Raw genomic sequence first — 72,089 nt, 5'->3', positions numbered from 1 at the left:
TGTGACCCCGTAGATGGTAGCCCACCAGGCTCCCCTGTACCTGGGATTGTCCAGGCAAGAAACTGGAGTGGGTTGCCATTTCCCTCTCCAATGCATGAAAGTGAAAAGTGAAAGTGAAGTCGCTCAGTTGTGTCCGACCCTCAGCGACCCCATGGACTGCAGCCTACCAGACTCCTCCATCCATGGGATTTTCCAGGAAAGAGTACTGGAGTGGGGTGCCACTTAACATTAATTACCTCCTCAAAGCCTCATTTCCAAATACATTCACATTGCCTCAATGGGGTGGTGAGTTAGGACTTTAACATATTAAATTTTGAGGAGCACAATTCAGTACATAACACATATGTATGATGTAACTTTATGGGGTAAAAAGGAATTTACTTAAGTAATATTGAAAAATATTTTTTTGATGTTTTGACTGGAAACTGTATATATGGAGTGAAATTTTTATAAATGATGGATAAATTTAACCTGTTGTTTTGCTTCATTTTCTATCCCTAACTCTTGTAGTAGTGTTAGTTGCTCAGTCGTGTCTGACTCTTTGCGACCCCATGGGCTGTATGTAGCCTGCCAGTCTCCTGTGTCCATGGGATTCTCCAGGCAAGAATACTGGAGTGAATTGTCATTCCCTTCTCCAGAGGATCTTCCCAACCCAGGGATCAAACCCTGGTCTCCTGCATTTTAGGCAAACTTTTTACCATTTGAGCTACAGGGAAGACCATCCCTAACTCTTAAGAGGTGTTATTAATTTAATGGTGCATCTTAAAGTTTATGGCATTTTGTATATTACAGACATTAATTTTATATCATTTTAAGCTTGCAATAGATCTTCAGACACAGAATTGGCACTTAATTCATGGACGGTACACTTACCAAACCTTTACCTAGTAAAATTAACAGTGAACATACAATTTTTTACTCTGCTTTTTGGACAGAATATTAGAATATTTCTATATTGTAATGGTCATAATAGTAATAATAATTTTAAAATTACCTTTTAGTTTTCAATAGAAAGGATATACAATTATTTCTTCACTTATTTCTCTATTTTCAGACATTCAAATTATATCTGGTTTTGTGATATCTTGCAATGTTCTTGTAGTTGCATAAAGTTATTTCCAAATTTTTAATCTTAAAACCGAGACATCAGAAACATGCAGTGAAGACCAAAATGATTTTGAAATTTATAACAAAAGTTATCTGAGTTTGTAAATACGCAAGGTATGAGAAATTTGACTTGTAGCTACCATAATAATGATTGCCATGGTCTTTTAAAATGGAATTCTAAACTTCCTCCCCGCCCCAGTGTTTCCATAACTTAAGCAATCTCCTTTGCTTCTTTAGCCATTTAACATATGAATATTTTTTTAACTTTTTAAAGTAACTTAATTAAGATATGATTCACATATCATATAGTTCCCCATTTTAAAGTGTGCAATCCCATGGTATTTAGTATATTTGCATACATGTGTAACCATTACCACTGTAAGAGTTCTTTAAATTATATGAATATATGTCCCTGGATACCTGGATTTGATCTCTGGGTCAGGAAAATTCCCTGAAGGAGGACATGGCAGCCCACTCGAGTATTCTTTCCTGGAGAATCCCATGGACAGAGGAGCCTGTCCATAGGGTCACAAAGAGTCGGACCTGACTGAATGTTTAACACACACACATGTCCCTTATCAGATATATGATTTGCAAATAATATGATTTGCAATCTCCCATTCGGTGGATTGTCTTTTCATTTTCTAGTGGTATTTCTTCTTGAACCACAATAGTTTTTAATCTTAAAGAAGCCCATTTATCTATTTTTCCTTTTGTTCCTCATACTTTTAGTGTCATATCTAAGAATCTTTGCCAAATCCAAGGTCATTAAGATGTTTCCCTGTGTTTTCTTCTAAGAGTTTTATAGGTTTATGGATTTCATGGGTTTATTTGCTACACTTCATTGAGGAAAATAGCCTAAAATATTTGTGACTCATATACGTGGAGCATCCAACCATGATCTGAATCAGAACTCACTGTCATAGATTTCAGTGCTCTTCAATGAAGTTTGGATTGTGATTCTCAATAATCAAGCCAGGCTTGAGAGTCCATTTAAAACTTGAAAATATAGTAGTTAACAATTCAATGCACAGGTATAAGACACACTATCTCTACAACCTACCTGTATGATGTCTCTTGCGCTATAGATTTTCAAACTTTTAAACATATAATTTTATATGACGCATATAGATTCAGAGAGTATTCCTTTTTGTTTAATTTTATAATTCCTAGACCTTAAGGTCTCTTTAAATGTATCATTTTGTGGAAGGCATAAGAGTTTCTGGCAACAGATTTATTCTTCCAGAAGATAAAACAAACTGATTTATGCCTGACTAAAAGGTCCGTGTATATGATATAATGAGAATAATTTTTAAAATGTTATGACTTTAAAACAATATACTATTAAGATTTACCTTCCATTTTCCTTTCAAATAGCTATATATATATATATATATATATATATATATATATATATATATATCTCCTAAAATAAGCCAGAAACTTGGATAGAGGCGGGAGGGGGGCGGCATTCCTGGTAGCTGCTACTATTATAATCAATTAATTGACAAGAGTTGGTAATACTTAATCATAGAAATGGTTCACACAAGTATTATTTCAGTGATGTACTAGCCTTACATGGGACAATGATAACATTGCTTGGGATTATTATTTCTTTTTTTTTTTGATAATTGTCAGGAAACAATTCTAGATTTCTGTACTATTTACTGTTATTTAAGATGATGTTGGAATTTATGCTACTTTGATAATGGAAGTACAAGCTAAAATTATAACATGCACAGAATAATAGTTTATCTTCGTGATTTATGTTTCACCCGTTATGTGGAATAATGCAGAGTTCAAGAATTAGACATTGTTATAAACCAACTAGGTTATGTCAGACTAATGCTAAAATTAACTCTATTTATGACATTGTTCTTCAAATAGGCATTTTTTTTTCTCTTAAGGGAGGGAAGCTTACAAATTGAAGTAATGGCCATTGGATACTGATAAATTGTATATTTTTAAAGCTCACGATCATCTGATTTTGTGATCTTTTCACCATTTCTATTTACAGTCAGTATGTTGCTTACACTTAAGGAGTCATTTGAAAAAAAAAAAGAAAAAAAAAAAAGGAGTCATTTGAAGCAGAGCATACTTTGAGTGGTTGTACATCAGCATTAATAAAATTGTTTCTAGACCTCAATAGTCTTCCCTGGTAGCCCAGTTGATAAAGAGTCTGCCTGCAGTGTAAAAGACCCAGTTTCAATCCCTGGGTCGGGAAGATCCCCTGGAGAAGGAAATAGCAACGCACTCCAATATTCTTGCCTGGAGAATTACATGGGCAGAAGATTCTGGTGGGCTGTAGTCCATGGGGTCATAAAGAGTCAGATCATTTTTAATTTTATCCCTAAGTCTCTGGTTTGAAACAAAGAGAAAAGGAAAAGGAAAAAGGGACAGAGAGAAAGAAAGAGAAAGAGAGAGAAAGAAAGAGAAAGAGAGAGATAAAGGAATTCTATAGAGTCAGTAAACCAGAATTGAAAATGAGCAAAAAGATAAGACTAATTATGGCTGTCCAGTGGATTTTACCTCTGGAAGTGGTGAATGCTGTGAGGAAGGCCTGGGATAGTGGCTGGGAACAAATATATTAGACACAGTTTCTCCTTAGAGACCTTCCTTGGCAGTCCTTCACAGTCACTAACCCTCAAAACCTAGGTAAGAAGCTCCTCTTTTAAAAAATTCGGTATTGATACAGTTCTCCCTTTATTTGACTTGAATGTGCAGCATTCTGTACACCAGGCTGTGTGTCAGAGGCAGGGTCTCTATCTTGTTGACCATTATATCTTCAGTTTTTAGCACACAGACTGGTTCAGACTTAACAAACATGTTAAATGATGACTGTTGAATAAATACTTCACACGAGATGGATACAGAGGACAGGCAGTGCAGTGGAACAGGGAATGTTAACAAGGATGTTTTTTAAATAAAAGACTGCAGCAGGTTAATTGTATGTCTAAGAAATCATGGAGGCATTCCTATTTGAATCTAATTTGTATGCCTGCAAAGTAGCAAAACAAACAAAAGAAATGACACTCAGATCAATGAGTATTAAAACATCACCTCCTCAAAACCACCCCTCCCTAGCTTCTTGAATATTAGTAGCTTGATGCCTCGCTTTCGAGGTCCTAATTTGTCATAGAGCCCACCATCCAAAGGCACCAACAGTTTACCGCCTAACCTTAGTTCTGGTCCCTGCATATTTCTCATATCTTTTGCTCATGTTCAGTTGCTCAGTTGTGTCTGACTCTTTGTGACCCCATGGACTGTAACCCACCAAGCTCCTCTGTCTTGATCGTCCAAGCAAGAATGCTGGAGTTGGTTATTATTTCCTCATACAGGGAATCTTTCCTACCCAGGGATCAAACCCGTGTCTCCTGTTACTCCAGCATTGGCAGGCAGATTCTTTACCATCTGAGCCACCAGGGAAGCATAAACCACAAAGATAAACTATTACTCCCATGGGATCATATAAATAAATTAATTCTTAAAATACTGTTAATGGAAATAGGCAGGAAAATCACTTTTAATAAAGTAAGCATTATTAAATAATTGTAATTAAATGTTAATTAATTATATACATAAAATATTGTATATACATACCATACATGTATATACATGATTAATTGATAGGTACATGTAAAACCATTATTCATGTCATTTAAAGAAAACTATCATGCACTGCATATCAAATCGCTATTATTAAATCCTAACCTGTAACAATGATATTATTAAATATGAAGAGATAACATATTTTCAATGCTTTGTTAACCCATCTCCCTAAATGTTGTGTGCTAAAGAATAATAGTATTTATTTTATTCATCCACCTATACAATATCCCTAATTCTCATCTGTAGTAAATTAACTATGAAATGAGATCATCCATGATTATGTGAACTGGTTTTAAAAATTTATTCTAGAGAAATCATTGTCCCTGAATTGATAGAATTAACTCTCATTCTGTTCATAAAGCTTCACTGCTGTACAGTCTCTCTTTAAACTAACCTCCACCTTGCTTTTTGAAACTTCCAATTTCCACTGTGAATGTTCTATTTGACTTAATCCCTCCTCCCAGAAAAAGACCACTAATTCTATTATAGCCAAATTTCAAGTGCAAAAACTTTAAAGTTAAATAAAGTTTTCCATAAAAATGTTACAACTTTTAAGATTAACTCATAGATGTGCTTAAACATGCTTGAATATTTGTGTTGGGTGGGTAGAAAACAGTGACAGTTTTGAAATAATTCTGTTTTAGAGAACCATTTCTATTTGCAAACTTCATTTTTGTTACTGTTTATATAGAGTCATTAGTCACCAATATCTGTTGGAAGAAAATGTTCTTCTAGAAGTTACTTCCCAAAATCATTAGATGCATTTTCATGGTTAAAATGGTTTTCTATTTAAATGGTCATCCTCTTAATTAGGAAAAGTTTTCCAAATGTATTGTCTATGTTATAGGCTCTTTGTTAAATCATGCATTACTGAAAATGATTTCCTGAGAGATGACTAGCATTCTTGCCTGAATACGTTCTTCTCTTGCAATGTAAAAATTAGACATAAAATACAGATTTAGACAATGTTTGTGCTGACAATCATAATTATCATTTAAAAAACTTCATACATCCAGAAAGTCTTTATAAAGACTGATCATTCTTACAAGTTCACAATCCTAAATATCACACACATATATTCTTACATATCCTGTATTCTAAGAATAACAAAATTCTTATAGTCAGATGATTATTAAGCTTTTGTTATATGCCAAGTAGTAAGTACAGCCAACATTTAGTGAAAAGAACACTTTCAGAAGACAGATGATCTTGGTTTAATTGCCTGTTTTACTAGTCACTAAATTTTAGTTCTTTAAGAAGTTTTTAGCTACTATTAGTACTTCATTGGTCCTCCTATGTGAAATGGGGGGTAATAAGCACTACCTCAGGGGTTTTACACAAGGATTAAGTGAAATGATATCTATAAAATACTTGGCAGAGTAAGTGGAGCATTATAAAAACTCAACAAATGTAAGTTTACTCCACTCATGAGTTATTGGGAGATCAATAGAATATATAAGACTTGGCTTCTGGCTCAGAGAAATATACTTTCTACTGATAACAAAAGTCAAGGAAGAATATAGGAGAAAGTGAAAAACTATCCAGGGGAGAAAAAGAATCTTATTTCATTGTCAACTGAGTAGTAAATGTTCAAATTAAAAGGAGAAACAGTTCTAGGATAGTTTGAGGTGGCCCACTGGAGAAGGGGTTTAGTAAATGGATAGGATTGGGGTAGGTGAATATAAGTAACAAGTGAAGTCATGCGTAGGGAAATTGAGCCTCCATTTTTGTTTATAGTCGATCTTTCACTCACTTTTATCTAATAAAAAGTAACAGGCATGGTTTTTCTTTGAAATTAATCTGAAAGTGTTGGTTTTCTTAAAGGTTAATATTTAAAAGTCTATGCCAAATTTATACTCATGACCATGTCCACTAAGGAAAAAAGATGCCCCGTAGGAATAGACCAATGGAGGCTGATGGTGATACTCTCAGATTAGAAAACTGATCCTCCCTCAGTCACATCTATTTGATGATTTTAGACAATGATCTCTCCCTCTTCAAGCCTCAGTTTTATTATCGGTAGAAGGAGGTGGTGGCTATTCAGAAACTCTGAATCCTTTTCTAGTTCGAGTCCACTTGTAGTGTAAGCCTAATTCTTCCACTGACAAAATCTTTTGTATCCAATGAGCTGTGAAAAGGAAACCCATGAGGAAGTGGAACATGGGAGACAGTGTGAGATAATTAGATGAACAAGCACAATAGGAAAGAGTTAATAGGAAACATAATAAGTTAAGAAACTGGAATTTAAAATCATGGTATTGCTTCCAAATAAAGGGTGGCTCAGATGGTAAAGAATCTGTCTTTAATACAGGAGACCCAGGTTTGATCTCTAGGTTGGGAAGATCCCTTGGAGAAGGGAATGGCTGCCCACTCTATAATTCTTGCCTGGAGAATTCCATGGACAGAGGAGCCAGTTGGGCTACAGTCCATGGGGTCATAAAGAGTCAGATATGACTGAACAACTAACATTTAACAAAGAAAAAATAAATTAAGAAATTATTCAGAAAAGTTTTTAGGACCTGAGAAAAGGTTGGTTCCTCTGTGCTTAGTGGTCAGCACTGAATAAGAATTCACCAAACAATATACATCCATTTCTAACTTCACCATTAAAACAAAAACTCACTACTCCTTTCCAGGATCCTTTTTTCCCCAAGGACATGGTCTCCTTACCCATAGATTCGTTTGGCTAATTTTAATATATTTGGCCTCTGGAGAATGAATTGAAGATTGCTTTCCCTGTGTGGGAGGAAGGATAATTCCCCTCATCTCTTTCCTATTCCCTACCCACCTAAGAGCAGTTTTGAGACTATTCCAAAAACCACTTAAAATATTAATAATATTCTAGTGACATTTACTCAGTAATCACAGGTTGTTATCCCCCAGAGAAAAAATATCTGAAGTTTTATAGGCTATTCAAATGCTATTGCTTAATTCTACTCTTTTAGCCATCCTATAAAACTTAAAAATTACAATTATTTTGCATATAAAGTACATACAACTCTGTAGAGAAAAATGGCAAAATTCACTCAGAAGGAGGTGGCAGGTTTCAATGGCAGCATGGTGGTTTTGTACTTGCCCTTAGATGAACCTAATAGCTTCAGTCGTTTCTTTTTTTTTGTTTCAATAGTTATAGATACTGGTGTTTTGTATCAAGTTTAAGATTTAACTGCCATGTCTATTTGCCATCATTACAGAAATAATTTCATTGTCCTTTCCTTTTTGTTACAAATCTCTCAACTTCCATGTGGTCTTTGGGGATAAAAATTCTCTTGTTTCTGAACAAAGAAGTTAATGAAATCTCTCCCAGTTAATGGTCCTGAGTGAAAAAGAGGCCAGTTTAGCAAATTAGTTGTACTGCTCACAATCACTTGAAGGCCCAGGTTCCTTTGAGTTATTGATAAGCCACACATAGGTGAATAGCATCATTTACATGGTTAAAGCTGAGTCACCACCATGTTTGTTTTCCAGCAGGTAATAAATCCAAAGAAATCATGGAAAAGGTATGTTAATCGTTTTGATGTGCAGGCCTGGAACTGGTACACATTACTTCCAGGCAAATCCTGTTGGGGAGTTCCTTGGGACACCCTCATGATCATATGAAAAAACCTGGGCTAGACTATATTGGATGATGAAATAACACATGGACAGGGCAACACAGAAAACATGACTCTGGCAACTGCAAATACCAATAACCAGACATATGAATAAGGTAACTTTGGATCACCCAGTCCCAGCTGAATCTCCAGCTCATCACAGCCACATCACTGACCTTGGGTAGTATCATCCATATTTTTTCATGTGCATTTTGGCCATCTATATGTCTTCTTTGAAGAAGTGTTTATTTAGATCTTCTGCTCATTTTTTGATTGAGTTGATTGGCTTTTTTTTTTGTCTTAATTGAGCTGCATGAGCTGTTTGTATATTTGGGAGATTAATCCCATAATTTTTCCCATTCTGTGGGTTGTCCTTTTGTTTTGTTTATGGTTTCCTTTGCTGTGCAGAAGCTTTTAAGTTTAATTAGGTCCTATTTGTTTATTTTTATTTTCATTACTGTAGGAGACTGCTTGGAAAAAAATATTGTTGCAATTTATGTCAGACAATTTTTCTGCCTGTGTTTTCCTCTAAGAGTTCTACATTAATAGAATCCGTCCTTACATTTAGGTTTTTAATCTATTCAGAGTTTATTCTTGTATATGGTGTTAGGGAGTGTTCTAATTTCATTCTTTTACATACAGCTGTCCTGTTTTCTTAGCACCACTTTTTGAAGAGACTGTCTTTTCTTTATTGTATATTCTTTCCTCCTTTGTCATAGATTATTTGATCATAGATGTTTGGGTTTATCTCAGGACTTTCTATCTTGTTCTACTGATCTATATTTTCTGTTTTTGTGCCAGTACCATACTTTTATTTTTTTATTACTCTAGGTTTATAGTATAGTCTGAAGTCAGAGAGCCCACTTTTCCTTCTCAAGATAGCTTTGGATATTTGGGGTCTTTTTGTGTTTTTCTTTGAGCCCCTTTTTTGGGGAGGGGGGAGGCAAGAATACTGGAGTGGGTTGGCATTCCCTTCTCCAGGAGATCTTCCCAACCCAGGGATTGAACCCGGGTCTCCCACATTGTAGGCAGATGCTTTACCGTAGATGGAGATGGAGATGGTAAAGCATCTTTGGTAAAGCATCTGCCTACAATGCGGGAGACCCGGGTTCAATCCCTGGGTTGGGAAGATCTCCTGGAGAAGGGAATGCCAAGCCACTCCAGTATTCGTGCCTGGAGAATCCCATGGATGGAGGAGCCTGATAGGCTACAGTCCATGGCGTCACAAAGAGTCGGACACGACTGAGCGACTTCACTTTCACTTTCACTTTTCACTTTGTGTTTTTATACATATTGTAAAATTTCCTGTTCTAATTCTGTGAAAAATGCCCTTGGTGATTTGATTTTGTAGATCGCTTTGAATCTGCAGATTGCTTTGGATATTATCAGATCAGATCAGATCAGTCGCTAGTCATTTTCAAAATACTGATTCTTACAATCCAAGAATGTTGTATATCTCTCCATCCATTTATATCATCTTTTATTTCTTTCATTAGCAACTTGTAGTTTTCTAAGCACAAGTCTTTTTCCTCCTTAGATAAATTTATTCCTGGGTGTTTTACTTTTTTTATGTGACGGTAATGGAATTGTTTTCTTAATTTCTCTTTCTGATCTTTCATTGTTAGTGTATAGGAATAGAAGAGATTTCTTTGTTTAAATTTTGTATCCTGCAACTTTACCAAATTCATTGATGAGCTTTAGTAGTTTTCTGGTATCACCCTTAGTATTATATATATATATATATATATATATATATATACACACACACACACACACACATATTATCATGTCATCTGCAAACATTGACAGCTTTATTTCTTCCTTTCCAATTTGGATCCCTTTTTTTTCTCTTTATTCTCTGATTGCCATGGCTAGAATTTACAAACCTGTGTTGAATAAAAGTTGCAAGAGTGATTATCCTTGTCTTGTCCTTGACCTGAGAGGAAATGCTGTCAGTTTTTCACCATTGAGAATGATGTTAGCTGTTCATTGGTCATACGTGGCAATTATTATCTTGAGGTAGGTCCCATCTGTGCCCACCCTCCGGAGAATTCTTATCATACATACATGTTAAATTTTGTCAAAAACTTTTCCTGTATCTTTAGAGATGATCATATGGTTTTTATTCTTTAGTTTGTTAATGTGATGTATCACATTGATTAATTTGCATATACTGAAGAACCCTTGTATCCCTCAGATAAATCCCACTTGATCATGTGTATGATCCTTTTAACATATTGTTGGATTTGGTTTACCAGTATTTTGTTGAGGATTTTTGTGCCCATATTCATCAGTGATTTTGACCTATAATTTGTGTGTGTGTGTGTGTGTGTGTGTGATATCTTTGTTTGGATTTGATATCAGCTAACAGTGGCCTCATAGAATGAGGTCAGGGTGTTTTTGTTTGTTGTTTTTCCCTCAGCAACTTTTTGGATGAGTTTCAGGATAGATGTTACCTCTTCTGTAAGTGTTTGATATAATTCACTTTTGAAATCATCTGGTCCTGGACTTTTGTTTGTTGAAAGTTTTGTAATAAGAGTTTCAATTTCAACACTTGTAATTCGTCTGTTCATATTTTCTATTTTGTCCTGGTTCAGTCTTGGGAGATTATTCCCTTTCAAAGAATTTATCCATTTCTTTTAGGTTGTCTATTTTATTGGTATATATTTGGTAACAGGTCTTGTGATCTTTTGTATTTCTGTGGTGTCCATTGCAACTTCTCCTTTTTCATATCTAATTTCATTTATTTGAGCCCTGTCCCTTTTTCTCTTGATGAATCTAGCTAAAGATTTGTAAATTTGATTTATATTTTCAAAGAACCAGCTTTTAGTTGCATTTATGTTTTCTATTGTTTTCTCCATCTCTCTTTCATTTATTTCTGCTCTGGTCTTTATGATTTCTTTCCTTCTACTAACTTTGGGTTTTATTTGTTCTTCTTTCTCTAGTTGCTTTAGATATAAGTTTAGGTTGTGAGATTTTTTTTGTCTTTCCTGAGGTATTGTATTGCAGCTATGCTCTTAAAACTGCTTAAGCTATGTTCTGCAGGATTTGGTTCTTCATGCTTTCATTGTCATTTGTCTAGGTATTTTTTCATTTCCTCTTTGATTTCTTCAGCGATCCATTGGCCGTTTAGTAACATATTGTCTAGCCTCCATGTGGTTGTGCTGTTTACAGTTTTTTTCCTGTAATTAATTTCTAATCTCATAGCATTGTGATTGGAAAAGATGCTTAACTGAAGCTTGATTTATGATCCATGATGTGATCTATCCTGGAGAATGTTCCATGTGCACTTGAGAAGAGAGTGTATTTTAGTGCTTTCAAGTGGAATATTCTACAAATATCAGTTAAGTCCCTCTGGTCTAATGTAAGACAGGTATTAGTCAAGACTTTTGCAATAGAAGAGAGAGACTAATTTCAACTCCAAATACTGCAAAGACATCTGAGAATTTATAACCAAAGAGAAGAATGAGGTGGTCATGATTGAAAATTACTAAGAGGAGACATCAAAAGGAGGAGGGTTTATGCTAAACTGGCCAGCAGGATTCTTATTAAAGGCAGGCCAAGAATTTAGACATTAAGGGGAAGAAACTTAATCAGATAACAAGGATGGGGGATTTTCATTAAACTAACATAGCAGAATTTTTACTAAAACTGGATTTTTTTAAGCCAAGGATAAGGCTCAAGGATGAGGCCTATTTGAAAAGAAGTCTCAGTAGAGGCTATCTGAAGTCTAGTCAAGGAGAGAGTCTATGTCAGTCTGTTTGTTGATTTCATAGTTAATATTTGAAAATTCATTGTGTATTTGTTACTCACAGCACATCTCCATTCAGACCAGCATCGTTCAAGTGCTCAGTAGCACCATGCCGTAGTGGCTGCTGTATTGGACAATGTAGCCCTAGAGACTACAATTCAGTGTATCCAGGGCAGGTCCCAGGCATCCCTGATTTTTTTTTTAACTCCTAAAACAATGCAATTGAACAGTCAGATTTAAGCAAAAAGGATGTGAGGGCTTGTTTGTTCTATGATGCATCCCTTATTGTTACTTTTATGAACTTCTGGGTTTTCCTTAACCCCCAAGTGACTCCAAAGAAAATATTAGCATGAATGTCTTAGCACATTATTGGCTTTGTGTCATGTTTCAAACCTTCCTGTTCATTGGCTTTTAAATTATGTAACAAAGATGTGTTATGAGAACAGGACAGAAGTCATTTTAGGAAGTCTGTATTCTCTAAACTTTTTGAGCTCTTGCCTGAATCTTGTTGATATTTAAAACCAGTCATACGTGTCTGGAAAATAAAATAAAACCATGGCTTTGAAGAAAATAAAAGAAAAAGAAAATTTAGAATAAAACTACTGTTAGATGTAAAAGAGCAAACTCATAGCTATATTTGAGATGTTTAAAATGCCCTTTGAATAAACCTTCATGGAAATCTGATTCTCAACCCAAGGCTTGTGATGCACAGTCCATAAATAATACTTTTAATATTATTGCTTTTCAGTCTTTCAAAGCTTTCCCTAATTATTCCAGTGTAAATTTGACTATATAATGATGACCTATGGAAAGCTGCCTTTCTGCCTTTAAGCTTGAGTTGCATTTCCCCATCACTAGAACAAAGGCTGTTTCACACACAGGCTGCTCCTTGACTTTAAAAGAATCACAAGAAAATGTAACTGTACACAATAGCCATTAGTATTCCACAGGGAGGGTTTGTATTTTGTGTTTGAGGCAGTGCACATTAAATTCAAGATCTTAATACTCCTATGAGGCCTTTCAGGCCCCCATGATGACTCTTGAAAAGGCTTTTATTTCCTCAACATATGTAAATTGCAAAGGGTGAAGTCAATGTGATTTAAAGCTAACATCTCCTTAAAAGCCCAGAAGAGACAAAGCTTTTAATAAATGAAATATTAGAGGAAATTGAAGTTCCAACATTTCAATATAATGTGACCACGAAGATGGAAAATAATATTTAGTGAAATTAAAAGTTCAGGCTTAGAATATACATCACTCTTAATCTACATCTGTTCCTTTCATTTAATTTATCTGACATGTTTCCCTTTTTTCAAGGGAATTCTCAAACAAGATCTACTGGATAAAGAATTGTTATTGAGATGGCCTTAGGGGTCAGTTTTTAAAATATGTTACTCACACTTGAATGGGAGTAAATTTTAAAAGATCAAATGAAAGAGGTTTTATCTAACACACACTTTCATCAACGCTTTACATTGTCATTTGGCATAAAAAATAACTTATGCCAAATGATATATGTCATTTTATGTCATCATTATGCATAATGATATATGTCATTTTATTATTTTAATTTCTCGATTATTTTTCTTTATAAAGATTTAAGTTACAAGATTGATAGATAGATCCCAGCTGTGGATTAATCTCATTTGAAGAAGCCATTGCATTTAACATTTAGTGGAGAAATGGCTAAGTTAAAATGGATTTTCTTTAGACTTGATGAGTTGCTAGTGTTGTTATGTCACCTCTACTTAGCTATTGCTGTCACGAGTCTGCATTGTCCTATATCATTAACCAGGTATCCTAAGTTGGCAGTAATGTATTGCAGTTACTGGGCTGTATGTGTTTAGAGGGATAGAAACCTTTCATTTCCAGTGGAAGGAAACAAGGATAACCTTTTATTTATTTATTTATTTTTTCCTGATTGATGTATGTTTTATTTTTTTAATTTTATTTAATTTTTAAACTTTACATAATTGTATTAGTTTTGCCAAATATCAAAATGAATCCACCACAGGTATACATGTGTTCCCCATCCTGAACCCTCCTCTCTCCTCCCTCCCCATACCATCCCTCTGGGTCATCCCAGTGCACTAGCCCCAAGCGTCCAGTATCGTGCATCGAACCTGGACTGGCATCTCGTTTCATACATGATATTTTACATGTTTCAAGTAAACGAAAGTAAGAAGATTTACTTGTGTAGATTTTCTTTCCTGATTGGAGATATTATAAATGAATACAAATACTTCTATGAAATAAGAGGGGGTATTACAATAGAGGGTAACAGATCTTCAGTGGTGTTTGGAAAACTGGAAGCTTTATAAATATATCCTGCTGAACTCAATGCTATGATTTTTAACCCACTTGTAGTACATGTGTGCATGTGCAGATGCTAACCTGATTCCAGTACTACTGATTTACTCATTCCTTCATTCTTTCAATAAATATTTCACATAAATGTAGGGCTGGGATAATTTTCCTTCTATTCTTCTAGGTTCTTTGGCTGGTCTAGTACTTAAATTGGCATAAAACAGTTTAATAGGAGAAAAACAAATCTAATTTTGTACGTATGGGTGTGTGTGTGCTCAGTTGCTTCCGTCATGTCTAACTCTTTGCGACTCTATGAACTGTAACCACCATGCTCCTCTGTCCATGATTTTCCAGGCAAGAATACTGTAGTGGGTTGCCATGCCCTCCTCCAGGGGATCTTCCCAACCTGGGGATCAAACTTGTGTCTGCCTATATCTCCTGCAGATTCTTTACCCACTGAGCCACCTGAGAAGTCTGTATGTACAGGAAGCCCCCAAAATATGAGACCTAAAGGCAGTCGGGCAATTGAGGACTACCTGCCATCTTGAATAGAAATGGGATATGGGTCTGGGGTTTCAAAGATGAGGGAAATTCACAGAATGATAAGAAGAGAAGATGTTTGTCCTGCCATGTAGGTAAGTCTTTTGAGATAAAAAGTTATCTCTGGTAATAGCTCTCTTTCAGGGCCCAGTGCCCTATCTAAATTCTCTTTGGCAATTAAGGGAGAGGTAAAAGTTTTTCTTATGCCTACTGGAATTTGATTGCCTCCAGCTCAAAATAATCCACAAGTTAAAATGTCACATTTTGAGGCAAGGTGGAAGGGTCACATATTCGACTCCCCTTCATATACCCTGTCAGAGCTGGTTTCAGGAGGCTGAAGCAAAAGTTCACCAGATAAAGTTCCTATCTCTCTGGAGCTTACAGCCCAGAGGAGAAAAAAGCACAAATAAATATGCAATTTCAACATGCTAAATAAAAGGAAAGTACCTGAGGCTGTAAGTATGTATGAAAAAATGGCTTGGTTTACCTTGGGGAATGCAGGGAAGTCTTCCTTGAGACAGTGATGTTTAAGATGAGAATAGAAGGCAGAGTAGAAATTTTCAAGAACCTGCTTATCAAGTATTTTTTTAAGGTCCAGAGTTCAAAGCAAAGACCTGAAAATCTACTGGAGGAACAGACTTAAAATGAATGATTATAATGCAGTTAAAAAAAAAAAAAAAGCTATAATTGAGGTTGATATGTGATAGAGAGATGTTTTATTTTGTTACCCAAAATTTTTAAAAACAAAAATCAGGCATATAAACAAATAACAGCAACAACAAAAATATCCTAGCATTGCTTCAAACGCATGTTGAAAATCCTTTTTCCATGAGAAAAACACGTGTTGAAAATCCTCCCTAAAAATATTCTGTCATATCTGTATCCATCTTGAATCAAGTTTACACTGTGTCCCTTACTTATGTCCTTCTGTAATTTTATTTTATATAACTCTATATTTAATTGCATATATGTTCACTTATATATTCTCAGAATACGTAGAAGTCTCATTTCTTTTCAACATCTTTGATAATTTGATCAACTTAGACCACATCTGACAGCTTGTGAAGGAAATTAAATGGTGCGTAGATGTATGCGTAATTATTATTTTACTAAAATACACATCAGATTTTCCTGAAAAGGAAACAAAAAACAGCCTTGATTAAAATACTACTACCTCTCTGTGTTCCAAAGGACCTTTTGATAATATTAAATAAACTGACACACTGAACTTGACATCCCTGAGCCAAGTCTCCTAAATATTAGGTATCAAAATCCATATGCAGAAGATAATACCAAGGCACTATTTTTTTCCCAACCTAAATGTTCTGTTCTAATAACACCTTCCATGAACAATGTCACTGCTATTGAGAGAGAGAGGGAAGACCCAGCCTTCTGTGAAAACTGAAGACATGGTTTACAACATTTTAAAATAACTTTTATTTGAAAAATTTTTGATGTTCTAAATGTTTAAAAAATAATTTTATCACTTCCATTGGTGAGTCATTAAATAGATATGGATATATAGAGCTGTATATTTCATTAAAAAAACATTTAAGCAAAATAGAATTTATTTTTAAAATAATGTATTCATTAATCTAGAATCAACTGTATTTTAGAAGTCATCTGTTATATAGTCCAACTTCATTTTATGCTCAAGAAAGGGCATGTCCCAGATCATTCCATTGGTTAGCAGCAGAATCAGGAAGAGAATCCTGGTCTAACTCTCCCTCCAGTGCTGTTTCTAACCCAGAGCACTGGCTTTCTTCTCTTTATTACTTTGTCCATATTCCATGGGAGTAACAATTAGTAAAAAAGATGAAGCTACCCAATGAATTACTGAGCTACCCATCCATTTCAATACTGCCAAATCAAACAGTATCAATTCTCCATAAATGGAACACAGAATAAGCATTCATGTAAATAAATATTTGGTAGCTGCTTGAAGGATCTACTAAAATTTTCAAAAAGATTGACAGTATTCTCTTCCTCTTCAGTCTGTCAAACTTGACAGGAGACTCAGACAATATAGATAAATATCTTGGTTCTAGAAGATTGCGAATTTATATTGCAGAGCATTTTCCCAGCAGGATGTTCAGTGTTGCTTGGAATTTTACATATAATTGGATGAATATGTTTAAACTGTCAAAGGCAGCCTATCTTCAATATCAAAGGAGCATGGGAAAGAAAAGGAGATATGTTAAGACTGAGTTCAGGTAAATGGGAGATTCAAAGAAAGCCTCCATAGTTGGCCCAAAGCTTGTTATGACTTTGGGAAATAAGCATTTGCTTTACTCACCATAGGGCTTTCTCTCTTTGTCTTTCTGTTTCTGTTTGTCCCTCCTTGTTCCTTGTCTCTCTCTCTTCCTGACTCAGATATTGCTTATTTCTGATTTCTACTTTAATATTTTATATAAAACCTTCACACTCACACCCACTTCACCCCTCCATCTTCTCACATATACGTATGTATCTCTAGGAACATATGTAAGTTTCTAACTTTGCCTCGTTCCATCCAGCCTGTTTCTCCCTGCATCTACAACCACTCCCAGGAGTTGACCTATTTTTTTTTTCCCTTTTCTCACTCTTATAACTCCTCCAGAAGGCAGACTAAATCTGTGATGGGAATTCCCTGGCACTCCAGTGGTTAAGACTTGGCACTTTCACTACGTTGGGCCCAGGTTCATTCTCTGGTTGGGGAACTGAGATCCCACAAGCCATGCTGCTACTGCTAAGTCGCTTCAGTCGTGTCTGACTCTGTGCGACCCCATAGATGGCAGCCCACCAGGCTCCGCCGTCCCTGGGATTCTCCAGGCAAGAACACTGGAGTGGGTTGCCATTTCCTTCTCCAATGCATGAAAGTGAAAAGTGAAAGTGAAGTTGCTCAGTCGTGTCCGACTCTTTGCGACCCCATGGACTGCAGCCTTCCAGGCTCCTCTGTCCATGGGATTTTCCAGGCAAGAGTACTGGAGTGGGGTGCCATCGCCTTCTCCGCACAAGCCATGATGCACAGCCAAAACAAAACAAAAACCAAAAACACTTGATGAAGAGTGCTTGCCCTAGAGTTAGGTGATCTTCTAAATGCCACCAGTACCTACAATGGTGTATTCCTGGGAAAATGGCTTCAATGATAAAAAGCTAGATTTACTCACCAATTAAGTGTCCATGTTAAACGTATAGGAATCGTGTGCATGATAGTCACTGATTGAATGGGGTTAGAACAACATAAAAAATGACTGTAAATATCTACTCTTTTAAATTATTTTTAATCTTGGCATAATCCCAGACATAACCCAATCATTTCCCTTTTTTGCTCACTTCATGTTAAAGAACACAGATCCAGTCCATCTTCATGTAAATCTGAATGTTTAATCTTGTACTTCAGCGTAAAATCCCTTTCCTGAGTACATGTGACCCTTAGTTGAGACCTGGAAATAAACTGTAGACTTTGTGTCATTGGTTTATGGAAGATCTTTTAACACTGCTGGCTAGGAAAAAAAAAAAAAAAAAAAGACTTTAGTACAGATTTCTTCAGGTTGTTGATATTTCTTCAAGTTGCAGTGCCACTAAAGGGGCACTTGGATAACCATGTTAAGTCAGAAATGGTGACCTGAGGTGGTCACTTTAAATTTAAAGGGCAGGGAGGCATACACAGTTACATATATGGAGGTGTTTCTATTTTTCTTAAAATTGTAAGGCCTCACACCTATCTTCACAATTAATATGAGAGATCAATAGTTGGAATAAAGCTCTGAAGTCAGATTGCACTATATAGTATGTAGTATAAAAATATAAAAATCCAATTATAATGCTTCCACCAAATTAGCTCTATGTATGAAGTGTTTTGTTTTTGGGCACGAGCATGTGTTTTCTGTTTGTTTGTTTTGCTTTTATTTGTTAGTAATGGAAACCATGGTTGATTCATGAACAAAGAAGAGGAAAGGAAAGGAAGGGAATTAAAAGATAAGCATAAGAAGAAAATAAATTAATGTAAATTTAACATGATTTTATAGAAAAAATAAAAAAGCAAACTTGAAGAATTAGACCTGGGAAAGAACAGGACAGCTGAGGGGTTTAGGGTGAGGACATCAGGAGTAGCCTTATTTTGGATCACCTGGGGTAAAGCAGCTTCAACCCATGTGTTGCTTTTTTTCTGCTTAAGATTCACATTTCCAAGAGGAAGAATCAGATTTTCCAGTCATGTGTCATATGCACAAATTTAACCAAGAAAGATCTAGGCATTTTGATTGCCTTTCTTGCAAAGACCTTACATAAATGGAAAAGAGACACAGTTTACCAAGGCAGAACAGAGCTGCTGACACTAAAAGATAAATGTATCCTAGGCCAGCCAACTCAACAAATCAGCACAGTGGTTTTCACATGGGGGTCTGCCCCTTCTGGGGTTTCATCAACTTCTATAATTTTCCTGGAGAAACCAGTGAAACATGATGCTGACAAACTACAGAATTGTTTGAGTATGGGGGCATATAAGTTAAATATATTGTAGCTAATCTATTCATATCACCACATTATCTTCAAAATTAGCTTGCAAACTTAGGTTAGAATATCAATATCCAATGAATAGAAATGCATCCAGAATTTGTTGAATATTTATGATAATGAGCTGGCACGTCACAGCAATTGTTCAGAAGCCTGCACCAGCTAAACTACTAACCCCCTTCCCCTAGCCATACTCACACACACATGCTCTTTAGTTCTGGTTTAGATAATATTTTCCTTCTTGGATAATTTAAGCATTTTGCACAAAATGAATCAATCTTTACACTGACTCAATACTGAGACACTGTTAATGTTGAGACTAAAATCACAACATTAATCTTTAGTTTAACATGCTTAATCATGGATCGTAAAATGACCCCACATCTCATTTTTATATGATTTATCAAAGTATATGGAGGTGAATTACATGTCATCTTCCTGAAAAGTTTTGTTTGGGGATTTTATTTATATAACTCAATTTCCCTTTTCTTTTCCACACTATAGTTACTAGAATGCAAAATATGTACAAATCAGGAGGGTAACTGTGATATTTAAATTTTCATGTATAACGCCATAGCACACAGGGTATAATAGTAGACACACACATAATTATTTAGGGACCTAGTCAGATAGGGGTAGGATAGGATAGTGACTTTTCCTTCTACAAATGCACATACACACACATACACAGACAATCATACAGTCAGTGAAATGGGGCAGACAGAATGTATATTCTCAGACATTCAAGCTAGTTCTTATATTTTAGTCATGCAGATTTATTTATTTTATTTTATTTTTTAATGATTTTTTAAAATTTTATTTTGTTTTCTAACTTCACAATATTGTATGGGTTTTGCCATATATCAAAATGAATCCTCCACAGGTATACATGTGTTCCCCATCCTGAACCCTCCTCCCTCCTCCCTCCCCATTTCAATCCTCTGGGTCATCCCAGTGCACCAGCCCCAAGCATCCAGTATTGTGCATCGAACCTGGACTGGCGACTCGTTTCATATATGATATTATACATGTTTCAATGCCATTCTCCCAAATCATCCCACCCTCTCCCTCTCCCACAGAGTCCAAAAGACTGTTCTATACATCAGTGTCTCTTTTGCTGTCTCGTATACAGGGTTATTCTTACCATCTTTCTAAATTCCATATATATGCATTAGTATACTGTATTGGTGTTTTTCTTTCTGGCTTACTTCACTCTGTATAATAGGCTCCAGTTTCATCCACCTCATTAGAACTGATTCAAATGTATTCTTTTTGATGGCTGAGTAATACTCCATTGTCTATATGTACCACTGCTTTCTTATCCATTCATCTGCCGATGGACATCTAGGTTGCTTCCATGTCCTGGCTATTGTAAACAGAGGTGCAATGAACACTGGGGTACATGTGTCTCTTTCCCTTCTGGTTTCCTCAGTGTGTATGCCCAGCAGTGGGATTGCTGGATCATAAGGCAGTTCTATTTCCAGTTTTTTAAGGAATCTCCACACTGTTCTCCATAGTGGCTGTACTAGTTTGCATTCCCACCAACAGTGTAAGAGGGTTCCCTTTTCTCCACACCCTCTCCAGCATTTATTGCTGGTAGACTTTTGGATCACAGCCATTCTGACTGGCATGAAATGGTACCTCATAGTGGTTTTGATTTGCATTTCTCTGATAATGAGTGATGTTGAACATATTTTCATGTGTTTGTTAGCCATCTGTATGTCTTCTTTCAACAACTAATCTCAAAAATATACAAGCAACTCCTGCAGCTCAATTCCAGAAAAATAAATGACCCAATCAAAAAATGGGCCAAAGAACTAAATAGACATTTCTCCAAAGCAGATTTAAACTTTATGACTGAGATGTTGTTTTTCCTGTGTGTAAAACTTCCCTAACTACATTAAGGTAATAGTTGAGGATTCAATGATCTCACTCACAGGAAAAAAGAGACATATATACCATAAAGTTCTAGACATATATTGTTAGTTTTAATACTTATGGGCTTTTGATATTTTCCAAATAAACTTTGCTAGCCAAAGGGGATAGAATTTTACTTGAATATATTGTTCAGATTTCATATGCAAAGATTTCATACAGGAATGAATTTTCCATAAGTGTGCTGTGTCATTCATTTCTCCAGTTTAACTCCTATTCAAATACAAAGTTTAACTAAAATCCAACTTTTTGTATGAAGTCTTACCTAACTCCTTCATCTTTTTTTTGAATAATTTTATGTTTACTTTAGCCTGTGGTGGGTCGTTGCTGCTGTCCAAGCTTTACTCTAGTTGCAGAGAGCAGGGGCTACTATCTGGTTGCAGAGTGCTGGCTTCTCGTTGTCGTGTCTTCTCTTGTTGTGGAGCACTGGCGCTAGGGTGCCGGGGAGCACTGGCGCTAGGGTGCTGGGGCTTCAGTAGCTGTGGCACATGGGCTCAGCAGTTGTGACACCCAGGCTCTACAACACAAGCTTAACGATTGTGGCACACGAGCTTAGTTGCTCTGTGGCATGTGGGGTCTTCCCGGATCAGGGATCAAACTTGTGTCTCCTGCATTGGCAGGTGGATTCTTTACCAATGAGCCATCAAGGAAGCCTCTCTAACTCTTTCATTATAAACTGATGATGATTTTATGACAGTACAGTTCAAGGCTAGGGTAATCTGTGATTTCAACAGTTTTCACCATGGAGAATTCAAGACCAGAAAGAATGGAAATCTGAGGAAATGGCCTTGTTTCAGAGTCTAGACCAACTCATCAGTCAGGAAAGGAGTGCCTAAAATTTAAATCCTAGTGGATATTGTTTAGAGAAATCATGTTGCCAAGAGTACTTACATAGCATTTCCTAGCAATAGCCAGATTACCTGGATTTTCCAGAACAGTGCTCATAATTCCAAAGGCATGCCCTTATAGAAGGGAAGTGAATTGATTAGCAGAAGAATAGATGTTTAATTAAGATACCACCAGACTCAAATCTGTTTACTCTTTTTATGAAGTTGTGGGATGGCTTAACCAATCTTAGCATTATTAACTTTATTTGTAAAACGGGGATGATGTTTACCTGACATGAGTTATAATTAAATGGAATAATGCATAAGTGGTAACACACATGTATAAAAAAGATTTATAATAATATTTATTTCATCTCTTCTCTGTATACAACAGAGACAGAGTACTAGCTGGCATCAAAAAGTACCACTCCAGGTAGGGAGGACAAAATGGAAGGTGTAAGTGAAAAACTAGAGCCCAGACTACATGGCCTGTTGCAACGGTTGCCATTAAATTGTTGTTTTACTTAACTTTGCAAATACTTAGGTCTTATCTACTCATGATTGTAAACTCAGACACTCTCTCTAAAACCATGTTTCCCAGTTCTCAACCTCCTTTGGTTTTTTATTATTTTTGTTTTTTATGACTTGAGACTTACAAGGCAAATGAAAAAAAAATATACTCTGCTCTCTAACAACTTTTATTATCAGTGTAAAGATACGAATAATGCATATCAACTAAAGAAAAGGATATTAAAACAAAAATCAGAGACTTATTCATTAACCTGAGAGTTAATGAATTTTTAATGGATTTAATAAATTTCTAATAGAAGCTAGGTAGTATCAAAATAAGCAAATATGTATGTTGTAGATGGTATTGTAAATTGGTTGAAAGAGTGACTAAGGATAAATAATGCTCAATGATTATTATTTGAATAAATTAATATAATATAAACCCTTTTGGAAAGCACTGTAAAAGTTTGTATCCAGAGAAGCTCAATCTGTATATTCAATTTGTATATTTTGGACAATGATGAGAAAAAGAAAAGCTGTACACAGAGGCACTCATAGATTCACACATGCGTATATATAATATATTCTTATTTATCATATAAAATTTATTAAAATTAAATGCCTCTTAATGGTTATATAATATATTATAACCAGAACAAGCTCTGGGAGTTGGAGATGGACAGGGAGGCCTGGCATGCTGTAGTCCATGGGGTCACAAAGAGTCAGACATGACTGAGAGATTGAATTGGACTGAATATATTCACTGATCAGATCATTATTAAAATGTTAACATGGGAATTAAATTTTTGAAGCAACTGGGAAATACTATGTAATAAGATTTACATCTGTATTTTTTTTCCTTGAACTTGATACTTTATTTTTGCTTTTATTTGAATTTTATCCTGTGAATTTTTTTGTATATAACAGCCAAAAATTCTTTATGAAATCAGATCAGATCAGTCGCTCAGTTGTGTCCAACTCTTTGCGACCCCAGGAATCGCAGCACGCCAGGCCTCCCTGTCCATCACCAACCCCCAGAGTTCACTGAGACTCACGTCTGTCGAGTCGGTGATGCCATCCAGCCATCTCATCCTCTGTCGTCCCCTTCTCCTCTTGCCCCCAGTCCCTCCCAGCATCAGAGTCTTTTCCAATGAGTCAACTCTTCGCATGAGGTGGCCAAAGTACTGGAGTTTCAGCTTTAGCATCATTCCTTCCAAAGAAATCCCAGATAAAAAATTAAAATATAGTGTTCTTTCTATGTTGTTATTTAATCACTCAGTATTGTCAACTTTTTGGGACACCATGAAGTGTAGTTCACCGGGCTCCTCTGTCCATGTGATTTCCTAGGGAAGAATACTGAAGTGGATTCCCTTCTCAAGGGCATCTTCTGGACCCAGGGGTGGAACCAGTGTCTCCTGAAATATAGGTGGATTCTTTACTGCTGAGCTACCAAGGAAGACTATCACTCTCTATAGAAGCTCTTTATATACCTAGCCTTTCATTTACTATTTTAAATAAATGTTCTCTACTTTTTCTTGAAACATATTAACTTGATATTTTATATTAATGATTATGCAGAACTATTTTTTATCAATTTTGATAAAGATGTTAAAGGGGCAGGCTATATCCTACATGTGATATAATTAAAAATCAGAGATAAATGAAGTAAATCTCTCAAGGTCCCCAGCAGAATGCAACCTGCTGAACCAAATTCTCTTCAAACTGCAGTTTCTTGCAAAGACTTCTGTTTGTGGCATTAAATGTGGGTTTTGTGCAAGATAAACCTTTCAAATTCTGAAAGGAAACTGAATTCATTAATCGATTTGCATTTTAAAGCATTATATATTTTCCTCTGAAGATGCCTTACATAATGTTGTGATATAGGGAGTTCAAGTGTTTGTTAATAATGATGAAATGAATAATCCCTTACATCAGTACAGTGCTTTACAGATTACAAGGCATTGTTACATCTTTGATTTCATTTAATTTTTTTCAAACACCTTGTAAAGTAGGCAGGATGAATTTAATTATCCTTACTTTATCTGGAAGCAAATTGAAGTTCAATGAGGTTAAGCTAATGCTGAAAATTCCACAGAAATTGGAGGTGTTGTTATTTAATCCTGGACTCTGAATTCTGGAACAGTAGCCACTTTTTTTTTTATTCTTTTCTTACTACAATAATATTTCTCAAACTATGAACCTTTATCAAAGGAAAAAAATAAAATCATGGTCTGTCATTATTTACATATGATTAAACTATCTATGCACATAAATTGGTATAAACTCCTTAAACTTTTAGCTTATATAAAATTACAAAATCAAAAATCACACACAGAAAGACCTCCATATGTCTGATGCAATTCCAAGTTTTCAAAAAATAAGATTATCATTTGTAGGAACTGAATTATTGCTCAGCATGTGAAAACAGCACCAACTGCTAAGAATAAGGCTCTTTGAATTTGCATATATTACTGTGTGTGCCATGTCAAGACTTAGTGCTTCTTGAAATCTCTCTTTTGAAATACTGAAGAAACTTCTTTTCAGCTCCCTGTGCTCTGTTTCTGGCTTTACTGGGCATAATTGCATCACTTATGCATTAAGTTGACTTCTGTTCTTTGTGCATTAGCCGAATAGTACTATTGAAATGAATGTGATCAGAAATCCAAATGCAAATATAGTCTGAATTCTGGAGACAGCCCTCAGTCACATAGTGTTCATTCACTGGACTCAGGATACAGTTTATCTGATTACAATCAAAGTGAATGAAAGAAATAAAAACAGCATGCAGCAAACCTATTACCTTAGAGAATATTTGCAGACAACTTCAGAGATAAATGAATGGTTTTAGAAATATTTTACTTCATATACAGTAATTTTTTAGTGTGGAAAAATATTAACTTAGTATTTTCTCCTATTAGGCATCATAATTTGTACTTAAGTTCTCAGAACACATCATGGAGGAGGTGTCATTTGATAGGTGGAATGAAGCTAGGAAAGGATAAAATACCATGTTCAAGGCTGCAAGAAAAGAAGCAAATGCTGGAACCAGAATGTTGACCCTAACCTTTTTGTACAGTGATGGAAGACTTCAGAACTAGGCTGCCTAAAGTGTCACTTTTGCAAGAGGATTATTTGAGGCAAAGGCAAAGGAAACCCTGCAGGTTCAAAAGAAATTACTGCTCCCTTTCTCAACTACCTAGAAAAATTTAAACTGAGGATTTTTCCCAGAGAAGAGTTATCACCAGAGATATTTTGTTAACATCTAAGTGGCCTCATCTATATAGCAAAGCAAACGTCTAATTATCAGACATCTGTTTTTCTTCTTCCTGTTTTGTGAATGACCCTTCTGTCCCTGGCAGAACCAGACTCCTGTCCCACTCCTTAACTCATATTTGCATACAGACCTCATTTCACCTTCCTGTCTCTGAACTTCACATGTATGTGGGGTCTCTGACCCTTTCATATGTATAGGGTTCTTGCAAGTATGAAATTTAATTTTATTTTCCCTGTTACTCTATTTAATGTTGATTTAGTTGCAGGACCAGTCAGAAAAACCTAAAAGGGTAGAAGGAAGTTTTCTTCCTCCCTACCTTTCTTTCTACTTTCTTCCACCCATGTTAGGTTAGGTATGGGAATAATCTATTTCTCTGACCAAGAGCAATTCTGATTTTAGCCAACATCCAACAAAACATTTTTATCATTAAGTTCAGTTCAGCTGCACAGTCGTGTCTGACTCTTTGCGACACTGTGGACTGCAGCATTCCAATCTTCCCTATCCAACACCAACACCCAGAGTTTACTCAAACTCATGTCCATTTAGTTGGTGATGCCATCCAACCATCTCATCCTCTGTCGTCCCCTTCTCCTCCTGCCCTCAAACTTTCCCAGCATCAGGGTCTTTTCCAGTGAGTCAGCTTTTCACATCAGTTGGCCAAAGTATTGGAATTTCAGCTTCAACATCAATCCTTCCAATAAACACCCAGGTCTGATCTCCTTTAGGATGGAATGGCTGGACTCCTTGCAGTCCAAGGGACTCACAAGAGACTTCTCCAACATCACAGTTCAAAAGCATCAATTCTTTGGCACTCAGGTTTCTTTCTAGTCCAACTCTCAGATTCATACACGATTACTGGAAAAACCATAGCCTTGACTAGACAGACCTTTATTGGCAAAATAATGTCTCTGCTTTTTAATATCCTGTCTATATTGGTCATAACTTCTCTTCCAAGGAGCAAGCGTCTTTTAATTTCATGGCTGCAATCACCATCTGCAGTGATTTTGGAGCCCCCAAAAATAAAGTCTGACACTGTTTCCACTGTTTCCCCATCTATTTGTCATGAAGTGATGGGACCAGATGAAATGATCTTCGTTTTCTGAATGTTGAGCTTTAAACCAACTTTTTCACTCTCCTCTTTCACTATCATCAAGAGGCTCTTTAGTTCTTCTTCACCTTCTGCCGTAAGCGTGGTGTCATCTGCGTATCAGAGGTTATTAATATTTTTCCCAGCAGTCTTGATTCCAGCTTGTGCTTCATGCAGCCCAACGTTTCTCATGTTGTTCTCTGTATATACGTTAAATAAGCAGAGTGACAATATACAGCCTTGACATACTCCTTTCCTGATTTGGAACCACTCTGTTGTTCCATGTCCAGTTCTAACTGTTGCTTCCTGACCTGCATACAGATTTCTCAAGAGGCAGGTCAGGTGGTCTGGTATTCCCATCTCTTGAAGAATTTTTCATAGTTTATTGTGATGCACACAGTCAAAGGCCTTGGCATAGTCAATAAAGCAGAAATAGATGTATTTCTGGAACTCTTGCTTTTTCCATGATCCAGCGGATGTTGGCAATTTGATCTCTGGTTCCTCTGCCTTTTCTAAAAGCAGGTTGAACAGCTGGAAGTTCACGGTTCACATGTTGCTGAAGCCTGGCTTGGAGAATTTTGAGCATTACTTTACTAGCATGTGAGATGAGTGCAATTGTGCAGTAGTTTGAGCACTCTTTGGCATTGCCTTTCTTTGGGATTGGAATGAAAACTGATCTTTTCCAGTCCTGTGGCCAGTGCTGAGTTTTCCAAATTTGCTGGCACATTGAGTGCAGCACTTTCACAGCATCATTTTTCAGGATTTGAAATAGCTCAAATGGAATTCCATCACCTCCACTAGCTTTGTTCATAGTGATGCTTTCTAAGGCCCACTTGACTTCACATTCCAGGATGTCTGGCTCTAGGTCAGTGATCACACCATCATGATTATCTGGGTCATGAAGGTCTTCTTTGTACAGTTCTTCTGTGTATTCTTGCCACCTCTTCTTAATATCTTCTTCTTCTGTTAGGTCCATACCATTTCTGTCCTTTATTGTGCCCATCTTTGCATGAAATGTTCCCTTGGTATCTCTAAGTTTCTTGAAGAGATCTCTAGTCTTTCCCATTCTGTTGTTTTCCTCTATTTCTTTGTATTGATTGCTGAGGAAGGCTTTCTTATCTCTCCTTGCTATTCTTTGGAACTCTGCATTCAAATTTGTATGTCTTTCCTTTTCTTCTTTGCTTTTTGTGTTTCTTCCTTTCACAGCTATTTGTAAGCCCTCCTCAGACAGCCATTTTGCCTTTTTGCATTTCTTTTCCATCAGGATGGTCTTGATCCCTGTCTCCTGTCACAAAATTCCGTCCATAGTTCAACAGGCACTCTATTAGATCTAGTCCCTTGAATCTATTTCTCACTTCCACTTTATCATCATAAGGAATTTGATTTAGGTCATACCTGAAAGGTCTAGTGATTTTACCAACTTTCTTCAATTTAAGTCTGAATTTGGCAATAAGCTGTTCATGATCTGAGTCACAGTCAGCTCCCAGTCTTGCTTTTGCTGACTGTATAGAGCTTCTCCATCTTTGGCTGCAAAGAATATAATCAGTCTGATTTCAGTGTCTACCATCTGATGATATGCATGTGTAAAGTCTTCTCTTGTGTTATTGGAAGAGGGTGTTTGCTATGACCAGTGCGTCCTCTTGGAAGAACTCTATTAGTCTTTGCCCTCAGGTTTATTCCGTATTCCAAGGCCAAATTTGACTGTTACTCCAGGTGTTTCTTGACTTCCTACTTTTGCATTCCAGTCCACTATAATGAAAAGGACATATTTTTTGGGTCTTAGTTCTAGAAGGTCTTGTAGGTCTTCATTCAACTTCAGCTTCTTCAGTATTACTGATTGGGGCATAGACTTGAATTACCATGATATTGAATGGTTTGCCTTGGAAACGAATAGAGATCATTCTTTCGTTTTTGACATTGCATCCAAGTACTGCATTTCAGACTCTCTTATTCACCCATACCAGTCCATCTAAGTTCGCTGATTCCTAGAATGTCAATGTTCACTCTTGCCATCTCCTGTTTGACCACTTTCAATTTGCCTTGATTCGTGGACCTAACATTCCAGGTTCCTATGCAATATTGCTCTTTACAGCATCGGACTTTGCTTCTATCACCAATCATATCCACAACTAGGCGTTTATTTATTTATTTATTTATTTATTTTTGCTTCAGCTCCGTCCCTTCATTCCTTCTGGAGTTATTTCTCCACTGATCTCCAGCAGCATATTGGACACCTACCCACCTGGAGAGTTCATCTTTCAGTGTCCTATCTTTTTGCCTTTTCATACTGTTCATGGGGTTCTCAAGGTAAGAATACTGAAGTGGTTTGCCATTCCCTTGTCCAGTGGACCACATTCTGTCAGACCTCTCCACCATGACCTGCCCCTCTTGGGTGGCCCTTCACAGCATGGCTTAGTTTCATTGAGTCAGACAAGGCTGTGGTCCGTGTGATCAGATTGGCTATTTTTCTGTGATTCTGTGATGATTCTTATCATAGAGGGAGAAAAAATGACAACAAGAACAAATATTGATTCTTTGTTTGTGTATATCTACTTTGCTAAATTATGAAGTTATATAGACCTCAAGCCAACTAGAGTATGAGACATGAGCTTTAAGTAAAGTCAGGATTAGTACTTATTAATGTATGGGGACATGTTTCTCTGAAATGCTTTAATATGTCTTGGTTTTACTTGCTGAGATGTTTGTTTCTATATTGAATGAGAATGCAGTGTCCAGCAAATGTTGAAAAAGTATGCCTCTTAGGTTTTCCAGAAATCTATAGTTGTTAACAACATAAAATTTCCAAATTCAATGTAATAAATATGCTAAAACATTTTCACACATCGACTAAATGATCATAATTTTTTTTAATCCCTTTCCCAGCAATCAAGTCCCCTAGACTTGTTTATTGTCCCTGTGTCTTGTAGATAACTTGTTGCAAACCCATGCTATTAGCATTGTTCACACACATCTCAGCCTTCTTCCTCCAAACTGAGAGAAGAGGACAATTTGGAGGGTCTTTTCCCCACTCAAACTGTGTTGCTAATATATTAGCTCTAAGTCTGTTGTTCTACTTTATTTTCCAGGTCTGAACTTCAACTTCTGCTTTGCCAGTTCCTCTTAATAACATTGGAGGTCTTTTCTTATAAATGGAAGTTTGGGGTAAACATAACTTAAATTTTGAGAAGTGATGATTTTATAGATAGAGGGGCATTCAATTGTTGAGCCACAGATTTGAAATCCTACTAGCAAAAATTCATATATATATGTGTGTGTGTATTACACTTAATTTTGAAATTAATAAAATCAGGTACTATGCCTGTGGTTTTCAAAGCATGATGTTTGAAACATACTTGTATTCTGTAAATTTAACTTTATAGAAAAAATGACTATTCTTTATTCATTTGTTCAAGCTATTCATCAAAATGTCATTTCTGTTTTTAAAATATTTCAATTGGTAATTCAGTCTGAGTTTAGGTACTTAATTTTGAAACACTGGAGAGACATTTCTTCTATTTTTGGATAACTATAGTTGTAAGAGTCTTGTTTTTTATTAAGTCAAACCTGGCATATAACTTGCGCTGATTAATAGTATATCCAACACTGAGTAGTCTGTCCAACATTATATCATGTTGGAGCTTTATTTTCTATAATGGCCTTTAGAATACCCAAGGTAAGGAAATTTTATTACTTTTCATTTCTTTTCCAGGGTGAAGATTCATGGGTTTCTGATTTCTGCTTCATTTACAATTGTATTCATTTTAATCTGAATGTGTTTTCACTTAGTTATATTTATCTTAAAAAGTAATTCACAGAAATAGCCTTTGCCTACCAGCTGAAATCTGTTTGGTTGTCATCAAGAAGAATGGGGCACCATGTCCAGCATTGTGGGAATTACATTATTTTCTTGAATTCAATATTTGCTCAACCTTTTATTCTTTTCTGTAACAATGGTAAGATCTCTCTCCCCAATAGTTCCATAACTATTTCCCTCAACCCAATGCTTATACCTATATTTTGATATATAATTTAAAATATAATACAGGAATTCGCATTTGTCTTATATGCCCCTTTATTTCATAATTTCCTTTATTATATATTACCCTGGTCATAGGCCAAATGAAGAGTGGATATTTATGTCTTTATTTCTTGGAATATGTAGCTCATCTTCATGTATGCATTGTTTAATTCTGATGTTTGTTTTTATTAGTAATATTTTGTATACTGTCTAAATCTGACTGTGCCTAAAGCATGAAAATTATTTCTAAGTGATCAAAATTATAGACTTATCTTATGTACTTTATCAGATGGCAGGCTTAGTACCTTCAAGTTATACATGGATGTCACATACTTTATATCTACAAGCCTCAGAATGTAAAAGTGGCATCAGAAAATATTATACAATTAAACAGCATCAGAATTGTATTAAATCACATTGAACTTTGAAATATCTTCATAGTAAATGTCCAATCATGGGCCTAGAAAAGAATGATAAAGATTTAAGTTCATTATTGGCTACTTACTCCTCCACTGTGCACTGAATTATAGAGAAGAAAAGCAGACATAATAGAGCAAATTAATAAGCCACATCATATAGACATATTTCGGTCTCTATTGATATCTATACCTATTGATATCATTTATAGTTCAAAAGAGTAAGAATTAGAGTGAGGGCGATAGGGAAAGAGAGGGATTAAAATTTTTGTCTTTTTACTTTTTTTTTTTCCTTACACCTGAGCCTGATATAGAATAGAAACATAGCAATAGACCTAGAGAAAGCCTTAAATATATTTTATGAGATTCTAGTTGCTCATAAGTAAATTGAAAAAGAGGAAATTGGAGATTAATTCTATCAGGAATATAGTGTCTATGCATGTGTGATCAGTCACTTCAGTAATGTCCGACTCTTTGGAACACTATGGACTTTGGCCCACCAGGCTTTTCTGTCCATGGAACTCTCCAGGCAAGAATACCGGAGTAGGTTGGCATGACAGTATCTAAAACATTGTAAATACTCTCTCACTTCATCTGGTGCTTCTCTGTCTTTTCCACATCAGTCAGCAATAGTCTTTCTGGGTGTTCATCTCCTATGTTCTTTCTTGATCCAAAATGGATATGAATGAAGCAGGTAATAAGTAAACTGTTTAAAAGAATGAAGCAAGTGATAAATAAACCATTTAATATATTTAGTCTTAAAATAAGTTAACGTGCAAATCCAAGAATCAGTCATTCCACTATGAATCACTAGATATGGTCATAATGAACAGGAGGGAAGAGGGCAAAGTACAACCTTTAAAAGAATGGCATAGCCCAAGGATACCACATGAACTGTTTAGAACCAAATAGGTTCAAGATGGCAGATGAGTTGACTTCCACTAGACCTTGAGCCTAATTATACGCTTATCATAACACATTAGCAAGCTAAATGACCACATCCACAGGTGCCATGATAATTCCACAGCTGGCCATAAAGGTCTAAAAGTGAGCCAAATTATTGGTGATCCCTACTCCTTCCCCCAAATATCTGGAATACTCCTCCCACTCATTACCTATAAAATCATTCACCCCTTTAAAACCTGACAACCCCACACCCTGGGGCTGCTCTTACCTTCTGGGATGGCCCACCCTCTGTGGAGTGTGTTTTCTCTCTACATAAATCCACTTCATTCCTATCAATTTGTTTCTACTGAATTTCTTTCTGCTATGAGACTTCAAAATCTGAGCTTCATTAAGTTCTGAGACCAGGTAAAAAGACTGTGGGTTCAAGTCCCAGTCTGAGGTGCACTGTTTTTATTTTTGGTTTTCAGCACCCATGATCTCAGATGTTTATTGGATCTCTTTGAAATTATCCCTGCTTTCCAGCTGTCCCCTCCTTTCTTCAACATTCAGTAGAACTGGCTCACTACTGCAATTGATTCTTCTAAAGTCTGATTAGTATAAAATTTGAGCCCCTAAGGCATGCCCAATCTAGGCCTAATAATCCTGCCCATCATGGGCAAACTTGTGTGTCATCATTTATCATTGTTCTTTCTGTTTCACAGTAACTATCTATTGTGATTCTATTATAGTCTCTCTCTCTTCAGTTATAATCAAAAGTGAGTCTTCTGAATTTCTTGGGTCAATTATCTTGACTCAATATTTGAATTGGGAGCTTTAATAGGGGCCCAACATTTGCCAACTGAAAGTACGTCTGTTTGGAATATTATTTTCTAAGAAACAACTCCCTTAAGAGAGCAATATTTTTTCTGGTGTCCGAAAGATGTGGAGGAGTTAAATAGGCAAAGGTGGGTTGTAAAGCAGAAAAAAGCATTTTGGAGGAAAGTTGTTAGTTAAACAACTGAGAGGTCTTATGCATGTTATCAAAATTAAAAGACATGGATGAATGAGTTAGTGAAACTGAAGTATCCGGAGTACTGAAGTATAATGAAAAGATTAATAGATCATGTTAAGATATCTAAAGAGCAATGGAAAGACAGTAAATGGTTTTGTGCATGGGACTGGAATACTGGGATTTGAATTCCTCCAACTAAAATAAAATTTTTTAAAAATGCAAAATAAAAAACAAAAAACTAATTGATAGGTCCAGTGGAGTGTGGTAGGGGAATAGAAATGCAAGGGGGTGAAGTAGATGCAGATATCCAGAAAAGACGTATGTTGGACTAAGATGGTGACAAGAGAAATAGAAGAAGTGGCAAAAAGCAACTACAAATTTAGATCATTAAGTGTGTTTTAGAGAACTGAGAAAGACCCCTTTGGGGTAATAATTGTACCTGTGAATCCAAAATAGCTGATAACATGCACAAATTTACCAATCTGGTGGTTACTACAAGCAGTATATATATACAAGCAGTATGAAGTGAAGTGAAGTCGCTCAGTCATGCCTGACTCTTTGCAACCCCATGGACAGTAGCCTGCACCAAGCTCCTCCATGCATGGGATTTTCTAGGCAAGAGTAATGGAGTGGGTTGCTGTTGCCTTCTCCAGGGAATCTTCCCGACCCAGGGATCGAACCCAGGTCTCCCGCATTGTAGATAGATGCTTTACCATCTGAGCCACCAGAGAAGCAGTATAAATATATATAAATATTCTACACACCCCCCACCCCACTCCCCGGCCAGAGTTGACCCTAGACTTTGAAAATCCCTGCAGTCTTTGAAAATCCCTGGAAGCCTCAAAAGTCATCCAGAGCCTGCAGGACCTTAAACAAAATTTTTGCAGTGAGCCACATAAATAAGTTAGTGCTGTATGTAGTTGATGAATCAGGCATGCCATGTGTTAGGTTCTGTCAATAGTAAGAAAGACTGTCACTTCCTCCCTCACTGCTCAAACAAGCTTAATTTGAATGGGAGTTTCAAAGCATAAAGATAAGTTACCTTCACTGGGAACTATAATTGAATTGTTCCTATAATCGATTAAGACAGTAGAAAACAAAGAAGAAGTATCTACATAACTTTATAAGCATTTTTGAATGAAATGAAAGGAGTTTATTTTTTACCCCCTTCCTGATTGCTAACACATTATTGTCCTCTTGCCAAAATAATTAATTGCTGATGTATAACAATTGTTTGCTCTATGCCAGGCACTGGAGTGATATGTTTACATACATTATCTTAATTTAATGCTCCCAATAACCCAGTGAGGTAAATTTTCAAGCCTGCCTTTTTAAAATGGAGAAGAGAGAACTTAAACGATCTGTTGTTGCCGTTTAGTCACTAAGTCATGTCCGTCTCTTTGCAACCCCACTGACTGTAGTCCTTCAGGCTCCTCTGTCTATGGGATTTCCCAAGCAAGAATACTTGAGTGGGTTGTCATTTCCTTCTCCAGGGCATCTTCCTGACCCAGGGATTGAACCTGGGTCTCCTTCATTGCAGGTGGATCCTTTCCCTCTGAGTTACCTGGGAAGCCCAAATGATTTACCTAAGATCAAAAAATTTGTAAGTGATAAAGCAAGTATTTACATAAAGGCTAACCCTAAGATTCATATTTTCACATTTATGCAGCACTGTTTTTTATTGTGTGGTTCAAGAGTTTTTAGTAACTGTTCATGTGAAAGTGAGCAGTTTCCATGAAAGGGCATGAACTATGTGCTTGTGGCATTCATTCATTCAACAGGAATTATTGTTACCATGTGATTTTCTGGGAATTTAGTTGCAAGTGTAGCAAGCATAAAATTTGCTATACTACAACTTACAGACAAGAAGGAAAGAGCAAATGGAACAAGGATTAATAATAAAATATAATAAAGATTATCAAAAAGAAAGGACAGAGTGCACTAGAAATTTAGAGCATGACTACATATTCTAGTTTTGGGGGGAACTAATAAAGTAAAATTTTAGGCATTAGAAGGACAACCAAGAGTCAAACAAAGATGAGGGAGATGAAAAGGAGAGAGTTTGCAAAAAGCTTTCAGTTGAGAGAGAACAGGTCATGTTTTAGATAACAAAGTAGTCCAGTGTGGCTGGAAAGTCAGTGGGAGATAAAAACATAAAGTTGCTTGATCAGTAAACTGCTGGGGTCCAGCCCCGGCTGACCCAGGGTATTCGAAGGGGAGACGGCTTCGGCGACTATTTAAATATTTATCAAAGATATAAAGAGTAATAGAATGAGGATAGCTCAGTAGGAAAATTCAGTGGAGAAAAGAGGCTGAGTAGCTTGGTTTACGCGGGGGACCAATAAAACTTCAAGACAAGAAGCTTGCACCACTTACGTAGGCCGCAGGCGTCCTTCCGCTCTCCCGAAGGAGAGGAGACACTGAGGCCTCCCCGGTCGGATCTTAGAAGCCCAGGCAAAATTAGTAAGCTTGGTGGGTTCCGCGCTCCAGATGGAGACTCAACCAGAGTGAGAGAGAGAGAGTGACATGGGGAGACCAGTATTTCGAGGAACTGATCCCAATTCTTTATTTTCCAGAGTCTGTTTTTATACACTGAGATGTTATACAAAAGTCACACGGGGACAGCAGTCCTGACTTTTATTAAAGTCAGGTGCTTCATACAAATGTATACAGAGGTCTTAGGGGTGTTACATCATCTTCTGGCCAGGGGGGCCTGCTGACAATTTATGACCCTCTCCTTGTGACAGTGGTCAGTCAACCAGAACACTTTTTTCTCCAAGGGTGATTATTCTTAAAACAGACGCCACCCAAATAAAGTTACATTCCTATAGGGTGAGGGTGTAGTGGGTTTTAGTTAAGCAAAGAATTTACTTAGCCTAAGGTCTAACGTGATTAATATCAAAGGTTAATACTTATTTCTTCTATATATTCATTAATGTGTGTAAGGGCAGGGGATGTGGAGTCTTAGCAACAAACATTGGCTCAACAAATGAAAAACCCTTCACGAATACAATTTCTAATCAGCCCATTATACTTATACTAATAGTTTTCTAACTTTTCTAAGGAACCTGTTTTTAGAAGGTTTAAAGTATCTCGTGCCTCTCACAGTTGGGAGGCTGTGAGCGATTACATGTGGCCGGACAAGCCTGTCAGGCAGGCTAGAGAACCTTCAGAGGAGTTTGTAGGTTGAAACACTCCTGTCATGCCCAGGAATTATTATTAACTGGAGCTCTAAGTTAACTCCTTCTCCAAAAGAGGTGGTGGGAGACAGCCCCCCGTAAAGTCAGAGGTGTAGGTGAGAGCACAAAGTAGTAAAGTAGGCAGGCTCTGGTTATGGGGGTAGATGCTCGAGGATTTCCAGGGGGACTCCTGAGGCTCGATACCGCTTTTGCGTATGTCGAGCCTCCTTCCTCATGACCTTTGCCATGGGTGGAGTACCTCACGCTGGCCCCCAACAGTAAACTAATTCAATACCATAGAACATAATGGAAATCATATTTAGAAGATTAAACTTTATCCTCAGTATTGCTGCTGCTGCTGCTGCTGCTGCTGCTAAGTCACTTCAGTCGTGCCTGACTCTGTGCAACCCCATAGACAGCAGCCCACCAGGCTTCCCCATCCCTGGGATTCTCCAGGCAAGAACACTGGAGTGGGTTGCCATTGCCTTCTTCACCTTAGCATTGTAGGAAGTCATTTAAAAGGCAATCGTATGATTAGAAATTTAAGGCTCAGATGGGGTATACCATGCCCAGTGTATGAAGTTACAGTATCATAGAGAGTGAAGCCAGGTACATGATTGCAAAAGAATATGGTTGACAGGGTAAAGTGATCTGGGCCAAGAGACTAAATTGCTGCTGCTGCTGCTGCTAAGTCACTTCAGTCGTGTCCGACCCTGCCACCCCATAGATGGCAGCCAACCAGGCTCCTCCGTCCATGGGATTTTCCAGGCAAGAGTACTGGAGTGGGTTGCCATTTCCTTCTCCAATGCATGAAAGTGGAAAGTGAAAGTGAAGTTGCTCAGTCAAGTCCGACTCTTAGTGACCCCATGAACTTTAGCCTACCAGGCTCCTCTGTCCATGGGATTTTCCAGGCAAGAGTACTGGAGTGGCTCGCCATTTCCTTCTCCAAGACTAAATTAGGCTGGAAATAAAGACTATTTGAAAGGTATTTAACTGGAGAGATTAGTAGTGTTTTGGTGGAGTATATATGGGCTGAAAGAAAAATCCCTACATCTCTTCATTGGATAAATCATTGAGTGGTGGAACTGTGCCCTGGGGCAAAAAAATGACAAGCTGGAGGAAATCATTACTAATTTATTTTTGGTTGAGTTGAAATAATTACTTTATGCCCAGTGGTCATGTATCTCTGATGAGCAATCAACAATCTTGAGGTGAGTAAGGTGCCTTTTCTACCAGAAATGGGAGACACTAATAAACAGGTCATAAGTTAAGATTAAAGCCAGCACTCCGGGAGTTAACTGGATATCTTAGAACCAGGCAGGATTATGGTTCTGGTTTCCTGTAGAGAAAACCAACATTAAACATATTAGCCTTTTGGAGGATGTATAGGGCTGAGTTTAGTTACAAAAGCACTGTTACAAAAAAGGAAAGGGAAATAATAGCAAATCTGGCAGAAATCTAATCCTATGGGATGATCCAACACATAGAGAGAAAAAAGAAGAAACATACTATGGGGATGACAGGGTTAACTGTGCAATACAAGATGGTTTGACTAGGAAAGATAGGTGGCAAACAGTTTGGTAGGGATCTGAACAATTGCTTATTTGTTCACTACATTTCAGATTTGAGGAGGAAATATACTAATCTTTGTGTGTGGAGTATACTAATCCTTTGAATATGAGTATTTGTAGCTATGCTAATCCTATCAGTATGATCTATAGTTCTAAAAATTACTAAAGAACTCAGCTATCAGATTGCAAATTTAGTGATTTTAGACTGGAAAAGGCTAAGTATGGCAGAGAGTACTTCTTTATCCAGGACCTTGCCTTTATATGGTTATTATGTGCTAGTGACTTTGGTGGTTTTATGGAATATTAACAAATGAGAAAACAAAACTCGGTCTGTTATACTGCTCATGAGTGAAAGAACCAGTAGTGGGCTTGGTGGAGAACTGAGACAGGCAAAAGTTCTAGCCTGATATCCAGGACACGTTTACTTGGAAAATTTATCCCCCAACTTCCCCCACTTGGTAGGCTCCTTTGGAAACTTAAGCTATATTATTTACAATCAAATATCCTTTTATATGAAAGAAGGATTGCCAAAAACCTGGTGCATATGTTTATAGGTTATTTACTTGCAAATCATGTTTTGAGTCTCATTCTTTGTGTGTGTATATATATACACACACAAACATATGACATTTAGATATTGTAATGCCTCCATGCATGTATAGGAACTTGATGAGTGAGGACTTTCTCGCCCAGTATAGTCAATCATCTGGAAACCGTATTGACTTTTTATTTAATTCTGCCATATAGTTAAACATGAGCTTCTACATGTGACTTTTTGGTATATTAGAGAAAGTAGGCTCAGCATGTTTTCCTTAATGAACCTTTCTCTTCAGTTCCTCATTCTAACTGCTGACACAGATCACTATCCCTCCCTTCTACAATCTCCTTAGGATAATAAATCTCTCTTTCTCTTTGAGAAAAGTATTAATATTTAATTGGAAAAACTCTTAAAATGTTAGGAAAATATTAAACCAAGCACTGAATAATGCCCAGGAGAGTAGGCAGCTTGATTTGTGCAATGAAGTTTAGTTGTTCATTTGCATTTTTTTCTAATCACAGTGACCTACTAAGTGGATCTTATTCATGTTCCTTTTTAAAAGTAAAGTTCTATTGAGTAAGAAAATAAGTCACAAAAGGGGATGTCAGTTTACATTTCTTTTCCAAAGTACTCTTTGAAACAGTGCTTATTTGAACATATTAAATTTGTTCCAAAAATATTCAGGTCATGCATAATTAAATATGTAGCTTTTAGCAACTTTAGTTCTTCTAAGATATGTTGTATACTATATAATTCATACTTTTGAGTGAGTATTGTTTTATGCTTCCAGATGTCCTTGTAATTTGTTATTCAAAGGTTAATGTTATGCAAGTATTGAAGGTCAAGATTTAGTGGAAATTTAAATGATAAAATGTATGTGTTTCAACACATACAGTTGTGAAAAATCTTGGCAAAAATAGATTCAGAGGATGGTTAAAGATTAAAGAGGATTAAAGGCTGTTTTAACACAGGAAATTTAATGTATTTTATTGATTCTAACTTATTTATATTATCTAGGTTATAAGTGAGAAGAAAGAGCAAAAGTTTAGCGGTCAGTCAGTATCCATGAACAGTATATTTTTTCACATCCACACAAAGATTACTCATGTGTTGCATGAGGGATTTTTGGTGTATGTGGTGGTGATTTTTTTAACCTATGAAATTCCCCTAATAGAACATGCAATACAAAAAAAAAATCTTCTTACATCAGTAATAATAATAATGACAACAAAAGTTAATACTTTGTACCTCCTATGGTTTGGGTAGTATTTATAGTGGTGTTAACATATTTGTATTCCTTCTTTCTCACACACACACACACACACACAACACCCACAACAAAACTGCCTTTTGTTTTATCTTCGTATTGCAGAAGAATCTCAGGTACAGACAGGATCCATAAGTGTCCTAAGGTCGCATGTGTAGTAAGAGACATTGGAGAAGTTTTTAAGCCAGGAGCACTGGTTTTAAAACCTGGCATAATAAAAAATCTGATATACTGCTGCTTAAAATATGGTTTTACTTATTCTGTTTGCATACATTTTACTTCCCACAAAGAATGATCTTCAGTTTAGGACAGATTACTAGTTTATGGTCTTGCCCCCAAACACAACATAACAACCACATTCTTTTGTGACCTATCTTACGTTAATACAATCTTGATAGTCACTGGAGGCCCGTAAGGATAATGAGAAGCAGAGTGGATATTAGAAATGAATGGACACAGTGTGAGTTATTTCTGGCAGATAATTCTACATGTTACTAATAATTTGTGATTTCAATTTTTGTTTCCATGGTAAAGAAACAATTTTTGAATGTATCTCCAAAAATGAATAGAGATTCATTTTATGGCATCACAATAAATGTAACTTTCTTAAAGAACCATCACTCTCAAGATCTTTTTATTCCTTAATTTGGAATTACACTGAAGTTTAGCAAGGGAGGAATAAGATAATGTAAGTGTGGGTCAGATTTTGATAATATGGATTACATTTTACGCCTTTCCCACTGCCTAATACAAAGACCTACACAATGAGAACTCCCATGAAACCAGGTAGCACAAGGCAATGAAACTAACTGTATTTTAAAATAGACTTGCAAGGAAGGATGTGGGCATGTGTACATACATGTACATACACCTTCAATGGGTTTTTCTAATCAAGTATAAAGAGATAATGCATGAATTCATGATGAAATAAAAAGATTCACATGCTTCCAAAAACTTTGGAAACAATATTGTTTGACTTCTGAAAGCTGAAATATATCACAATTAAATATAATCAAAAAGATATTTTCACCCTGAGGAAAATATGGATTTATTATAAAAGAGTTCGGAGGAAATTTACTGTATCCAATAAAAGCAACCTCTGCCTCATTAGTTTTTGACTTTCAACAATTGTTTGAGAATCAGATCAATCAAAAATCATGGTGGCCTGTGGTTTGGAACTTCTGACCACCAGCATGAGATCACTTGTTGAAGAAATGTGTGCTCAGTACCAAATCCATTAGCGGTTTACTGGACCTAAGATAACAGTGCAATCTGTTCTCTCTGAAGTTGTGCTGAGGTAATGTTTGTTTCATATGGCTGATAAGCATGTTTCCTTACTTTGGAGAGGAGTTTCACAGTTAGGGGTAACTGGTGACCCAGTTGGTAAAGAATCTGCCTGCGATGCGAGAGACCCAGGTTTGATCCCTGGGTCTGGAAGATCTCCTGAAGAAAGGAATGGCAACCCACTCCAGTATTCTTGCCTAGAGAATTCCATGGAGAGAGGAGCCTAGTGGCTACAGTCCATGGGCTTGCAAAGAGTTGGACACAACTGGGTAGTTGACACTAGGGAACTAAGATCCCACATGCCATGGGGCAACTAAGCCCGCTCACGACACATTTAGAGAAAAGCCCACATGCCACAGTGAAGAGCCTGTGCACTGCAACAAAGATACAGCACAGTCCAAGAAAGAAAAGAAAGAAGGGCACCTAAGAAAGGTGAAAAAGTAGTGGGGTGAACACACATTCAGAACACACTAGAGTTTTAGGGAAATGTTCAGAAGTTTTGCAAAAGTAGAGATGGAGTGTGACTGAGTGCTGCTAAAAAGTTTAAGGACAGGCTGTCTTAGTTCATGAATTGGACTTGCAGAGCTAGATGAATGGAGAGGATTTGTGAAGACATGTATTTTGCCTCATAAAGGAGAGTCCCTACTTATATTTTCCTGATGGGAACACTGGATATTCAGATTAGTTTTTAGGTTCTCCAGAATTGTCAAGAAGTATGTTTTTTTCAATTATTTATTTACTTCAAAATCCACAGATTTTGAGTCTATGGAACAATAAGCCAATTGTTACTAGATCTTCCCATGGCTTATCATCTTTAATCAGTGGAGTCATGGAAGAAATGGTCAGTTAGACTTATATCTATTTCATTATTTTTGTACCTGTGCTGCTAAAAAGTGTCTCAGATGTTGTTTTTTCTGTTAATAAATGTTATATGGGCAGGAAGGGGGTGTTATGGACAGAGAGGGAGGGAAGGAGAAAGGAGGAAAGGAGAAAGGAAGAAAGAAGAAAGAAAGAAAGAAGGAAGGACTGGAAAGAAAGGGAAACTTTTACAAATTTATTTGATGCCAGAGTTCTCAGAGCTTTCCCTATGTTCTTCAATAGTGACAATCTATAAGATGAAAATAAAGTATGAGACACATCTCAAAGATAATTATCAATTATCATGGCAATGTGTGTGTTTGTATATGGAACTAGCATTATGTGAAATATACTTGGGATATTGAGCTTTACTTGTGTTTAATTTGGAATGTCCAAAATCAGCAAGCACTTTTTTTTTTGAGAATCATTCTCAAAAAAATCATTCTCAAGTTCACATCTCAATTACAGACTCTCTTTGGTTAACTAAGCAGTAAAACTGAAAAGCTTATGTGTCTGTGCATGCATATATACAGAAGAACAATTGCAGATAATGTATCATAAGGTTGTGATATCAGCTTTCAACTATTGATTAAAGAATTTTGTGAAATTCATGGCAAGCGTGGGTAATTGAAATTGCTCTCTCATGGTCTGGATCATTTTCTTTAGTCCCTGAAGTCAGTCATATGCACAGAATCCTCATGTGTTCCAAAGCCAGTCTCTAGAGGAAATGAACTTTTGAAGCCTGTTTTCCTTCCTCTTCCCCCCTGAATCTGCCTTTATTTTCAAGTATAGAAGACTGTCAGTCTTTCCCCTCACTTCTAAATTTCAGACTTTTAAAGCAAAGCTTTCGTCTATTTCTTTAGCTTTGTTTGCTTTTGTTTGAATTTACAAATATCTTTGCAGTGGTGTCACACCCAGTGAAAACTAAAGCCTTTCTTCTACTTTTTCCATCTAGGAACATCTCCCCTTCTGTTCTGTAAAATGTAGATTGCCACTTTCATTTTGGTGCTATAGGAAACAGTTTTGCTCTAAGTCTGGCCATTTGAAAGACTCAAATTCTGTTCTATGTTTTGTCAAGGCATAATAAGACTGGTTTCCTAGCAAGAGTGCAATTTGGTAGAAGTTCCTTCACTGAATAGTTATGGACTGCATATTATTATGCAGTGTCTCCTTCCAACTAATTCAGGCATTTCTTAAAGAATACACAACTATTCTTGTGTTGACTGCTTAAATTAAGTATCTGAAGTTTAAGTTAGACAATTATCAAATTTGAGCACTCCATCTTTAAATGGTTTGTACATTCTGAGCACAGAAGAGCTGATGCTTTTGAACTGTGGTGTTGGAGAAGACTCTTGAGAGTCCCTTGGACTACAAGGTGATCCAACCAGTCCATCCTAAAGGAAATCAGTCCTAAGTGTTCATTGGAAGAACTGATGTTGAAGCTGAGACTCCAATATTTTGGCCACCTGATATGAAGAGCTGACTCATTTAAAAAGACCCTGACATTGGGAAAGATTGAAGGCAAGAGGAGAAGGGGACAACAGAAGATGAGATGGTTAGATGGCATCACCGACTCAGTGGACATGAGTTTGGGTAAACTCCGAGAGTTGGTGATGGACAGGGAGGCCTGGAGTGCTGCGGTTCATGGGGTCACAAAGAGTCGGACATGACTGAGCAACTGAACTGAACTGAATGTTAGTGGTACATGGGGAGGTAGGGTTGTTGATGCAAAAGCTGCATAAAATGAAGTATAAATCTGTTACATGCTTAAAACAAGATATAAATGCAACAGAAAGTAAAAGTTACAATAATATCGACAGAAAAGATAGTTTGAAGTTTGAAATACAAGCAAACTACTCTCCTCTCTCTCTCAAACAACAAAAATTCTTATTACAGAAATTATTGTTTTATTCTCTTTCAATTTACTATTGTGGCAGAGAGAATTTGGTTCTAAGAAATTTGAAATCAGAAGGAAAGCCATAGCTTCCCTCAAACTATGTTTGAGTCACATTAGATAAAATTCAAATGGTATAGTCTGAAAGAAGATATAATCTTCAATATAAACTTATTGAATGAATGAATGAATGAATGTGTCAATGAATGGATCACTTGGAGGAAAGTTTATATACAAACATGCTTCAGAGACATTTAAATAGGCCTACATACAAACTGAATTTAAGACTGAAGATGAGAGATTTAAGGCCCATAAAACCCAACAAGAAAAGGCAGAATTAGTTTGAGGAGTTTAGGAATAACCAGCTTCATTGAGAAGTGAACTTTGATTTGTATTTGAAAATTCCGCCCCTGATATGATCAAGTAATCTCCTGATAAACCAACACTGCACTTAATAACTAAACTGAACAAAAATACCAAAACAAAGAACAGGACTTGGGAGCAAATATCCAACACAGGCACATTTCAGAGGGCACTGGACACTTACAGTAGCAAATAATCAAGAGGGAGTTTCCGTTTTCAACGAGATTTTGCCCAGAGACAGACTGAACTGAAGCCAGTAAGGAGAGTCTAAAAGAGAAAAACCATCCATCTTTCTGGCCTGGAAAATCAGAGAACAATGTCTTAAGTAACCGTAATGGTTGAAATTAGGGGAAAGGAGTCCATGAAAGGAGCAAGTCATAGGTAAGGGAACAAATGTTATGTCTGCACCAATCAAATATCTGGCTGATCTTTGATTTCAGCATACACAAGATGGATTCCAAGCAGGTCAGCTAAAGATGAAGGAACTGACCTAATATTTAAAATAACCCTCAATAGTTTTTGCAGTTCTGCTATAACCAAATTAATTACTTGTTCAAACAAACAAGCAAAACAACACACAATCCTATTTGGAGGAATATTCTAGGGTCTATAGTCTCCAGTGTTCTTGCCTGGAGAATCCCAGGGACGGGGGAGCCTGGTGGGCTGCCGTCTATGGGGTTGCACAGAGTCCGACACGACTGAAGTGACTTAGCAGCAGCAGCAGCAGTCTCCACAACTTAACATTCACAAAAAGCCTACACTGACAAATTTTTGACCGACTGATTATTGATGTAAAATTTACCTCAAGATTAATCAAACACCTAAATGTTAAGAACTAAATCTTTTATAAGAAAATATAGGTACAAATCTTCATGGCACAGGAGTACATAATGATTTCTTCATTGTCACACCAAAAGCACAAGCAACAAAAGAAAAGGAAAAAAATTGAATTTCATAAAAGTTGAAAGCTTTTGTACATCAGAGAACACTATTAAAAAGTATAAAAAGACAACCCAAATTTAGAAATCTAGACAATCATCATATGATTCAATAGTCCCACTCCTAGGTATTCACCCAGATAAGTGACGACTTATGTACATACAAACACTTGCATTCACATATTTATAGCAGCTTTATTATAATTGCCATTGTTTAGGTGTAATCAAGATTATTCAGTAGGTGGATGTATTAAAAACACTGTAATACATCAGTACAATAGAATGTTATTCAGAGATTTTTTTTTTTAAAGAACCAAGAAGACATGAAAAGACATGGAGGCGCCTTAACAGATATGCAGATATGGCTTGAAGAAGAAAGCCAGTCTTAAAAGAATGCATACTGTATGATTCCAACTATATGACATTCTGAAAAAAAGCAAATCTGTAAAAACAGTTTGAAAAGATAGTGGTTGTCAGTGGTTTAGAGGTAAAGGAAAAAGTGAAGGAAACATATGTGGAGCAGAGAGGATATCTGGGACAGTTAAACTATTTTGGATAATACTCTAATACTATAATGATGGATACCATGATATTATGGGTTTGTCAAAACCCATAGCTTTGACCATGCAAGGTGAACCCCATGAACTAAGTACCCTAGGTGAAAATAACATTTCAATATTGCCTCATCAAGGCAACAAATATAATCCATGATGTTAATTATATAGAAAACTGTGTTCTGTAGTGGAGGGAGTATATAGGAACTCTATATTTCCTGCTTATTTTTACTGTCAATTTAAACTGGCTCTAAAAATTAAAATCTATTATCTTTTTAAGTAAAACAATAGAGAACTATGTATCATCTAACACTAAAAAATAAAAATACAATACAATCCATAGAAAGAGAAAATATTTTCAAATCAAATTTAAAATAAGGAAATTTTATCCAGAATTGATAAAGAATGCTTACCAGATAAATAGCTCTATTAAAAACAGGTGAAAAGGTCTGAGTAGACATTTCTCCAAAGCAGATATACAAATAACCAATAAATACATGAAAAGATGTTCAACACCATTAGATATTATAGAAAGGAAGATCAAAACCATGAGATAAAACTGCATTCACTGATTCACTCAGATGGCAATAATAATAAAGATAGATAATAAGTTTTGCTGAGAATGTGAAGAAATTAAAACCTTCAAACGATTCTGTTGGGGATATAAAATGACAGCTACTTTGGAAAATACTATGGCAATTGTCAAAAGTTAAACATAGACTTATTATCTGACCCAGCATTTTCATATCTACATTTTTTGGTAAAAATTTATAAGCATATAAATTTATTTACAGGTATAAAGGGCCTGGTATATTCTAAGCAAACTTGAAGAGGAGGAACAGAGTTGGAGAAATTACATTATATAACTTCAAGATTTACTGTAAAGCAAATGTAATCTCAAAGCTATAATGTTAGCAAAAGATCAATACATAGTAGACATATAATTTTAAAAAACAATCCCAAAGATAGTCCCAACCTTATATCATTAATTTTCAATGAGTACATAAAGTAATTTACTGGGTAAGATAGACCCTTTCATCAAATGGTGCTGGATTAAGTGAATCTTCATATGAGAAAAAAATGAAAATTGACCCTCAACCTCATATTATACACAAGCTTAAATTGAACTGGATCATCAGTTCAGATCAGTCTCTCAGTCGTGTCCAACTCTTTGAGACCCCATGAATCACAGCACGCCATGCCTCCCTGTCCATTATGAATTCCCAGAGTTTACCCAAACTCATGTCCATTGAGTCAGTGATGCCATCCAACCATCTCATCCTTTGTTGTCCCCTTCTCCTACCACCTTCAATCTTTCACAGCATCAGGGTCTTTTCCAAGGAGTCAGTTCTTTGAATTAGGTGGCCAAAGTACTGGAGTTTCCGCTTCAACGTCAGTCCTTCCAATGAACACCCAGGACTGATCTCCTTTAGGATGGACTGGTTGGATCTCCTTGCAGTCCAAGGGACTTTCAAAAGTCTTTTCCAACACCACAGTTCAAAAGCATCAATTCTTTGGTGCTCAGCTTTCTTCACAGTCCAACTCTCACATCCATATGTAACACTGGAAAAACCATAGCCTTGACTAGACGGACCTTTGTTGGCAAAGTAATGTCTCTGCTTTTGAATATGCTATCTAGGTTGGTCATAACTTTCCTTCCAAAGAGCAACTGTTTTTTAATTTCATGGCTGCAGTCACCATATGCAGTGATTTTGGAACCCAAAAAAATAGTCTGCCACTGTTTCCACTGTTTCCCCATCTATTTGCCATGGAGTGATAGGACCAGATGCCATGATCTTAGTTTTCTGAATGTTGAGCTTTAAGCCAACTTTTTCACTCTCCTCTTTCACTTTAATCAAGAATCTCTTTAGTTCTTCTTCACATTTTGCCATAAGGGTGGTGTCATCTGCATATCTGAGGTTATTGATATTTTTCCTGGCAATCTTGATTCCAGCTTGTGCTTCATCCAGTCCAGCATTTCTCATGATGTTCTCTGCATATAAGTTAAATAAGGAGGGTGACAATATACAGCCTTGACATACTCCTTTTCCTATTTGGAACCAGTCTGTTGTTCCATGTCCAGTTCTAACTGGCGTTTCTTGGCCTGCATATAGGCTCATAGACAACAGAAGAACTAAACCCCTAATGCTTTTTAAAAAATACAGGATGCCTAACAAACACATGAAAAGATGCTCAACATCACTCATTATCAGAGAAATGCAAATCAAAACCACTATGAGGTACCATTTCACACCAGTCAGAATGGCTGCGATCCAAAAGTCTACCAGCAATAAATGCTGGAGAGGGTGTGGAGAAAAGGGAACCCTCTTACACTGTTGGTGGGAATGCAAACTAGTACAGCCACTATGGAGAACAGTGTGGAGATTCCTTAAAAAACTGGAAATAGAACTGCCTTATGATCCAGCAATCCCACTGCTGGGCATACACACTGAGGAAACCAGAAGGGAAAGAGACACGTGTACCCCAATGTTCATCGCAGCACTGTTTATAATAGCCAGGACATGGAAGCAACCTAGATGTCCATCAGCAGATGAATGGATAAGAAAGCAGTGGTACATATACACAATGGAGTATTACTCAGCCATTAAAAAGAATACATTTGAATCAGTTCTAATGAGGTGGATGAAACTGGAGCCTATTATACAGAGTGAAGTAAGCCAGAAGGAAAAACATAAATACAGTATACTAACGCATATATATGGAATTTAGAAAGATGGTAACAATAACTCTGTATACGAGACAGCAAAAGAGACACTGATGTATAGAACAGTCTTATGGACTCTGTGGGAGAGGGAGAGGGTGGGAAGATTTGGGAGAATGGCATTGAAACATGTAAAATATCATGTAGGAAACGAGTTGCCAGTCCAGGTTCGATGCACGATGCTGGATGCTTGGGGCTGGTGCACTGGACGGCCCAGAGGGTTGGTATGGGGAGGGAGGAGGGAGGAGGGTTCGGGATGGGGAACACATGTATACCTGTGGCGGATTCATTTTGATATTTGGCAAAACTAATACAATTATGTAAAGATTAAAAATAAAATAAAATTAGAAAAAAAAAAAAAACTTGGACACAGCTCAATAATAGAACAAATAATTTATTTGGCCAATATAAAAAGAAAATATTCTCTGTGGTTGGATTATAGATAATTATTTTTTGTGCTTATTGGAGTTTCTGTCTTCTACAATGGACACTTACTGCATGTGTATTAATAAAGACATCTGCTGAGTCAAAAATAAATAAATAAATAAATAAAAAATACAGGAGAATATGTCTGTGGATTTTTGTAGTCAAGTTCCTTTTAAAGGACATAGAAACTAATTACCATAAAAATTTTTTTTTAAGTTTTCCATCATAAAGAAAATTCATTAAAATGCAGCATGAAGGAAAATAGATAATTCATAGGTGAGAAATATCCATAATTTATATTTTTAGAATAGGACACAGAATTCAAACTATATGAAGAAATATAATTCAATAATGAAGACACTTAAATACAAAGTGAGGAAATATTTGAACACATGCATCAAAGAAGAAGATACACAGATGGCCTAAAATAAACACATTTAAGAAGACAGTAGCATTAGTTATCAGGAAAGTGAAAATTAACATCAAAATGAATTAACACGATGCATCCACTAAAATGGCTAAAATTATAAAGACTGATCACTACTACAAGTTGACAGAAATGTGGTTTTTCTCATGCATTGTTGATGGAAATGCACAGTGATGCAGCCACTTTTGAAGACTGGCAATTTTTTATCAGTATTAATTATATACTTCATTATGTAAAGGCAATTAGGTATTCACCTAAGAGAAATAAAAGTACTGTTTACAAAAGGGACTGTACAAAAATGTCTGCAACAACTCTATTCATATTAGCTCCAAATGAAGTACTACCTAAGTATTCATCAGTAAAGAATCAATTTTTTTTTTTTACAAAATGTTATATTGATACATACTGTCATGGATCAAAGGGAATACTTTACTAATATATGTAACGACATGGATGAATTTCAAAATATTAATGCTGGCTGACAGCAGACTTATGTAGAGTATATGAGGTATGATTCTATTTATATGAATTTCTAGGGCAAGGAGAAACAAATCTATGGTGGAAAATATCAGAATGCTGGCTGTTTGGAGGAGTTAACTATTCAGTTCTGTGGACTGCCTCAGAAGGAGAAAAGTACTGTAGATAATACCACACAGTAGTTAATAATATGAATACTGAATTATTTATGTGCACTAGTGTAAAAATTTACACCAAATTGCATTTATTTGGTGGATAAATGAAGCAATCTATAAATGGATAGAAATATTAATAATGTCAGTAGGAATATCATAATGTGATAATTGTAAAATCTAGCTGATAATTTTGTGTTCACCATAACATTCTTTTGTGTATTTTGATGCTATGCTTCATCTTTAAAAACATCTTAGTAGGAATATTTTGTGACACATCATTTATACTGAAAATTTTTAATGTGTTTTTCTTAGGGGAAATGTATCTTTTTTTGGGCTAATTTCCACTATCTTTCTTATGGGAAACCAAATTGATAAATCTGCACATAAACCCAGAACACTATTATTTTTCTTCAATTTGGGGAATAAAAATCAACCTATTCTGGTTTCCAAGCCATGAACAAAATCTCTCAAGTATCAAGTATGATCAAGCTTTTAATACCATTTGGAAGAAACATTCCTAACAACCAGAATGATATCAAGAACTTTAGAAATTAAAATGACAGGAGAAATAAAAATGGCTAGTGGTAACCATTAAATTCATGTTAACTTTTTAACTTAGTTAAGGTTTGAAAGAGACTCCCTTGGACTAGTCCCCTTCTTCTTTCCTCACGGTGACTTCCAAGCTATTCATCATAATCATCGAGGGCTCCCCTGAATGTAAATGTTCAATGCGTATAGACATTAAATATCTAGTTTTATTTCTTTGTGTTTTAAACAAAATGCCAAGGCACAGAGAAATAATGTGACTCACCGAGTTCACAAAATATGGTTCTCTAATTGCCAATTGTACTTTCAATTAAAATAATAATTCCGGCTAATACAGTAACGTAAAACAGTTGCTTATGTGATTAAATTTTCCACTTCTTTCTTGCAATTATTGATAGACTAGAAAATGTGCATTAGCTTTTCTTTTTTTGTTTCCCAAACAACTCATTAATTTTGAATAAATTAATGTAGAAGATATTAAACCAAATGAAAATGAAAATATCTCCTTTTCACTGTTAGACTTGTGGAACAGTTTCTGATGAATTTTCTTGGATAATATATGAATTTACCAGTGGGTTTTTAATAATAATAATTTCAGAAACATTATTTCTTAATGCTTAACTTTTCAGTCTTCATATGTACTACTCACTCAAAAGTTATGGCTTTTAAAAGGGAATGATTCAAATATACCTATCAAAGGTATACACCATGATGATTTGAGAACCATAAATGTAGTGAAATGATGCTTCCCTTGTGGCTCAGCTGCTAAGGAATGTGCCTGTAATGCGGGAGACCTGGGTTCAGTCCCTGGGTTGGGAAGATCCCCTGGAGAAGGGAAAGGCTACCCACTCCAGTATTCTGGCCTGGAGAATTCCATGGACTATAGTCCATGTGGTCGCAAAGAGTCGGACATGACTGAACGACTTTTACAATGAAATCTATTCTTTGAGCGAATTCAAATTCCTGTATTCATCCAGTATTACTAACTATAATCATCATGCTATATATTAGACATCTAGACTTATTCATCCGACATAACTGCAACTTTGTTCCCTTTGACCAACAGCTTCCTATTTACCCTACTACTATTTCTCCCTGGAAAAATAGTAGTTTTTTTTTAATTACTCTGCTCCTATGTATTCAACTTTCTTACATTCCATGTGTAAGTATGATGATACAATTTTTTTTTCTTTCAGTTTCTGACTTATTTCGCATAGCATAACTCTTCTAGGTTCATCCATGTTATCGAAAATGGAAAGATCTCTTTCTTTTTTTAAGGCTGAGTAATACTGCACAATTTCTTTATCCATTCATTGCTTGGTAGACTCTTAGGTTGTTTCTATATCTTAACTATTGTGACTAGGGTTACAATCAATATGGGAATATAAATGCCTCTTAGAGATGCTGATTTCATTTCCTTTGAGGTTATAACCAGAAAACTGATTTGTGGATCATGTTAGTTCTATTTTTAGGTTTTTGAGGAATCTCTCTACTGTTGTCCATAATGGCTGTACCAATGTACACTCATACCAACAGTGTATAAGTATTCTTTTTTCTCCATATCTTTGCTAAAACATCATTTTTTTCTTTCTGTTTTTCCTGATAATAGCCTTTCTAACAGCTGTGATGTGTTATCTCATTTTGGTTTTGATATGCATTCCCATGATGATCAGTGATGTAAGTATTTTTTCAGACACCTGTTGACCATCTGTACATCTTCTGTTCAAAAATGTCTGTTCAGATCCTTTGCCTAGATTTAAATGAGATCGTTTTGTTTTGTTTTGTTTTTTGTTGTCATTGTTATTGAGTTGTAAGTGTTCTTTATATTGTTTGGATATCAGCTCTTACAGATGTGTGTACATATGTGCTAAATCAGTCCAGTCACGTCCAACTCTTTGTGACCCTGTGGACCATAGCCCACGAGGCTCCTCGGTCCTTGGGATTTCCCAGGCAATAACGATAGAGTATTATATGCCCTTCTGCAGAGAATCTTCCCAACCCAGGGATCGAACCCATGTCTCTTATGTCTCCTGCATTTGCAGGGGATTTCTTTACCACTAGTGCCACCTGGGAAGCCCCTTATCAGATAACGTCTTTTGCAAATATTTTCTCTGAATTATAGGTTGCTTTTTTGTTTTGTTGTGGTATCCATTGCTCTACAGAAGCTTTTTATTTCAGTGTAGTCCCACTTGTTTATTTTTGCTTTGTTTCCTGAGCTTTTGGTGTTAGATCCAAAAAAAATCACTGACAAAGCCAACCTCAAAGAGCTTTTTTCCTATGTTTTCTTCTAGTACTTTCATGGTTTCAGGTTTTATGTTTAAGTCTTTAATCCATATTAGGTTACTTTTTGTGTGTGAGTATTATGAGATAAGGGGCACATTCATCTCCTGTTTTTTCAAACTATGAATGTCTGTTTGCATGTAAAGTGCTGGGTTTTCTTTAACTATTTGAATTTTAACCATTATTAACATTTAGTAAGCACAGACTTGTGATTTCAGCTAACAAATGGACACATAGGAACAGAAAAGTTAATTTGCGGAGTGAAGATGCACTCTCTCTCTCTTTTTCTCTCTCTCTCTATATATGTATATATATATATATAAGCCCATTTCTATCTGTGTGACAAGGTTATCTGACTTTTTCATTCTGGAGTAGGGAATCATGTTGACAGTTACATATAATGAAGCAACATTTTGGTCCTTCTGTACTTTTACTCTAATTATTTGAGTTTCTCCTTTGAAACTTCAAAGAAAATAACAATGCATGGAAACAAATCATTGTGATCAGTCTCTAATTTTCTTTCCCCTTTTTGTGCTTAGAAAAACACAAATCCTTGCTGCATCATATATTCACCACATATTTTAAGAAACTATCCAAGAGAATAACTGTAAAAAGTCGAATGTTCTATGTGGGTGTAAACAAGTGTTCTCAAGTTCCAGCATGCATCCAGAACACCTGAAGGTTTGTTAAAATACAGATTCCTGTGTGGGACTCCTGGAACTTCTCATTTGTATGTCCAGGGTTTAAGGTGTAAGCCTAAGATAACATATCTAGCAAATTCCCAGAGAATGCTAATGTGGTCCAGGGACTACACTTTAACAGTGATCACTCTAACCTAATTGCTCTGTAAGTCACATCAAATCATTATTTTATCTTAAAGAGAATTCCAAAAAAATAGTGAAGTTGGAGATTATAGAGTATTCTTTCTTTTCCTTGCTGTTAATACTAGTATAACCATTAGAGTACAATGCATACAGTATAGGAATGAAACATGTAGTGCATTTGTTAAGGTTTTAGTTGATATTTGAATCCAAAAACATTAGGGAGTTATATGACCTAATAATGTGCACTGGTAATGTGGTTCTAATTTTTAAAACTCATGATTTTTAACAATCTGTATTTAAGGTATTTTTTCTTTCTCTTTCTTCCTTCTTTCCACCCTCCTTTCATCCCTTCCTTCTCCTATTTTGTTCCATTTCTCTCTTCCTTCCCTTATTACTTCCTTTCCATAGGAAAAAAAAATTAATGTATGTTTTCAAGGCCAGACAAAGCTGAATTCCTTTCGGAGGAGCATGGCACAGGAGCAATGGAATTCCAGCTGAGCTATTTCAAAACCTTAAAGATCTGTACTCAGTGTGCCAGCAAATTTGGAAAACTCAGTAGCCAGAGGGCTGGAAAAGGTCAGCCCCAATGCAAAAAAAAGAAAAAGGTGTGTGTGGGGGGCAGTGACCAAGAATGTTCAAACTACTGGACAGTTGCATTTCACATGCTAGTAAGGTTATACTCAAAGTCCTTCAATCTAGGCTCCAGCAGTAAGAAAACTAATAACTTCCAGATATACAAGCTTGATTTAGAAAAGGCAGAGGAACCAGAGATCAAATTGCCCATATCCAGTGGATTGTAAAGAAAGGAAGGGAATTCCAGAAGACATCTACTTCTGCTTCATTGACTACACTAAAGCCTTTGACTGTGTGGATCACAACAAACTGTGGGAAATTCTTAATGAGATGAGAATACCTGACCACCTTACCTGTCTCCTGAAAAACTTAAATGTGGGTCAAGAAGCAACAGCTAGAACTTTGCATGGGACAACTGACTGGTTCAAAATTGGGAGGGGAGTGTAACAAGGCTGTATATTATCACCCTGTTTATTCAAATAACATGCAGAGAACATTATGCAAAATGCCGAGCTGGATGAACCACAAGCTAGAATCAAGATTACTGGGAGGAATATCAACAAGCTCAGATATACAGATGATACCGCACTAATGGCAGAAAGTGTATGCATGCTAGGTCACTTCAGTCATGTCTGACTCTTTGTGATGCCATGAACTGTAGCCCACCAGGCTCCTCTGTCCATGTCCAAGTATTCTCCAGGCAAGAATACTCAAGTGGGTTGCCATGACCTCCTCTAGGGGATCTTCCCTACCCAGGGATCAAACCCACATCTCTTGCATCGGCAGGCGGATTCTTTACCACTAGGGCTACCTGGGAAGATGCTAATTGCATAAAGTGAAGAGAAACTAAATAAAAAGCCTCTTGATGAGGGTGAAAGAGGAGCGTGAAAAAACTGTCTCAAAACTCAACATTCAAAAAGCAAAGATCATGGTACCTAGTCCTATCACTTCATGGCAAATAGAAGTGGAAAAAGTGGAAGTGATGACATTTTCTTTTCTTGAGCTCCAAAAATCACTGTGGGCGATGACTGCAGCAATGAAATTAAAAGACACTTGCTCCTTGGAAGGAAAGCTATGACAAATCTAGACAGCATTATGAAAAGCAGAGACATGGTTGCAAACAAAGGTCTGTCTAGTCAAAGCTATGATTTTTTCAGTAATCATGCATAGATGTGAGAATTGGACCATAAAGAAGGTTGAGTGCCTAAGAATTGATGCTTTCAAACTATGGTACTGGAAAAGACTTCTGAGAATCCCTTGGATTGCAAGGAGATCTAACCAGTCAATCCTAAAGGAAATCAACCCTGAATATTCATTGTAGGGACTGATGCTGAAGCTAAAGCTCCAATACTTTGGCCACCTGATGTGAAGAGCCAGTTCAATGGGGAAGACTCTGATGCTGGGAAATATTGAGGGCTGAAGGAGAAGAGTCCAGTAGAGGATGAGAAGGTTGGATGACATCACTGACTCGATGGACATGATTTTGAGCAAATTCCAGGAGATAGTGAAGGACAGGGAAGCCTGGTATACTGCAGTCCATGGGGTTGCAGAGTTGGAAATGACTTAGAGTGTAAAGAACAACAATAACAGTGCAATAGTATAACTCTGGGAGACTTAAGGTGAATATTATTACAGTGTACATTCATGCCCTCACTTGTGGGATTATTATCTTAATACATGCCAATAGGAAAAGAATTAAGCAATTAAATCATTTTCATGCATATAGAGACATGGCACATTTCTAGTTGCCCAAAAATGATGAAAATATTATAAATTCTGTTTTGGAGTAAATTTTTTTAAGGAACTTAATCTTATATAATACCTTTCTTACTATTTCACTGTGCTTACAATTTGATAGTAGGACAACACAAATACATGAGGAGGTGAGAAATATAGAGACATATCCCTCCCACACCTTTGGCTCTACACTGTGACACTAATTTGAGTATACTTCCTTTGGAGCTGTGAAAGGACAAGGTTGCTGATGTTTGGGAAGAAGTTTAATTTTCGATTGTCACCTTCTTGTGAAAGTTCACAAGAAATAAGTTGTAGCTTAAGTCTTTTTTTTTTTTTTTAAAGGTCCTGGAGTGAAAAGAAAAGAAAGAAACAACAACAACAACAAAAATTGATTTTTTTTTATGCAAAAACAGACACTTTTCTGTGACTCTGTCAGTTTTATCACTTGTAAAATCTGGGGGGAATGGGTTAAATAATCTACCAATTTCTTGCATAAACAATGTTTTAATACCTTCATCCTACAGGCATGTTTGGAGCCCACTTAAACATGTTAAGGACTCCCCTGATCATATCTTTACATATTTCTTCACATGTGTGCTTGTTTGGCAGCACCTTGCCTTCATGAAGGCCTTCTAACAAATAAAGTTATGTGTTTTTTCTATTTCAAAAGGTATTTACATATGTATTTTCCTCAAAACATTTGGGGAAACAGAATCCTGCCTAGTAATGGAAACGTATTTGAAGTAATGGGGAATGCAGCTTTAGAATTCTGGCACGATATGATCTCATCTTTTGGCAAGGAACCTGTATTATTGGATCTCTTCAATTCAGTTCCAGCATGGCTATACTAACTTTTAATTTGATTATGCTTTTGATGTTTTCTATGGAAAATATACAATTAAAATATTCACATATTGGAACTAACAACATGATGTGTGAAAACAATTTATGAATGTGACCACTGGTATTTGGTTAGAATTCTTTCATATATGTTCCTGATATTTATCAGAATATATTTATGGTAGCACTTGATTCTTGCATGTTGGAGCAATGATTTATTTTCCTTATTATTTTCTGCTATTTAAATAAGAGTCACTGTCTTCTGCTTCCAACTTCACAAATCCCTATTGAGGTCAGTGCTTTCTAAAGTAGAAGGTGATTTTATCCACTCCAAATGAACAATTAGCATAAATTCATCTTTCTTAAATAGGGTGAATTCTCCATTTAGAGCACCATGGTTTATTTTAACATTTTATGTACACTTCAATAGCTTGAAGAATTCTGCATGCTATTATTCCAAAATGATTTTTGACTTTCAAATTGCTGATCTTAATAAGATGGGCTTTCTTCATCTCCTATATTACCATATCATACCTAGTGAAATCAGGCTCAACCAATCAAATTCCTGGATGGCTGACCTTTATTAACTGGTAATTCAGAAACATGATTTCAGAAGGCTCTATCTTATAATGCAAAAAAAAAAAAAACAAAAAATCATATGTAAGATTGCTTTTCATTGGCCCAGGAAGTAAAAGGTATTCTGGAGTCCACTCAAAATTAAGCCTCAAAATATGATAGAATGATAGAGAAACAATGTGTACTCTTTCAGAAGATGACATTAATTCAGCTACTTATGCGATTTTACAGTCTATTGTATCTATTTTATTATCCTTGGACAATGCTGATGTATGCTTGAAAGATGTGATATAATATCCATTTAACTGACTCTATTAAGTCTTTTGCAAGAAAATACTTATTTTTTCCTCTAAAGATGTTTCTTTCAGGAAACAATATACCATGTACTCATTCTTTCATCAAGCATTTTTGAAATTTATTATGTGGGCATGTAGGAAATACAACCTGTATCTTTTACCAATCACCTTCTCTTTGTGAGGAACTAATCGAGGCAATTTAAAAACAGAGACTAGGTTTATACATTCAAAGACATAACTCTTAGAATGACACATAAATTGTCATAGTGTTCTTTGAATGGTGACACTGAGATAACCATTGTTTGCAATGGGGAATAATTCTCAATTTCAATGTCCCTCTTGCTCCTAGTCATCATAACACCACTGTGCACTCTTGTTCTTTCCCACTCCTATTCAGAGGTCTGTCGTTTTTAAGGCTAGAAACTTCCTAGCTGGAAACAGTTAAAAGCAGAGGTAATTTTGATTATTCTCTTTTAAAGCTTTTTTTGTAAATTGCTATAAAGCCCAGAAATAAAGAAAATAGCAAATATGGGGAAATTATTAATGTTTTGTGACTTTTAAATGATTTCTTAGGTATTTATCAAAAATAGGAATATAACCGACACTTCTTTTTTTTTTTCCACTGAGAGTCATTCTTTAGGAGAAAAAATATATCAGTATAAATAAATAAGTTGTATCAGTTAGAGTTCTAGCAGAAAATAGATGGTTAATACAGACCAGATATTTGGTCACACAAAACCAGTTATCTTGTTCACACAGATAATTGAAGAAATATTTATAAAAGTTCATTTAAATTGATGTGGCAGGGACTTCTGCTTCCAGGAAGGTGGAGTAGATGTATATTTCCCTTTCCTCTTGCTAAATGTAACTAATAACTCTGGACATTTTATATAAAATAAGCATGAGGAGCCTCCAAATTATGTTAAGAAGACACACTAGCTATAGATCTGAGTACTCAAGGATCAATACAGTGATGAGTTTCCTTGGTTTTCATTGTCTCATATATCCTAGATATAGAGTAGAAGAAGCTAGCAAACCAGAAATCCCAACGAGCACATATTTTTTAAAAGCCATCCATAATAGCCTGTTCTTCTGGACAAATGACCAAGAAGAGGGTGGTTTAGCAAAACAGAAAATATTTAGACAGTAAATGTTCTGCTTCAGCCAAACACCAAGGAAAAACTGTCCCCTACCCTAGTCCACACCAGAAGGTTCTCAATGGGGAATTTGGCCTTCCACCCTTACCAGACTGTAACAAGACAAGACACTGAAACCCCAAACCAGAGCAGTGTTGCAAAAGCCACGTGGGGAGACTTTTTTTATCTCCACCTGGGTTTAAAGGAAGCACACACCCACTCCCTACTAGGCTTCCTCTGACATTCCCCCATGCTGAGTAGGTATATACTCCTTAAACCAGGTGGGAACTAGGTCTCTGCTGCCTGTATGGATTCTCAGAAACCACTCCCAACAGCAAAGTTAGGTTGCCTCATTGGAGCCTGGCAAAGGTGGAAGCCTAGGTTCTCTAGAACACTCACTGCCACCCAGCACTAACAAGGTAATCTTCCACCCTCTCCATAGACACTATCGGCAGTACAGGTAACAGTAAACAGGGCAACTGACCCCTTGGAGAAGTTTAAAGAGTGGATCTGGAGGGACAAACAAGGGTTGTGTGACACATATAGACTTAGGGAAATCTTGACATTTTATTCATGTTCATGGGAACATATCTGCTCAGTTACTCACCTTGAAGTCATTATTTAGAACTCTTGTATGTGCTCTGAATAACACATAGCTTTTTAGGTAGCAAGGCTCATTATTTTTGTCTGAACATAGGAAATAGCAATAGTTATCTCCAGCATTATAACAGAAATAAGAAAACAAAATTAAAACAAAGTCTCACTTGGAACAATGCAGATACTCAGTTATTTTTCTTCTTTTATAACCTGTTTCCTTGGATCCTTTCCTTTTGCTTGTCTCTTGTTTACTCATAATTAGGGCAGTGAATATTAAACTACCTATCTAATTCAACCTCTGTATTTGTTTCTGCATAGTAATGTTTAGGCCTTGCCTTAAAGCATTCATGGCTGTACATACTGACAGGCATCCTGTTCAGAGCACTGATATCAATACAAGTAATGGGGAAATTCTGAAGAGAAGATAGATTGACTATTCAGACTCAGAGGATGGTAACTCATTCATCATGGAGTTCAAGGCCTGGATTTACTTCTGAAAAAAAAAAATTCAGATTCTCACTCATATGGAACCTCATGTAAATATAACAAAAGTAAAACATGAAAAAGTTTCAAGGAATTGAGAGAAAGAGGCCTCAGTCACTCCAGTGTCAAAGGACAAAAGGAGTAATCATTATAGGAAGAAGTAAGGTTAACTTTCTAAGTTTCCAAGGTGGGGACCGATAAAATGACCATTGGATGCACTGAAGAAAAGATTATAGATGACCTATAGGAGACAATTTAGTTAGAGACTATAGACTATATGAGATTACATAAGTAGTGGTAAGACTTACTTCCTCTAAAGAAATAAACTTAATGTCTCTATTTTGCTATGAAATTAGTGAGTATATTGAAGATGGCAATGAAGATGATGATTGTGATGGTAATGATGATAATCACAATATTGATGATGATTTATATGAGAAGACAAGTGTAATATCATTGGTTCATCCTTAGAGCCCATTACTGTTCTGATCTTTTTGTCCATATTATAACTTGTCACTGTGGTAACCAAAGGACATATGGTACCTACTTTTAAACAGCACACCTTGTAAATTGAGATTCATCACAAATGAATATGATGTTTCTTTCTCATTTTATGTATTTTCCTTTAAAAGTTTTTGTCTGGGTGGGTCTTACTTATGAGAGACTTCCGTCACACCATGAAAGGCCATGAGAACTAAAGCTGGGTTCTAGACCTTGCTAGTCCATTTCACTTTGGAAAATGGTGTTCACAGGATGATGAGGGTTGACTATTTTAAGAACTTTTATATGTTAGAGGATGTACTTAGAAATTTTGAGTCAAAGGAACCTTCAATTATTAAGCCAAAGAAAGTGATCAACTAGAGTGAAGTCACAGTTATATGGACTTGGTGGGTTTGAAAATAAATAAAACATGTTGCTACTCCATAAAATTATATAAATTATCAATTTACTTATTACTCTTCAACCATTCACTAAATTGGCATGCATTATGGGCAGGCATTTCTCTGCATCTTAGGGAGAAAGATACTTTATTGAGCTTATATTGAGGGAGAACAATGCTAAACACATCTAAAGTCAAAGTCAAAATCACTCAGTCATGTCCAAGTCTTTGTGATCCCATGCACTATTCAGTCCATAGAATTCTCCAGACCAGAATACTGGAATGAGTAGCCTTTCCATTCTCCAGGGGATCTTCCCAACCCAGGGATCGAACCCAGGTTTCCTGCATTGCCTGTGGACTTTTTACTAGCTGAGTCACCAGGGTAGCCCAAGAGTACTGGAATGGGTAGCCTATCCCTTCTCCAGCGGATCTTCCCAACCCAGGAATCGAACTGGAGTCTCCTGCATTGCAGGCAGATTCTTTACCAGCTCAACTATCAGGGAAACACATCTAACAGAGTGGTAAATATTATGAAAATAAAGTGAGTAAAGGATCTCTACAGGATAATAAAGGTAATTTAAGGAAGCTGTTTTAGTTTAATGCCAAAGGACAGCTCCTTGGAGAAGGTAGTGTTTCACTGGATATCTGACTGAGAGAATACTGGTTAACTTGCAAAGATAACTGGCAAGGAAGTGTTCCAGGCAGGAAATAGCAAGTATAAAGGCCTTGGTATAGACATGAGGTTTGTACTTTGAGAATTGCAAATACGATGTGTATGGCTACAGCTGAGGAGAAGAGGAGAGTCTGGGGGGATATGGTTGGAGTGGTAGGAATGACACTGTACTTGACTTGGTAGGCTATGTAGGGACTTTTAATTTCATTTTGAGTGTGATAAGAGCCCATTGGAGATTTCTCTACAGGTAAAGGAAAAGACCCTGATGCTGGGAGGGATTGAAGGCAGGAGGAGAAGGGGACGACAGAGGATGAGGTGGCTGGATGGCATCACTGACTCGATGGACATGAGTTTGAGTGAACTCTGGGAGTTGGTGAATGGACAGGGAGGCCTGCCATGCTGTGATTCATGGGGTCACAAAGAGCTGGACACGACTGAGAGACTGATTGAACTGAACTGAAGGGACATTATATTATTCATATTCAAGGGTTCACTCCATCCATCTACTGAATGGAAGATATTATATATTGTAGAATGGCAAGGGTGAAACCAGGAAAACCAGTTAGGTTATTCAATATTCCAGGCAAAAGACATTGGTGTCTTAGATGATGATGCAGCTGTAAAAGTTGTGGGGAAATATCCTCTTTTATGTGGTTTGAAGCATGAATCCACAAGAGTTTCTAACTGATTAGATGTTGGTATGTTGGTATGAGGAAAAGAGAAGAATCATACTTAGACTTTTGGCCTAAAAAATAGAAAGAAAGGCAATGCCATTATTTAGCTACTCCCTGAAAGCCACATTTTTGTTTCTGCACCACACTAGGTGATAATCCTTCTTGTATTCTTCAGTTTCTTCACCATACACAGGACAATAATCTATACATTATGAAAAGTGACTTACATTCGTCAATATGGGGTTTCATTTTTATACACTTTTGAAGTTTAGGTTGATGCAGAAAGTCAGGCACTTAAGAAACCCTATTTTAGATTCCATAGTTCAAGAGTTCATGGTAGTATTTTAAGACTTTAAAAAATAAAAAAGAAGTTCCGAAATCTATTATCTTTTTATACTGCCTAATAATTATGTCTATGACTCATGCAAATCAACCTTTCAAATATCTTGTCATAAAATAAAGGGCAAGTCACAGAGTGTCTAACAAGAAGTTAGTAAAGAGAATAAATGAGTAATAGTTCAGCTTTCATCTGGCTTAAGTTTAAAACCCTCCAAACTTATCATTAAAGTTAATTTTTGATAACATGTCCTAAAACTACTCTGTCAAATTAATCCTCACCTTATAGTTTGTATTAAGCTCTGAAAATCCTTTTGTGAAGAGTATAAAATGGTTATGGATCTACAGTAATCCATCCCTGGTTTTCATTCAAAAATCAGAGAGGTGGGATGGGGCGATTTACATATGGCCATATAATTATGAGATTCAGAAAAGACAGATCCAAACTCAGTGTAAAACAACACAGAAACTGGAAAGAATGACACACTATGTAGCTTTAATAATCTCTTCATTGTCAATTAGTGTCATGAATAAATTACCTTCTTAATTGAGAAATTATAGACAGCCATACATAGGCGACCAAATCTGGCAGTAGATATCTTCTGCAAATAAAGTAGAAACACTTTATTTAATTAGCTTCACTTTTAGGGACTTTTACAAAAATAGGATTAAAAAAAAAAGTATAAAAACATCCATCTGGCATGCATAGTGCCATGCCTACCAAGATACCTGGTGTTAGCTCCAGGGAAATATCTCAAACTCTCATTGGTTACATTCTGAAGCCTTTCGTTTTCATACTAAATGTATTTACTTGAGATGATTGGACAGAAGGATGAAAACTTGGAAGATATAGAGAACTTGCCTCAGGTTGTATTTTTGTGGCTTCTCCAGAGTCCATATAATTTTTCCACCACCTTTCTAATATTGAAAAAAATCACACAAGTAGTAACTACAGCTTTATTTTAAGGCATAAATGAGATAATGACAATTTAGATATTTAGAATACCCTGATTATAATGAGTTTGTGCCAGATTCATAAGCATGCACAATTTTGAATACCATAGCAATGTATACAGCTCAAGACAGATTGTAACTGAGGACTTCCATAATTTTATTTGTTCAGTCCAGGTATCTCTTCTAAGGAATATTCTGAGACCAATCTATGAAATAGTGACTAGCCCTTATGATGCAAAGCCATATAATATTTCTATTGGAAAGACTCTTAATGATTGCACTGCATGTCTTCCCTTTGATACTGTGAATCTCCTTTATGATGTCCCTGCAAGTCGTCGCTGTGACCTACTTGAGTATTTTAAAGAGGAGAACCAGTTTTTTTCCAGTCTACTGATGAAAAAGAGGAGGCAAAAGTGGTTATTCTACTTACCAAGGTCCTAAGTAGCCCTCTCTGCTACTCAGAATCTCTTCTTCATAAAACTTGATTTCTGTAGAAATGACCTCAAAATATTTATTGATCCTTGAGATTCTATTGTTTTAAGGTGCCCCCCTTTAATTTTTTAAATCTTTTTTTTGTCTGGAGCTGTTCATACATATAGCTACTAACAGGAAAGTAGCTTATTTTAGTATGTCACTTGGTAGACTATTCTGCAGCTATCAAAACGATAAATACAAATTGAGATGAAAACCTCAGAATGTAATGTTAAATAAGAAATGCAACATCATGTACCATGATACAACTGTTTTAATATAGACCTGCTTACGGACAAAATCAGAAGGGATTTTGCAACTATGAACATGTATATTTGAGGAAAGAATTACAGATACCATGTTCCCACATTTTAAATGATATTTCTATAATTTAAGTATAACTTTTAAATAGACAAGAGAATAGAAGATCTTCATATTGAGGCAAAACAATCACCCTGAAATTTTCACCCGCTGTCTTCACGCAGAGAGAATTTAGTTATTCTCTCTGGGCAGCCTTCCAGTAATTTGAAGGTAAACTTCATAATGGTCTATGTTTTTTTCATCTAAGTCAAATACTCTGAATTTCTTTGGTTATTCCTCCTAGGACATGGTCTTTTAACTTGGGCATTTTAACTTTAAAGTTAGCACCTAAAAGTGAACATAGCATTCCTGTTGTAGTCTAACAAATATGGGACTATCATTGTCCCAGTTCTCATGAATATGCAATTTCTATTACTATAGCTAAAAATTAATTAGCTTTTGAGCCAGTTGCATCACATGCTTGATTAGCAGTAGATTTTCTTTCATCTTATGGCAACCCGCTCCCGTATTCTTGCCTGGAAAATTCCATGGGCAGAGGAGCCTGGCAGGCTATACAGTCCATGGGGTTGCAAAGAGTCGGACATGACTGAGTGACTAACATTCACTCCTCTGTCATCTTAAAAGCCTTAATCTTTATGCATGCATTGAGTCTCTGCTTTTTTCTCCCTCTCACATTTCACTTTATCAAAATAATTCTCTTGGTTATAATTTGAGAACCATACATTTATCTCTAATTCTGTTTCCCAATGAAGTCAGTAATATACCCTACTTTATATCACCCACAAATACAAATTAAATGGAAAAGAAAATGCTTTTAAGCCACTAAAACAGAGCTTATCAAACTTTAGGAAACATATACATTGACTATATGACTTTTTAAAACACAAATTAGTATTTTAGTCTCCAATCCAAAAGTTCTTATAATCTGATCAATGTGGAGCCTGGTGACTTGTTTTTGAAGACACTCCTAAGGCAATTTGAAGCAGGTAATCCAGGAACCCACTATGGCAAACTCTCACGTAAGAGAACTTCCATTTCCTGACCTGTGATCAGTTACTAATTATATTAACTACTTATATAGTTACTTAGTTTTTATCAGAGACCCTGCAGAGTTAATACTGTGGAAGAAATTTCTAGGTCCAAGACAATAGGATGAATCTGGCTCACTAAATTTCTGTTGCATACCTGAACACAGAAAGGTTTGAGAGGATGACTCAAACATAAATGCTTTGCTAACTGCCTATGTGGGTGCACACATCTACCTGTTTATCTTTTATATTTGTTTATTCATCTAACGAACATTTATTTATTATTATATGCATGTGTGTGTATATATATACATATAATAACAAGGAAAGTATATATATACACAAATACACTAAAGCTTCCCTGGTGGCCCAAATGTTAAAGAATCTACCCATCATGCAGGTGTTCTGGGTTTGACCCCTGGGTTGGGAAGATTCCCTGGAGAACGGAATGGCAACCCACTCCTACTCCAGTATTCTTGCTTGGAGAATTCCATTACTAAAGTCCATGGAGTTGCAAAGAACTGGACATGACTGAGCGACTAACACACGCACACACACACACACACACACACACACACGTACTAAGTACTATGCCAGGATAGAATATAGGATGACCTTGTCTCATTAATAAGCAAACAAACAAAAAACAAAACCAACCAAGCAAACTAAATCACACCTACTCCCCAGACTTTCCTGGATTATTCTTTCAAGGTTATAGCAGTGTTCTCCTCAGTGTTCTTTTGACATGACTACAAATTTTGAGCTTACTCCTGCTCTCCCAACCCTGTCCTATAGATTGTTTCCTTGCTGGCTGTTTCCTTTCCAGAATTTTCCTTTAGTCAAGTCTGCCTTCTCAGGGTGCAGCCTATTCTTGTTCAAGGTCCTTCCTGTGTCCACATAATGACCTGTTGAGCCAGACCCACCTCTGTTATCCCCGTTTTATGGTTGAGAAACTTGGGTGAAGAGAAGGTAGATGTTTTGATTGAAATCACAGAGATCATGAAAGAAAGGAGTTAGAAAGTGGGTCTCTAACTTCCGTCTCAGTCTATTTCAATTTCCCCACACTGCTTTCGAAACTACATGGTGCCTGGCATATTTTCACTTGACAGATGCTCATGTGAAAAAGGATGCATATAGATATGCCCCTGACAATTCTAGGCAATTTAATGCTAGGACTTACTCCAAGTGAATATTGATGGCTCAGTTCAATATAAAATGCATTGCTTTTGAGAATCACAGAATAAAAGATAGGTGATAAGAATCCAGAGAATTCAGAGTGGATTACACAGAAGGAAATAAGTGTATTGTATCCCTACTGGATCTAAACTATGAGTTACTCTCAAACCTAACCCTTCATGCTCAGTAAATTTCATTCACAATACCTTCCCTTCTGCTCTGGGAACATGAACCATGCTCTTTTTCAACTCAGTACTTTTGAGGGCCCATTGCTCTCTTTTTGAAAAACTCTGGATGCAGTTCATCAGATACTTCCTTCGTGTCATTCAGGCCCCTGCACAAATGTCATCTTGTCACTGGAATTTTCTCTGCTTTCCTAAATGACCTGTATCTCCAAATTGCTTAGTATTAACTCACCCTCTTTTCATAGCAGTTTAGAACATCTGAAATAATATTCCTTATTTATTTGTTTATTGTTTATCTCCCTCACTAAAAGATTGATTGAGCCAGAGAAATTTTTAAATTTATTTACAAGTATCAGTTCAGTTCAGTTGCTCAGTCATGTGCGACTCTTTGTGACCCACGAATTGCAGCACGCCAGGCCTCCCTGTCCATCACCAACTCCCGGAGTTCACTCAAACTCCCATTGAGTCGGTGATAATCCTAGAATAAAAACAGAATCTGCTATACAGTAAGCACACAATAAATATGTAGATGAATGAAATAATGACCTTAACGTGTTATAGGGGGGAAAAATTTAGTGTGTTTAGAAAAAAGAATGAATAAGAAGAAGGATCATTACACTGTATGTGTGCTTCATTGAGGAAATCCTGAGGCTTTTCATAGGATAAGTGTGCACTGCAGAGTAGTTTTCAAATCGCCCATTATCCTTTTGCTTAATTTTTGAATAGAAAACAAGATAAAAGATACCCAATGATGACTGAATTTCAAGAATGTTCCTTCATACAGGTGCCTACTAGATATTTCAGTTATACTAAAATTTGTCCATTGTTAAGTATGGTAACACTTTCCAAATCTACTAAATATGACTCTAAAAGTCATTATCATCCCTTCTGACAGCTATTTGTCATTGCTCTCTCCATTGGTTCCAACCATCTACAGCAGCTAGAAATAACAAATGATAGAAAGAAATCTACCCACATTTTTCTCTTTCATTTCCTGAGAATCAAGCAGTAGCATCAGACTCTTGAATACAAGACTGTGTTTTTCCAACTTATTTCCTTTTCTTTTTCTTTTTTTTCTTTCTTTGTTCTTTTCTTTTTTTAATTTTTTTTCCCTATATTGTCCCTGAAATTGTTTTTATTTGATGCAACAGCATCAACATTTCTGTAACTCTTCATTTGCTAAACCTTGGATTGAGCTTCGGGATATTTTAAGTTTTGAAATGTAATGCAGTGAAGAACACAGTACATAAAACTAACTAATGATATTATGGCTTGCTCATTCAATAGGTAATTTATTTTTCTCACTTTATTCTGGGGAATATCTGTTGTGGGAAATCTTGGCTATCAATAATGAGATATGTATCTCTATTTTTTTTTCTTCATATGGTCTGATAACAGCTTTTTCCATGTTTTGAAAATCAATGCATTGCCCTCTGGAAAATTCGACATAGAGCTCTAGGGTGTTTTTTGAATTGATTGGATTAAGCGGAAACAAAAAAGAGTATGAAAATCTACACATACAGCTCTTTTCTGCTTAAAGGACAGAGAGGTGATTGGAAACAATACAGACTTTCTATATCTATAATCCTGCTTTCAGATTTGAATTTAATAACCCATTTGACATGTGACCTTGGGTCATTTTTTAATCTCTCTGAGCCACAATTTCTCCATCCCATGCTTATGAACATACTTCACAGGATTATTGGGAGGATGAAATGAGATAATCATTACATGGGCTAAAAACATTTAATTTTCCTTTACAGAAAGGATAATGTGGATGGTTTGGGTGTCATTAAAAGAAACACATACACATGAAAACATACACAAACACACCCCAAACACAAACAGATACACAGTTACCTAAGTGCACATGCAAAACAAGTGCAATTTGATCAACAATAAGAATTTTAAATATTATCCAATTGTACTTAATTTTATTAATCATGCCTTTCTAAAGCTTTGGATTTGTCATGATTACATTGCCTTATCATGTAGCATTTAGGGGTCAAGTGCTTGTATTTTTAAAAGAGAAGTGATCAGCATTCTTCTGCAGAGAACTGAGAAAAGGGTAACTTAATGTGGATTTCAAGTGGAAGGTTCCAAAGTTTAGAAGTTATTTGCTTTCGGGAAAGACTGTTGTTGTAAATACAGATTAGAATTATTTAAGGTGTATATATAATTTTTAAAATGTTGAAAATTTAATATTTTTATTTTTACCATATTTTATTAAAAATTCTTCTGGCTTGATCTGAGAGATGGCAGAGTTATGTAAACTAAAATTATTAAGCAGACAACATTTTTTTGAATTGATGTTTGATAGCAACTGACATTGTACTCTGGGTGTAAATTTCTGAAAGTGAAGGTCAACAGATAAAATCCTATGACACTGTTCTTCTAGACACAAGGCTGTTGTCTTATAAATGCTGTGAATGAAAAATTGAGTAGAAAAGATACATATATACACATAGATAGATAGATATGGAGATTAGAATAGTTAGGTAGTTAGAATAGGAAAAATGAGTCCAAAATGTCAGTGGCTAAAAGACAAAAATAGGAGAAGCCTGCAAAAATGGAACAAAGAAAGGTCTGCAGGAGTGAGAACCTCAGGTGAAACAAACAGCCCTCCTGGCTAGCCCAGTTTACATAGGGCAGACTCAGAGGGAGGAGAAAAAACATAAAAAGAGAGGCCAAAATTGAGCCCCTCTCTTCTTTTGGGTCGGCCCACCCTTAAGCCTCAAGGATGTATTTTCCTTTGCTTGCCAAATGAAACTCAGCTGTAATCTAGCTGTAACACTGGCCCCGGCCCTTTCAAATTTTTGCCGCGGCAAGACAGAACCAAGGAAATTACACATTCCCCCAACATGTGTAATACATGTAATACATACATACATGAGAGAGAAAGAGAGAGACTCCTATTTGATAGTCATTGGAGGACAGAATTCTACTGAAATGAGAATAAAGTCAATATTTTCATTAGAAGGAAAAGTGAGGTTTGACTTAGAGGTTTTCATTGTTCTCACAGAACCAAAGGAAGGGAGGGAAATAAAGACACAGAAAAAGCAGAATGTTTAGTCTGATTGACCATTAGACTTACTTCAGATTACATTCCAAGAACAGAAATCACTTTAAAACTTGGGCCTTCCACTATGAAATTTTCTGTTGCACTGGCCATTTTTTAGATCTCTGTGTTTATTTTCATTGTATTTCATATATTGCAAATCTAGGACAATATTATAAGTTGGGGGTCTTTTGATATTTTAATGGCATATGAGGAGTTACGAATTTTATTTAACCACTGCTAAATGTTTTTGTGTAAATGATTATTTTGATATTAAAATTGTTCCTATGGCCAGAGGAGCCTGGTGGATTAAGGCCCATGGGATCAAAAAGAGTTGGATGCGACTGAGTGGCTAAGCATGGGTCATTGTAAAGATGATATGGAGTTTAAAAAAAAAAAAAAAAAAGAGCTATTTGTCAGAAATTGTATGCAGATAAATTTAAGTATTCCCTGAGGATCTGAAAGTGCCTTTGAAATATTTTTTCACTACTAGTAATTTTGATTTAATATTTATTCTTTCAAAATTGTTGTTCAGTCACTCAGTCGCATCAGACTTTTTGCAACCCTATTGACTGCAGCATGCCAGACTACCTTGTCAGTCACTATCTTTGAGTTTGCTCAGACTCACGTCCATTGAGTCGATGATGCCATCCAACCATCTCATCCTCTGTCACCCCCTTCTCCTCCTGCCCTTGATCTTTCCCAGGATCAGAGTCTTTTCCAATGAGTCATCTCTTTTCCCAGCCTCAGAGTCTTTTTCAATGAGTCATTCAAAATGTTCTGTTTATAATCTATTTCCTCATGGAGTTTATAGTCTAGAAGGGAATATAGACTTTAAACAGAAATTTTGAAAATATTAATTATCTAATTTTGGTTTGGTAACTGCAAAAAAGTAGTACATGTGATAGAAAATAATCTAGGCAGGAAATCTTGTTCAGCTTAGGAAGGATATTTCCTAAGATAAAACTATAAATGGGTATTTCTCAGAAATCATGTATGTAGGGAGGGACAGAGGGAAATAAGTTTAGTCAGAATGTACTCTATGTTTAAAAAACTTAGTCCTGGAAAAATAATAATTGATGTAGCCAAAGGAGGACTGAATTGTTTCAATGAAAAAGAGGCAGAAAAGAACCTCAAAGTGTCTCATAAGTAATGGTGAGAAATTTGGACTTTATTTAAAATTCAATGGTAAGTCATTGAATAATATTAAAAAGGAGAGAAATATAATCAGAACTGAGTTTAATAAATCCTACTGATGATCAACTGGCAGTCATTTCCCCTTCAATGTTTCCATTTCCTCATCTATAAAATGAGAACACATGGTCATTTTTAATAGTTGGCTCTTATAGTCTATTATGCTATAGATTCTTTTCTGGACACACACAATAAATCAACCTCTAATGGCATTTGGCATCTTATGAGTCATGGAGGAGATGTGACATTTAAATTTCATTCCAGTCTGGCCATTAGCACAATGCAGTGGAAAGAACACAGAACGGGAATCATGCTACCCACTCGTACTGGCCTGTGGGAGCTTGGAAGATACTCAGCTTATAAAGGCTTATTTATTCCATTTGTTAAGTGGAAGAATAAGAATAATAATACCTCACTGGTAAATGTCTCTATATGTGAAGTGATTTTTCTTAATGGCTTAACTCATTCGCTTCTCTAAGACATTTGAAAATGTAATTTAGTCTCAGTTGCAGCATTTTTCCAACTTCCTGCACATGACTACTGTTTGTTTTTATTTATTTTCAAACCAGACAACATTGAGCTTTCTAATAAAGATAGTGATACGTATATGTGACAATATCCCCAAACTTTCCCTATAAGTATGAAGGCATTTGGCATTGTTCACCAGCTAATGAAATGTAGCACAGGGGAGTGCCACATATTAATTTAGATTTTTTAAATAAATACTACAATAATAATTCATGAGGGAGAAGTTATTAATACCTAGCTTAGTTGAAGTGAGCTTATCTGGGCACACCCCCTGAGCTGTGCCCAGGTAGTTCTTCACTTTACCAGTCTTATTTGTAGATCCTGAGAAGATTGTGAAATTCTGAGAGGCTTCCCACTGCTTCTCTCTGATTTGAGCTGCAGTGAAACTCATAGGGCCAAACACGTGTGGTCCTTTAATGTGGAATTAAAGGCTAGACCTCAGGTATAAGAACCACCTCTTTTTACTCCTGTTCAAATATGTGTGGGATAGCGGTCCCTTACCTATCACCACTGCCATTTGTTTTCATGAAAAATAAGAGGCTACAGAAGATTTCTTCCATAGCAACATGGTATAGATATTTTTTATTTTCCCTCTAGTTTTCCATGGTGATGGTTTCTCTTCTATTTATGATTTAAAGCTGCAGTGATGTGACTGGTTTGACTTAAAGATGTACCTTACTCTTCAAGGTGAAGAATAAATAC

The sequence above is a fragment of the Bos grunniens genome, chromosome 18, assembly GCF_055505025.1.
Source record: "Bos grunniens cultivar Pamir isolate PY7600 chromosome 18, Bosgru_T2T1.0, whole genome shotgun sequence".
NCBI lineage: Eukaryota > Metazoa > Chordata > Mammalia > Artiodactyla > Bovidae > Bos > Bos grunniens.
This window is presented reverse-complemented; position numbering follows the sequence as displayed.